The sequence below is a fragment of the Eupeodes corollae genome, chromosome 1 (genome assembly GCF_945859685.1).
Source record: "Eupeodes corollae chromosome 1, idEupCoro1.1, whole genome shotgun sequence".
NCBI lineage: Eukaryota > Metazoa > Arthropoda > Insecta > Diptera > Syrphidae > Eupeodes > Eupeodes corollae.
The window spans coordinates 43,137,277-43,209,365 of record NC_079147.1 but is presented as its reverse complement, the minus strand read 5'-3'; the positions used below and the strand labels follow the sequence as shown (position 1 = coordinate 43,209,365).

Sequence of the window (72,089 nt, the reverse complement as noted above, 5' to 3'; positions counted from 1 at the left end):
TGTTTTGATATCAAAGCCATTAGTAATTTAAATAAGGGCAAAGATAAAAATACATTTTTTTTAATCATGAGATTCAATTTTCTAGCTTAACTGCCACTTTAAGTTTATTTATTTATCGTACCTGATCATTCTCAACAGGAAAGTAACCGCCATCAGTTTGTGTTAAATTTGTTATTCGATAATAGGACTCAATGGATGCCATAAGCCGTGAAAATATTGAACTAAGAAAAATAATAAAATGAAGTTATATTAAGTTACACTCGAATAAATATGAATAAGGAGTTTCTTACTAGGAATCAGCTTCCAAGTGTTCCGGACTTAAAACATCTCTCAGCAGTTCACTAAAATTTCAAAAAGAAAGAAAAAAACAGTATATATTAATAAAATGTAATTCACGAATAAAAAATAGTAAAATGACATGGAAATTAATAAGATATTTTGCCGTAACTTTGTGACATACAAGATACAAAATACAACATCAATTTGCTGTAATTTACTGTGAATAGGTATGTTCTTAATATTTCCGGGCTAATAATGATAATACAATAATATTTAATTTAACATGTTTTGGCAAAGAAAATGGTTATCATCCCTAAAATTAATTTTCCATAGGATGTATATTGTTTTGGGGGCAGGGGAGACAGATAGGTTTGCAAATGAGTTTGCTGCAGAGATAATAGATGGATTGAAGTCTTTAATTAACTATTTTTTGTGCCAATTTTGAAATAGCCTTTCATGTTGCATTGCAAAACCTTAAAAAACGTTTAGTGAGAGGGAAGATGCTTTGTTCCAATATAAGCTTGGTTATATTGACGAAAACTTGAGGTGGGACTCCGCTGACCAGAAGATGTATCATCCGGGAAACTTCAATGTCCGGCATGATTCACCCCATGGGCGATGGAGTCGCTTGTGTTGGAGATCGTATTATTGTTAACCACTGTCATCATCTTGTTCCATAGAGTTGATGCAGTAGCTATTTTTTTTCGATTAGAGACTGGGTGTATTGTGATAAAGGTGAATTGAGATTAATTGCGTTTGAGACTATGTTAAGACGAGGAGTAATGATAGGTTTGATTTGAGATGATGTATTGTTTAAGTTTGTAAGTTTGATGTGTCTGTAGGACTAATTTGTTGGTTGGTTATTTCGAGAAATGAATTTAAAAGAAAATTGGTTGATTGGATTTTTGAGGAATCTATAATATTGTTTGATGATGGGAGTTGTTTTTCCGTATTGATTGGGTTTGGAATTTGAACTTGAACTGCGGGATTAATTGGAAGAGGATTGATTTCGTTTGAAACTCTATTATTGGTCGAAGAGGTGGGTATGGCTTGATGAGTAATATCAGCAAAAGTCTTCGTGAAGGGGAGTTCAGGATTTAGTTCGTTGAAGGCTTGTTTGGCTTTAAACACTATATATTTTCTATTTGTCTTAATTTTTAATATTTCTTTTGCTTTTATGAAACTTTTGTGTTTGAAGATGCTGGGTGTTCTTCAGAGCAGTTCGCACAATAGGTGCGTGTATATGAATGGGGTTATTGCATCTCTTGGCTGTTAGGCCCAAGAGTTGGCAATTTTGACACCGAATAGGGTTAGGAAAATATTTAGTTACGGTTCAATTATACCAGCTAAGCCATCAAACGTAAAAAGAATGATATTTGTAGGAGTTAATATGCCATCAACTTTTATAGTGAGTTTGTACACCTGTGAACTCATTTCTTTTATAATTTCTTCGTCAGGTAAGTTAAAGTGCGTAGACTATACCCTTAGAGGAATTTAAGTTTGGGTTATGGAGGGTAACCTTGAAAGGACAGAGGTTGGATAGAGATTTTTGTCATAAAAACATTTCAGCTATTTTAAGAGACTTCACCAGGATGAGCAGATTATCATCACGCAACTGAATATTATACTCATATCCAGTGCTAATTCCATCTATTTTTTTTAAAGTTAAAATACACTGAACTTTGAGAGAGGTTTATCACTATCTGTTGGGGCGATCACGATAAATTTAAGGTTAGGATTAAACGAGAAGGTTGGAATAGAGGGATTAGACGAGGAAGTCGGAATTCGATAATTTTAAAGGGTTTTTAGCAAAAAATGGCGTTATACGTTTTTTAAGTGGTGACAAGTAAACAGACAATCATTTATTTGGAAATACTTCGATCGTTAAATTTTGGATTTGGTTTATTTTGACAAACTTATACAGTTGAATTCTATTTAATTGGAGGCTTGTGACCTATGTCCTTATTTAAACCAGGTGGCGCGGGTGGTGCTTGAGCCACCACCATTGAATTCAGCATTTCCTTTTAGCATTCGATGCTATATTTTATGTGTATGGAGTGTTTAAATACTACTCTGATTCAATGAAGTTCACAGACTCAATTTTTGTTTAAAGAATAATTACAATGTTGAACCTTCGTCAGTCTACAAATTGAAATGAAGCCGTTTTTCACAATTTCACTGAAGATTTGTTTATAAGGCGTAACATCTTACTGAAAGATAAAATTTCCAAATGGAGCTTGTTATTTTCCTATTCAGGGTATTATCGGGTTTTCGAGAATGTGAAAGCATTGGGAATTTACAGATCCATCTAAAGTAAAGATATCGAACTCTTTGAATGGGAAAGCATCCTTGTGCCATTACTTCAGCTGAAAACTTAGCTGAACTAGTCGGTGGAGTGATAGACTCACATCACTTTATATAATGGAAGACCATTGGTAAAAAGTAGTTTGAATGGCTTTTAGCATAAACAAGTTTTTTTTAGATACGTTTAACCATTTTGTAATCAGAAGCTATTTTCCTAAGAAATTAAATTAAAAAAAAAACAGTACTCCAACTTAATTGATTCGTAGTGGTATATGAAAACTTAATAGTTCATTCTAAAGTTTGGAAAATCCCTTTGGAATTTGTGTGCAGAGCGACAGAATTGTTTATACCATGTTTTTACATAGGGTTTTAACACTAATAATTATTTAAGTAATTTCTCGTGTTGGCAATTTGGCATTGGCATCCATTCAAGATTTATTTTTTTAGGTGTACCTAAGGTGACGGGTACATGTATGTTAACAAGCTTTAGATAATAGCAACACCACCGAAAGTTTTGCAGAAAGTAGTGCACATTGTTCTTTTTTCAAATTAAGATTTGTAGTATTTGATTGGATTAAAATGGACTATTTGGCATTCAAATTTCTTTTAACGTAAAAAACGGTATGGTTCCTTAATAAACTGAAGAACTGAAGGAATATTTTCATTCATCAGGTGGCGCACACAAGTTGAAAGTAAGTTCATCCAACTTGCTATGCGCAACTATATACGAGTATATCTATCTAAGGACCTACAGTTGTGTTCATAAAAATACCAGTGCTCTCTAAATAAAACAAAAAGGCCTTCAATATCAACGTTATAAAATGTTTCACTAAACTTCTAATAACAAACTAAAATATTTTATTTATAATAACATAAAATAAGTATTATCGGTTTTTACCGTTAGTTTCGTCACAGTAAAAACGGTTTTTTAAATATATGGCTGTTCATAAAAATAGCAGTGCATGACAAAGCACTGGAATTATTACTTAAGAAGTAAGAAAAACTGTAATAATTTATATAAAAGTATACAAATAATGTTAGCTTACAATTAGTACTTTGTTGAATAACCATTGTTTTTTATGACTGCTTCGCATCTACGTGGCATCGAGTCCACTAAAACCTAACACATCTCGATTGGTATTGCGTTCCACGAATCAAGCACTGCTTCCTACAATTCTTTCGAATTCTTGGGTTTTAATTTATGAAATGCGTTCATAACATCCCTCCACAAATTTTCGAAGGGGTTAAGGTCGGGGGATTGAACGGGCTATAACAGATAACTTCTTGTGCGCAAACCATGATTTTTCATTTTTTGACGTATGCTTTGGGTCATAATCTTGTTGGTATACCCAAACCAACAGCATTTCCTCTTCAGCATAGGGTAACATAACCTCCTCAATAATTTTCACATACTCGGTTGCATCAATTATATCTCCGATGGGATAAATAAGCCCGACCCCGTAGTATGAGAAACAAACCCACTATCATAATTTTTCCTCCACCATGCTTCTCTGTTTTAATAGAGTACCGTGAATTGTTTGCTGCATTTTGGGGTCTTCTCACATATTCTCGACGACCCTTGGAACCAAAAAAGACGACTTTGCTTTCATCGCTCCACAGAACATTGCTCTATTTCTCTTTTGCCCATTCTCTATTCATTTTGGCAAACTCTATTCTCTTTGCCACATGCCTTTTCGTCAAGAATGGTACCTTGCTTGGACTTCGGGCTGGTAACTTCGCTTCAAAAGCCGTCTTCGTATTGTGACAGCGCTAACAGACAGTTGAAGTCCATTTCTTATTTTCCAAGAGCCTATGGTAGGGATCACTTCTCCAAATTATATAACGGCGATGACGAACCGAATTCCGCTGTAAGGGAGATAGAACCACTCAACCTCGGCGACGCAGATCAACAATTCCGCCTACCCGAATTTGACGAAGTTAAGATAGCTATATCTAAACTTAAGTCAAACAAAGCTGCTGGAGCTGACGGCATCGCTGAAGAACTATTTAAAGCAGCAGGCGATGACTAGGTAGGGAGCATGCACCAACTCATCTGCAAAATATAGTCGGAAGGAAACATGCCCGATAAGTGGAATCTCAGCATAGTTGGCCCGATACATAAAAAAGGAGACCCTCTAAATTGCGCTAACTACAGACGTGTCAGTCTCCTTAACATTTCATATAAGATCCTCTTTGCAGTATTATGTGAACGTCTGAAGCCGTTCGTCAACAGCCTGATAGTTGCTTATCAGTGTGGCTTTAGAACAGGAAAGTCCACTATCGACCATTAACACTACGGGAAATCTTGAAAAAAACCCAGGAGCTTCAAATCGATACCCTACATCTCTTTATCGATTTTAAATCCGCGTATGACAGCATCTACTGGGAAGAGCTCTACCGAGCAATGTCTAGTTTTGGCATCCCTGTCAAACTTATCCGTTCGTGCAGAATGACGATGGAGAATGCACGCTGCTCTATCAAGGTCGGAAAAGATCTTACCGATTCATTTGATGTCAAAAAAGGTTTTAGACAAGGCGATGCACTGTCATGCGACTTCTTCAACATCGTTCTGGAAAGAATTGTGCAAAACTCAACCGTCAACACTAGAGGCACAATCTTCCAAAGATGCATCCAATTACTCGGATACGCAGATGATATTGACTTAATTGGAAGTTCAAAGCATGATGTCAGTGGAGCGTTTTTGAGCATTGCGACGGAAGCGAAGAAGATGGGTTTAGTGGTCAATGAGGGCAAGACCAAGTATATGCTGTCATCAAAAAAGGACACTGAACGACGACGTCTTGGACAAAACGTCACCATGGACAGCTATAACTTTGAGGTAGTTAAGGACTTTGTCTACCTAGGCACCGCTATTAATGAAGACAACGACACCAGCGCTGAAATCAAACGAAGAATAACTCTTGCAAATCGCTGCTTCTTTGGACTTAGAAGGCAATTGGGAAGTCCTCTCTCGAGCATCAAAAATCACAATCTATAAGACACTCATCATCACGGTTCTCATTTATGGCGCTAAGGCCTGGACCCTTTCAAAGAAAGATGAGAGCAGTCTTAGGATGCTTCGAGAGAAAAATTCTTCGAGTGATTTCTGGTCCCGTACGCATAGATGGAGAATGGAGGAGAAGATATAACGACGAACTGTACGGGCTGTACAGCGACACTGACCTAGTTAGGAGAATTAAAGTCCAACAGCTTAGATGGCTAGGTCATGTAGAGCGGATGGACATCAACGCTCCAGCCCGGAAGGTCTTCGAATCCAATCCCTAGGGACGGCGCAGTAGAGGAAGACCGCGACTCAGGTGGCGCACGCAGGTGGGAGAGGACCTCAACCAACTTGGCGTGCGAAACTGGAGACAGCTATCTAGGGACCGAGCTGGCTAGAGACGCTTGTTGGTTGAGGCCCAGGTCCGCCCCGGACTGTAGCGCCACCTATGGTAGGGATCCGTTTTGCTAGCTGAACAATTTATGTGTCATTTCTGTCAGTAGTCATTCTTTTTGGGCATCGCGTATTCAGTTTATTTTGTCATTTTAAGGCGTTACTGACCATTCTTGCTGAGTAGCCTATGATATCTTGAATATTTTGGTAGGTTTTTCTCTCCAAACGCAGTTTTCGAATTTTTTTGGTGCAAAGTCTTGACCGTCCCATTGTTTATTTTTGAGCTAATATTTTATATGCTAGTTTGTTACAAATACTTAAAACTTTAAATAGTGAAATATTTACTTATCGAAAAATAAAAAAAAAAAATTTAATCAAGTTTTATGCCAGTTTTATGAACACTCTATATCCAGAGAGTTTGAAATAATGTGTGTTCAGTGTTCACCGGGAGAAGTAGAGTATAACTTCAAGCTAAAAGTCTCTAATAAGAAAACGAAAGAACGTTAGATGCAAGTAACGTGTTAATTTTTTTTTGTAACAATTTCCGTCATTTAAATAATTGACAATCTAATAAAATGTGACCAGCACTGCTATTTTTATGAACAGAACTGTAGGTAGTTGGAAACGTTTTTTGGTTAAGGCCTCAGTTCACACTGTAGCGCCACATTAAGAAGGTAAGTAGGAACACTTTTATAGTTAAGATGTTGTCTATATTTTTAAACGTTGCCTGGCTAAAAAGTTTTAAAATTTGTGGATGGAGATGGATAGCATTAATTTAATTCAAATAAAAAACAAATTTTCTTCAGCCACCTAAGCAGGGCATTAAATTAAATTCATGTGTACAAACATTCGGTTTAACCTGACATAACTAAGTCTTGACGCGCCCTTGTAATAGTATCTATAACTATTTATAAAAGAAATTAAACTTACTCTATGTCTTCACTCAATTCCATAAAGTGCAACAGAGCCTGATGATCACCATACATAACAAATAATATAGGGGCTAGGATCTCATGCATTCCTTGACGATAGCACATGTATGGATGTTCCCTCGCATAATAGAAAAGAATATTCGTCTAAAACAGAAACAGTTAATAATTTATAAACAAATGTACCCCAATTATATGATATTAGAATACCATTGCTGATTGAATTAAAGGTTTTCTAAAGAATTCAACACCAGGAAAAGTACGTATCACATCCTGTTTGATCACAGCAAAAAGTTCTTGGTCACTGAAGTATTGATTCCATATACTCTACAGAAAAATTGTTAAAAAAGCAGAGACACGATTTTGTTTATTTAACCTGTTTCGATTGCGACAACGGATCATCATTGTTGAACTTTGCAGTATGGGGATTCTTAACAAATTCTTGCTTCAATTTCTCATACCTAAAATGAAGAAGTTATCATCTTAGGTATACTTTTTTCACTTTTTTCACAACTATCATCACTATATCCTACCTATTCCTTTGTTGTACACGCTGCTCCTTCCACGTAGTATGATCAGCATTTAACACCCGCAACAACAGAGCCCAATAGATGCTACGGAATTTAGATACTTTAAGATCTCCATTAAATGCCAGATCACGAATTGCGTCAAAATTTTCAAGTGATGCTATTATCTGGGTCCATTCGTTTCTATGGAATGTAAAATTGTAATTAATGACTGATAAGAACAAAAAGACATTGTTTTTAATAAGTATCGGTACACAGTGACAACAAAAGAAAAACCGCCTTACCTATATCTATCCATAGAATTCATTATGGATTCCTGATTATTAAGCTGCTGCTGCTGCTGTTGCGGGAACACTTTGATGGCTTCAATACCCTGATCAGCCATTAGTTATGGAAATCAAGGTTTCGTTCTTGAACCTATTCTCAAGTTCTTAATTTCGAATACCTACCTAATATTTATAATATTGCTATTAAAATGTACACTGTCGTTTTGTTGACATTATTTTAAGGCTAAAACAATATAAAAATTGCAAGTTTAAGTGATAATAAAAGTATTAAGATGTTATGTTTACTGTTTGAGCGAGTGTTATTTGTTTTTGTTTAACAAAGGCCAGGGAGTTGATTAAAGATGATAAAAAAGATTATAGGTACCTACTACTGCTGGCTGATTGCCAAGTGCCAAGGAAAGTTAAGTAGTAGCGTAGTGGTCAAGTGAGTTTTGAGTTTGAGATTTTGATGACAAGTGAACAGCTGTGTTTTGTGATTACAAGTAAAAACAACAACAACAAAAATAAACAGAAGTTCACATTCGAGCTCTAGTGGGAAAATCATAAAGCTATGAGATATTTTTTAAATTAGCTAAGCTACTTTCCGGTAGATGGCACTTTGTGAAAACCGTTGAAAAAAGAAATAATTCAAATGCATTGGCCTTACTATGTAGCTTTACTTTTGATTCTGTTTGAAACTCATTTCCGATTCTACTTTCAAATCGTACTAGGTATAAAAGTAGAATCGGATGCCGGGACGTACCAACTTGTTTTCAAACAAATTTTTACTTTCGAACGAGTATCGAGTTGTTTGACAGTTATATAAATAATTATAAATAAATAAGAATATAAGGGAACGTTCAAATATTACGTAAGCAGATTTATTACAATTATTTACCCCCCCATCCCACTTGTCAGCAAAAGTAAGCAAAGCTCTTACCCCCTCCCCCATGCTTACGTAAACATTTTTCAATTAAAAATGTATTTTCTTTATATTATAATTATAATGTTATATTAATTATATTTTTAAAAATAAAAAAATAGATTTAATATATGTAGATATTAGATTTTTCTTATTTAACGTAGAGTAAGTGACAAAAATATTATAATCTTACGAACATAACAAACTTATTTTAAATTTTTGGTACACATATTAAATCCAAATAAACAGTCTTTAGTCCATGAAACCCGGATCCATGATTCTAAGTTTTCGATGACATTGGATTGCTTGGATTGCTGCTCAGTGTTGTGAGTCTGCTCACTTTCATCCGATTTTGGAATGTCTACGTCGTTCTCATCAAGCCATCATGGTGCTCTAAATTTTGAATATTGCACATCAGTTCATTAGTACGACGAGCAGCGACTCTTACAGGTTTAACTTTCCTATCAGTGTGCGTGTTTACTTTTTAATGGATCTTCTCGATGTGACGATTTAGTGACTTGATGGAAGCATGATAAAGACCACATGTTTTGCATGTATACTATGATAGCCTCAATTTTACCGTCAGACAAAAATAATCATAGGGCATTTGCAAGAAATCTTTGAGTGAAGTACTTAAGCGTAGAGCTAAATTGACTGAAAGATCAAGAAATTGCCCTCCTTCATCCAAAACCAAGTCATCAACAGTTTGTTTTACTTTTACAGTTGGTGGAAGAAACCTGTTGTCTAGTAATCTGAATAGGCCACTTCTTGGACGACAGCATTCTGTATTTTTACATTTTACAATTTGAAGCAAGTTTTGGCTTTCACGCCAATATGTTACCTCTATACTTTGAGATAGGCCATAATATTTTTTAATCATAAAATGTCTAAATTATTGTTACAAAATGTAAACTTTTTGACGATTTCTAATATTTCTAGTACTCATAGGTACCTAAAATGATTTCGACACTCACCTTAGAAAAAAAATGTAGTAGATTGGATTTATTTTAGTCGCCGCTTGCAATTCTTCTTCAATTCTCTAAGATACAATAATATCTATTTCGCCACACTTCATTAACTTACTTTTGTACTTTCGAACTTGTATGAGATTTTTTAAAACTTTCAAACAATTTTTGGTATAACTTTATTTAACTAACTATTCGACACGACATCTTATTTAAACGTTAAACTTTGGCTAATGAAATCAACGGTAACGCAAATGTTAACTTGCTTTGCTATGCTTACAATACATCTACTCGCTAAAGTATCCAAACGAAACAATACACTGACAGAGGAAATTTAAACAAGTGAACAGCGCGTGGTTATTCCTCTAATCGGTTCTAAAGAGTGTGCCTTAACTAATTGTAAATAAACACATGCAGTACTCTAAGGATAGAGTACCAAAACTTATTAAAGAAAGAGTCCTTTCTATGACTCAAGTGTCCGAAGTCATAAAACAGAGTTAGGACTAGCTTTTCCTGTTTACAACCAAGTGTTGAGTCTTGAGCATAAATATCATATTTTAAAACTATAAAATAAAATAAACTAAAATAAAACAGAAATATCAACTAACTAAGATTCATTTTTGTTCAGAGAATCCAACACTACCGATGACATAATCATCATCTAGACTCCCCTACCCCCATGTCATCCAAAATAAGCAAAACAAAGACCCGCCATCCCCTCATAGTGCTTACGTAATACTTGAACGGCCCCTAAAATAAAAAAGAGGCTGGGGCGCGACCCACACTGATAACTTCACATCCCGTCTGTCGATTTGTCTTGCTTAAAAGTTTGTCTATATGTAATGTACTCTTATAATTCTTTGCCAAATTTGCGTACTATTTTTTGTAGATTTTATTTTTTATGAACAAACGGACTGTTGGATTTTTATATAAAAATTACTTAATATCGAAAATAATATTTTCTGTGAAATAAAATAAGTTTGAAGTCAATATTTTTAATTTTTGAAAAGCTATCTGAGTCGAAAGTAAATTTTTACCAAGTTTTAGTATTGTTTTTTTTTTTTTGAGTTTTATTTTTTGTAAAAAAACTGTCACTTCGATTTTTTTCAAAATTTTATCGAATGTTAAAAACAATATTTCTGATAAGATAAAATTAGTTTGAAGCCGATATTTCAAATTTTTGAAAAGATATTAGAGTCGAAAATCAATTTTTATCAGTTGTTCTAAATTTATTTTAAGTTTTTAATTTTTTGTACAAAAACTGTCAATTCGATTTTTTTCAAAATTTTACTGAATGTTAACAACAATATTTTTTGAAAGATAAAAGTAGTTTAAAGCCAATATCAATAATTTTTGAAAAGATATTTGAGTCGATAATCAATTTTTACCAACTTTTATAAATTTTTTTTAGGTTTATATTTTTTGTAAGAAAAACTGTCAATTCGATTTTTCTCAACATTTTTCAGAATGTTATAATCAATATTTCTTGTAAGATAAAATAAGTTTGAAGCCTAAATTTCAAGTTTTTGAAAAGATATTTGAATCGATATTCAATTTTTACCAACTTTGAGTAATGCTTTTTTTAGATTTTTATTTTGTATAAAAAAACTGTCAATTCGATTTTTCTCAAAATTCTATCATATTCTTCGTTGCACAAAATTGTTTTAGAGATGAAATCATATTTGAGTCGTAAAATTTTGGAGGTGAAAATTTTTTTTTTCAGTTTTATTGATTTATAAAAAAACCGTTATATTGATTTTTTTCAAAAAAATATACCTGTTTGGTATCAAGTTACAATATATTATATAAAACTTAATTCAAGTCTCTAGCGTTTTTGGTCCGTAAGATATTTAGGGTTAACCAACATTTTCACCTTTTTTCAAACTGCTATATGGTAAAAAAACCACCCACGCAATTTTCTTGAGAGCCCTTTCTGCATCTTTCTGCCTCATTATCTGTAAAACAAAATTTATTTGAAATCTATACCTTTTCTGGTTCTTGAGCTATGGACGACGAAAAAAACGTCGCGAACGTACGGACGTACACACGCACGCACAGACATCTTTTTAAAAATCTTTTATTTCGACTCTAGGGATCTTGAAACATCGAGAAATGTCAAAATTATCAATTTGACAAATCGGACCCATTACAATAACTTCCTATGGGAAGTTAATAAACGGACGTCTCGATAGACGAAACTTACTCTTTATATATAACTTTTATTTTTAAAAATGAGAGCTCTCCAGTGCAATTTGTTTCGAGGTTTAGGAAAGTAGCTCTGAAATTTTGATTTCCTACAATTTGGTAGTAAAATAGTTCCGGGGATTGATCTGTTAGATAGTTCTTTTCCTTTTTGTATGAGTCAATTCAAAGACACAAAATTGAACTAATCATTCGGATACAATTTCACCAATGCCTCTGTTGCAGCGTGCAAATTTTCAGCATCTATTTCCTCGATGTGATTATGGAAGCCAAATCTCGAACGTACAGCTTCATCGCATGCAATTTTTTAGTAAGAGAAACGGGTAGCTGGTCAATCACTGGGATGAAGGCGGATACTTTGTATTTTTCCTTGGGTGACAGATTTGCGTCTTGTGCTTTCCCGAATTAGAGCAGATTCAACGTCACATTTCTCGTTCTGGTGCGGGTGCCTGATTGTACATATTCATCAGTATGGGATATTTTTTGGCTGCTTCCTTGTATCATTTCGTTTGGATTCCACGAATGATTTCAAAGATTCTAGTGCACGCATTGCCAATTCAAGAATCAAATGTTCCAAAATGTCGCAAACAAAGCGGTTTCAAGACCACTCATCTTCTGTAGAAGTTGCGTTGCTTCATTCCTCACGATGTCTCTTTGCTTTTTTATTGGAAGATATGCTGGTTAGATCTTCTTCGATTTCTGAGCTTTTCCAAAACTAAAAACAGAATTCAAAGCTGTTCTGTATTGGCTGTGAAAAACGTGTACAAATTCTGCACGAAATCAAAGAATTGAACAGCCGATGGACAAATTACCAATTAGTCATTAATAATTGATTATTCGAAGAATTGAAGAACGCCGATTCTTCGGATAAAGCAATTCATTTATAGGTATCGAGACACGGAATCGAATACCCAGCCTCTGAGGTTTCGTGCAAGTACCACCCCACTATTCCATTAAGCGATTGGGGCATTCCCTCAAGATGGGTAGTGAATTGGAAGTGATTCTTATCAGGGCCATTTGAGATTTTGATAATTCACTGATTGCCTGATTGGAGTAAACAAATATAGATCAATGATAGTCATATATGTACAAAAAACTTTAGGCTGTAGGTAAAGATAAGAGAGCAAAAAAAAAATACATATCAAAGGAAAAGATGATTACTAGTGTTTATTAGTTCGAATTTGAAACAAAAATTTTCCGAAGTCTCCAGGGCTTCCGCCCCGGTTTTTTTTTACTTATGCCAATGGAACAGAACAATCCAGAAACGAAAGGAAATTTTGTGTGTAAGGTCTTTTCGCCCAAGACCATATTGCCCAAATTAAAAATTTAATGTACGATCTGGGTAATATTTGCGAACCTTTGGGCATTAGAACATCATAAAAGACCAACTTGAAACCTTCCCAAAACTCTATAGTGAACCCAAGCATAGGGACAGCATGTCCCAAGATACATATCTACCCTATTGCTTATACGCTCCTCAAAGCCCATCCACCCAAAACTTTTGCTCCTAATATCTAAATTCAGGCGTTACGACATTGAAAGTTAATTTGGGTGATATGATTTTTTATTTGAACTTTATGACGTTTTCTTAGTGATATTCTTTACGAGCGACGGTTATGTTTTTGGGCTTTATGATTTAATAATATTCTAGGATTTGAGAATTTTGTTGGTATTTGCGTTCAGGTGTTTTATCGTTAAAAAAGTGTACTGTACTGTGGGGTATAGGAAATCGGACAAGTTTGTGACTGTTTAAAGGGGACACTTCTAGAATTTCCTTGACGAAACCGTAGACTTTGACTTTTAATGAAAATGTGGTTATTTAGTCGTTTACCTTCAGCTTCTGGATCAGTTGAATTTTGTACAGACACAAGTCACAATCTAAAATTTGTGAGGTTGTGGTCAGCTGAAAGACATATATTTTTTCCGATTGACGCAAAATGGACTGCTTATGATCATCAACAACAAGGATGCTTTTGGAAGGTGTTGCGTTTTGGTTATTTTTTTTTTCTGAGTTTTCACATTTGTCAAATTTATGGGCTCAAATTTATACACCATGTTTTACAAATAATCCTTCAGTAAGAAGATTATGGCGACTGTGTGGTGGACGAAGCACGTGAAACGTTTTCGAAACCCCCATGATGCCATTCAAGGCTCGTTTGTCTGTTCTTTTTATCTTATTTTTCAAATCACCATTAAATTGGATGCTACAGACGGGTATAGCATCCAACTAAATGGTGATTTGAAAAAAAGAACAGACAAAAGAGAAAATATGGCCCCTTTAAATTGTTAAATTGAGCAACTCTCCATTTTGGTATACCCTTTAGTCTTTACCCCAAATTATTCTTTATTCAACGATAAACTTCGCAGGTCGCGGGCCTATTTGACAATAGTAATTATAACTTAAAACTTTCAAGATTAATAAAGTTGACAATGACCATCCTGTGTGTTTAAAAGTAAAGTAAACAGGAAAGTTTATACTTATTTGCTGTTATTATGACGTAAGCCATAACGATTTTCTTGCACATATATTTTATTGAAATTTGAATCTTTATTAGCTTTAACACTTATATTCCACACATAATACCCGCAACAAATATAATGTCAGATCGGAATAATTAGCCACTTTAACCTTCACCTAGAATTTTCACAGAAATAAGTTTGTTTTTGAAAAACAAAGTTCTTTACAAATGCATTTTCACACTGCATGTCGTTTGGTGGGAAACTGTGCAATGATTATTAATTTTTATGATTCCCCCAAGCCCATCAAGCAATGATGCTGCGACTGCGCTGATATTTAGCCAAATTGTCAAGGTTTTAGGTCATATACGTTCATTGGCTTTATGTGAAACAAAGATGTTAACAAACAAAAATTTACTCAATATCAATTAACTTGGTGCAGTATATTATCGCTTTCGGTACTTCAAGACGCGACATCTTAAAATTTTAAGCAACCGCATCAAGGCAAATACACAAATATTCCTATGCGATGCGATACCTAAGCATTATGTATGCAAATTTACATTAGAAGACGCATTTTCATACATTTACAAATTGCATACCTACGATAGGTATAATTAAATTGTGATTTTCCGACTTTTAACATCAATAGTGTATATTTATCTTGCAAAATGTCCACAGATAAGTTTTATTTTTGTTGGAAAATATTATTTTATTTCAACCGTTAAACGTGTCACTCAAACCATTTCTTATATACATGAGAGTCTTTACATCATTTGACATTCAAAGGCAATTAGAATTCAAGCCGTTTGTAAAATTATATTGATGTTCGGACTTCAAACTGCAGTTCAATGGCATTGACTTTGAAAACTGAGAATATGAAGAAAGTTAATGCCTTTTTCCGAAAGCCGTTGAAGGCGGCATAGCTATATAGCACGTTGGTAAGGAATTTGAGTAAAAATTCTGAGGAACACGACCAAAATGATGAATCTTGTCAAATGGCTTGAAGTCGTCTTCAATTGTACATATGTTAAGAAGGTATATTGAATTCTTTTTTATTAGCTTAAGTGAACTTATTTATGCATTCAAGACAAGAAGTGAATTACCATTAGTATATCTAAAAATACATTTATTTGACGATGACGACGGTAACATGGACTGAACTGGACATCATCATCGTCATACTCTATCGTCTGGGTTGGAAATAGATATTTTAATTTAGAAAAACACGTGTTGCTATATAAAGTTTTTTTAACGACTGAAAAAAGTATTAAAATGATTTAGTACGTGATCAGTGGACATTATTAGCTTTTAATAGGTCACAAAATTCAAACAGAATTATGTCGCCAAAAATAGTTTTGTCTTCTAAATAAATGGCCAGGCTCTAAAGATTTTAGGAATTGTAACTTCTTGTATATATTTGCAACACAAATGAAAGTTGTAGAAAGTTAGTTTTCTCCATTTTCAAAGGATTATTCTGCTGACTAAATTCTTCTAGTTATAGTTTCTGAATTTAGAAGTGCTACAAGTGATAAATGACGCTCATCATGTTGCAATGTACAGCTTGAAGAAGATGTACAGGCAATAGGACTTATAACAGCACAACTTTAAGTGCGACATTAAGAAATAATATTAATTCTAGATTTTAAAAGAATAAAATGAAACTTGGCAAAATGGAAACAACTCATATCATGACCATTCAGCACAATAATCGGGGTCTGATCTTGGTAAAGTTCAAAAAGTCTCTCAAATATCCCATTCGCTAGCCGACGACGTCATAATTTTAATTAATAGTAAGGCGTCTTGGATTCGATCCCTGCCTCTGCCACCTTATGTTTTATACACGGGTACTGCCTCTTGCGAGGAATTGACAAAATACTCCAAGAGTAATTCTTGTTATGAAAAATTGCTTCCTCAAATTAGCCGTTCGGATTCGACATATGAACTGTAGGTCCCCTCCATCCCTGAAAAAAGTACTAGCAGCAGTAAAGGTTGAGAGTTTTAAGTCACTATGCCCTAGTTCTCTACGGACTGTTGCGCCACATAAATGATTAACTTCCCATAGGAAGTTATTGTAATGGGTCCGATTTGTCAAATTGAAAACTTTGACATTTCTCGACGTTTCAAGGTCGAAATAAAAGATTTTTAGAAAGATGTCTGTGCGTGCGTGTGTACGTACGTTCATACGTCCGTACGTCCGTACTTTCACGACGTTTTTTTCGTCATCCATAGCTCAAGAACAGGAAGAGATATCGATTTCAAATAAATTTTGTTATATAGATAATAAGGCAGAAAGATGCAGAAAGGGCTCTCAAGAAAATTGCGTGGGTGGTTTTTTTTACCATAGCAGTTTGAAAAAAAGGTGAAAATGTTGGTTAACCCCAAATATCTTACGAACCAAAAATGCTAGAGACTTGAATTAAATTGTATATAATAAACTGTAACGTGATACCAAACAAGTATATTTTTTGGAAAAATTCCATTTAACGGTTTTTTTTTTATAACAAAAAAACTGAAAAAAATGTGTCACCTCCAAAATTTTAAGACTTAAATATGATTTCATCTCCAAAATAATTTTGTGCAACGAGGAATAATGTTTTTGACATCTGATAAAATTTTGAGAAAAATCGAATTAACAGTTTTTTTTTTATAAAAATAAAAATCCAAAAAAAACATTACTCAAAATTGGTAAAAATTGAATATCGATTCAAATATCTTTTCAAAAACTTGAAATTTGGGCTTTAATCTTATTTATCTTATAAGAAATATTGTTTTCAAAATTCTGAAAAATATTGAGAAAAATAATAAATAATAAAAATACAAAAAATAAAAACCTAAAAAAAAATAATAAATGTTGGTAAACATTGATTTTCGACTCAAATACCTTTTCAAAACTTTAAAATATTGGCTTCTAACTAATTTTTACTTATAAGAAATATTGTTTTCAACATTAGGACAAATTTTGAGAAAAATCGGATTGACAGTTTTTTTACAAAAAATAAAAACCTAAAAAAATGTATAAAAGTTGGTAAAAATCGATTTTCGACTCAAATATCTTTTCAAAAATGAAAAATATTCGCTTCAAACTTATTTTATTTCATAGAAAATATTGTTTTCGATATTCAGTATTTTTTTATATAAAAATCAAACAGTCCGTTTTTTCATAAAAAATAAAATCTACACAAAATAGTACGCAAATTTGGTAAAAATTGATACAAGTACAGATAGACAAACTTTTAAGCAAGACAAATCGACAGACGGGATGGGAAGTTATCAGTGTGGGTCGCATCCCAGCCTCTTTTTTCCAATTCAATCGTCTAAATAAAAATTGAAGCAAACCGCGTCCTTAATGATGTGTATGCTCGTAAAGCTCGTTCTGAAGAAAATATTGCTGCTGTATATGATTACTGTATACGTCCACCTCAACTCGTCTGCGTGCTCACGCGCGTCGTTGATGAACATTAAGAATAAAAACTTGCATTTACACTCTTACAAGGTGCGATTAACTCATGAACTAAAGCCTTTTAACCATTTCAAGCATTTTCAATAGCCAGAATGGTGGCTATTGTCAGTTAATTCGTCAACAACCGGAATCGCCGCATTTTGGCGAATGACAATTCAAGAGTGATTGTCGAAAAATAAATGCACCCACCCAGAATGACTGTTTGGTGCATTTAATTGGTTGGCGGCATATAGGGCCAAAATGAGGATAATGATTACGACCTTTTAACGGTCCAAATTGGAACATATGGATGTGGACGACATGTGGTTTCAACAGGACGGGGCCTCTTAAACAACAAATTTATTGTTTGTTTCATCTTACGTGGTGACAATGCCAATTGCTCTCCAATATCATGTAATTTGATACTGTTTGAATTCTTTCTTAAGAGTTATTTGAAAGAGAAGGTATACATACGTAAGAGGTAATGGATGAGATAATTCGACCCATTAATAGCATAGACCATACCAATATTATCAAAATATAAATAATTTCTTAAATTTGTGTTTTCTTTAAAATCAACATCGGCCCTTAAAATGTAACAATCCTTTATAAAATAGAACTTGTCTTCTTTTTTTAAATATTTTAGTTTTTCCTTAAGCAATAAGGTCGATTTTTTGCATGAATATTGGGAAGGTACTTAAAAATGCATATTTGTCAAATCCAAAAGATAATCCGCAAGACATCAAAGAGAATTAAGTGACTCCCGAAAAAGTAGCTGCTGGTGGAGTTTTGTCTGACGCCAATATCGATTTTTACGAGAACTACTTACAAAATGTGTTGTTAGCCAGGTTATCACCAAGTGGGTTGTATCTTTTACACAAAATAATAAACAAAAAAATTATAAATTCTACATAAACAACACATCTAGATGTATACTACATCTATACATATGTAAATTGTATTTATTGCAAGCAAACTTCAAAACAAGACTAAATAATAATTAATTGATCAATCTTGATTTAAGTTTTGTCGTATACTCTTTTCGAATAAAGAACAGTTTCTTTATTCGAATTTATTTATCTGTTTTGCAACAAAAACTTTTAATTATTCTACCGTATTGTAAATTACGCAGATGTCACAATTTTATTTCACTTCAAAAGCACTGCTCAGGCAATGTCAAAGATGTCAAATAGCTTGCGTTTTGTTTTTTACTTTAAATGTAATCATCATCGGTTAAAGATCGAAATAAAAAGACTTATGGTACATAGAATTAAATTTCTTAAGATATACTCATCACGTCATAGTGTCGCATGCATGACCAAAATAAAAATTCCCAAAAATAACAAAAACACAATGTATGTAATTATTTGTTTGTTTAATAAGTGTTATGAAAAGTCGACTATAGCTAAGCTACTTAATTAGCCATACTGCTTTTGGTACTTACAAATTTTGTATATACTTAATGCCAAAATAAAACAAAAGTTCATCATAATTGAACTCTAGACGTCATGTTGCATGGTTTGTCGTTTTGTTTTAATAATAATAATTTTAATTATGAACACAAAATTTAATAAGTTTGTCCCTCAAAACAAAGTTTTGTATTTTCCCGCAAAAATGCGCTAATGTCTATATTTCTATACTAGAAGTAGTCTTTGTGCGTCGTCGCGCCGTCACGTCGTAGTGTCGTTGAGCTAGCTCATCTGATGAAATTCAAACTTAACTGAAGAAACAATTTTTGATAGCTCGTTTAGGTCAATGGCAACATCATCTAGTTCTTGTATGACTGGTTACTGCTGCGGTAAAGCCTTTGGTTTAAGTTAGGAGCAGCACAATAATTATATAATGTTAGTCAAGTTGTTTTTATTCTCGCATCGATCGGAAATTTTTTGATACTAAATTAAATCACATTTCAATATATTGATGGTTAAAGAAAGAATCTTGGCACACATTTTTGCTATGATCTTATAAATTTGAAAGTAAAATAAATTTGTATTTCTGGGATGAGTTCAAGAATTTTTCAATTTGTTTATTCAAGACATCTTTTTGCTACCATTATACGTGAAGATTTAAGATTCAATCTAATGAAATCATCCTCAACGTTCAAAACAGATAACAATGATTCCATATCCATATATCATTAACAAGAGTCAACAATAATGGTAGTTGACAGTTACAATGCCATTTAAAAAAATTGAAAAATATCAATTATTATTGATTGAAAGTTGACCTTTGCAATAAGATTAAATGTCATAGAAATATCCGCTTCGAAAGGATTCACAAATGCGATTCCTTTGAAGTAATTTTCAACCACTTTTTTTGTATATTTCGGGCTATATCCGGGCCAAAAACTTGAGTATTATTGGTTTTTAATACGTGGAGGATTAATCACGTAAACACTGTCTTTCACAAAGCCTCACAGAAGAAATATAGGGTTTTCAATTCACATAGTTCTTGGTGGCAGTATGATCTTGCCAAAATTTGAAACTATGCGGAGAGGAAGCTTTACACCCAGTATCTATCCGGAGCAACTTCTTCATCGTCCAGGAGTACATAAAGGAACCTTAATCACCAGTTGTATTCAGGAACCTATTTCAGCAACGAATACTCTGTCGCAACTATTACCTTAATTTTTAGAGTACATGTTGAAGTTTTTAACTTGTAATATGTAATCTTTGCATAATATGTAATCTTTGTAATGTATGAAGATGGAGAATGAAGATGCATTTTATTGACAATAGTTCTATAGTACAGGAAACCCGCCGGTAGTATTTTGATGAATGCTATACTTTCTTCAAGTCGACTTTCTAAAATATTCAACGGAGCACTAGGAAGGTCTGCCTTATACAGGGTTTTTAAATAAGAACACTAGAAAAGTAAAGCGATAGGAACCGCAAACGACGCCATATTTCTCGTTGCTCTTTTGACATTTCTTTTCAGTAAGATTTGCCATTCCATGATAGAAATATATATGAGCCAACAACAAGTCGAAATTATTAAAATTTACTGCCGATATTCGGGGCAGTGGCCTCAACGTTAAGAGCCCTACGTCCTAGCAGATCTACAATTGAGCGTCTAATGAAAAAATTTGAATCCACAGATTTTTTTTTTTTTTTTTTTTTTATCCGATGGAAATCTTCAAAAGACACTCGGTAAGAATCGGTACAGAGTAGTGTGGGACTCTTACCGCACTAAGACCACCGGTGAATCAGGACCAATCTATGAAAGATCGACAAATGATTTTTATTTCTTAATTTTTAAAATCGCATTGGGGGAAGTTTAAGGTTATAACACTTTCCCGTAGCTTTTAGCCCATCAGCTCATGAGGCTTGGTTCCACAGATAAAGCACAAAATGTTCCCGTGCCAGTGAGACAAAGAAATGCCCATAGTGTCGAGAATATTACTGAGGCTTCAGTTTTAGAGAGTCCAAATGTGTCTCTTACAAGTCGTTCTTAGGCGTTGGGCATCTCTGTGACGTCGTTGTGACGAATTTTGCAAAAAGATCTTCACATACATCCTAAAAAGATTAAATTGACCATACGAAGCGTCGTATGTTCGTGAATTGGGTTGAGCAACAACTTGAAAATGATTCGGATTTTCATCGAAAAATCACCTTCAGCGATGAGGCTCATTTTCGACTGAATGGCTTCGTCAACAAACAAAATATGCTGTATTGGTCAGGCTGCAATCCGCAAGTACTCCATGGATCATCATTGCATCCCGAAAAAATTACGGTTTGGTGTGGTTTATGGGCCGGCGGCGTCATTGAGCCGAATTCTTCCATGATGATCAAGACCGGCAAGTTACTGTGAATACGGATTGCTACCATTCAATGATAACCGAATAGGTTTGGCCTTAATTAGATGATATGGACTTGGAGGACATGTGGCTCCAACAGGACGAGCTACAAGCCACACAGCGAATAGCACAACCAATTTATTGGAGACCAAGTTTCAAGAACGATGTTATCTCACCAAACACCATTCAATGATAACCGAATAGGTTTGGCTTTAATTGGATGATATGGACTTGGAGGACATATGGTTCTAACAGGACGGGCCACAAGCCACAAAGCGAATATCACAACCTTTATTGGAAACCAAGTTTGGAGAACGATGTTATCTCAATGGTCCAGTCGCTTGGCCGTTTAGGTCGTGCGATTTGACGCCATTAGACTATTTCCTGTGGGGCTACGTTAAGTCTATGGTATATGCCAACAAGCAGTCAGCGACGATTGATAAACTTCGTACGAATATCGTGAAATTGCATCAGTATCCGTGGATTTATGCTTGAAAATATTCAAAGCCCGTTTTGTTTTATTTTAAAAAAAATTTGGAAGCGCTCGTATTGAAAAACCCGATATAAGGATTGCAAACACGCCTTTACTTTTCGCAAGGATTAATACATTTAGTTCATCCAGTTACTATAGTTCATACCACCCTATTTTGTGTTCCAAATCAATTTAAAATTGAAGCAATATTAAAATTTTGGTTTAAATACGTCAGAACTAATAAAGCATTTAATGTATCAAATCATCCTTAATTTGGTATCTTTTTGTGTTTGAAATCAGAAAAATCAAAAAATCATTAAAAATGTGGTAACGCTATTAATTATTTGGAAGAAACTATTAAACCCATTGATTATTATTATTAAACATCTAATACATATGTATGTACATATACATATGTATACAAGGTTGTAAAATACTTCAAAGATGCTTTTGTACATTATAATACTATTAGTTTTCCTAACACATCTAGCACTGTTATACATTTCCCCAATTGAATTCTATCAATTTCGTTATAAGTGAAGATACTGTCCTTAATAGAATCCTACAACTTGACAAATGTTTTAGTCCTGGTCGCGACGGTGTACCATCATCCATTTCAAAGAAATGTACTGCATATTCAACACCCGTTATGTGTTCTTTTCAACACGTCTTTAAGTAACACACTGTTTCCTTTTATCCGTAAGAGCTCCTCATAATACCAGTACACAAGAAAAGTCCTAAAAACGAAATAATTAACTACCGACCTATTGGTAGCGTCCTTTTTCTTCACTGTAGCTCAATTATCTGTGATAACCAGCATGGTTTTGTTAAAAAGCGATCAACTATTACTAATCTGCTTAACTTTACGTCCTTTTGTTTAGATGTTTTTAAAAAAAACGTGAACAAGTAGATTGCATCTTTATTAATTTCAGCAAGGCCTTTGATAATTGTGTCATAAAACATTACTTTTAAAACTATCACCAGCCAGGTTCTCCTCAATTTGCAAGATAGTCGTTGTAGTGTTAAATTTAGTAATGAGTGTTCAAGTTCATTTGTTGTGAATTCTGGCGTCTCCTAGGGTAGTCACCTTGGTCCTATTCTATTTGTTTTATTTATAAATGATTTAGTTTCCATCATACAAATGTTTCTATCTTAATATATGCTGATGACATGAAAACAAAATTAACTCTACATCTGACTGTCATCTCCTGCAAGAAGACTTAATATATTATATTCAGGGAATGGTGCAATAATAATCGTTTTGTTTTAAATGTTGACAAATGTAAAACCATGAGTTTTACACGCAAAAAAGTTCCAATCGTTTTTACTCACATGTTTGATTCTTGTCCTTTAAGTAGAGTATATGTATTTTCTGACTTGGGTGTTGTCTTAGATCCTAAACTTACATTCAATGAACATATTAACTTCATAGTTAAAAAAGCAAATATAGTTCTGGGTTTTATCTTACCGTACACGTCACAAGACTCGAAGCCATTCAGAAAAGATTTTTGCGTTTTTGTCTACGCTCCCTCCGGTGGTTTCATGACATTCAAACATTACCGCCTTATTCACAAAGGCTTTCTCTAATAAATCTTCCTTCTTTGACAAATCATAAGATGTATTTAAAGTTTTGTTTTATTGCTGGAATAAAAAACGGACAATTTTCATCACCATTACTTCTTGTAACTTCAAATTTTAGTCGTTCAATTATAAGGCTCGAGAAACCATTGAATACTAATTTTAGCAGATGAAACTATGGTGTACATAGCCCCTTAAATCATTTAATTGAAATCTATAATAAATTTTACTCTTGTATTAATTCACCAAATGATAATATAAAAAGTATAAATTGCAAATTAAAATTTTTCAACCGTCTAGTTTAAGTTTTTAGATTTTAAGTATATATTATGAATTGTTAACGTTAGTATTTATTTTGTTTATTCAAAACTATTATGAAATGTCATATCAAGCAAATAGCAGAAAAGCTATGCTTTTATTTTTAGGAATTATTGTTATTGTTAAAAAATGATTTTAAAACAAGGAATCTATCATATATTTATCTAATCGTGTTGTGTCGCCTTTTTTCATGTCTTCTTGGAAGTCCAAGTCAGGGTCTTTAGTCAGCATCGTTCGATTGTTAAGCGGTCAACAGTCGTAAATGACATACGTTCTAATAATTCTAACTAATATTATGTCACTTTAAAAGATAGTTTGACAGGTGTCAAATGCCAATGACACCAATTTGAAATCACAAAATTAATAGAATCCGTACATCATATTCAACTTTTTAAACATCATTTTAATGTTTTTATGTTCCAACAAAAAGCGATTCACGTCGAATTAAATAACAAAAATCATTTTTCAATCATTTCAAAAAATGTATACATATAAACGTACAACGTACAAGTTTTCAAAGTCATAGACCTTATATAAAATATAAACAGACAAATCAATTAAAATTATTATTCATAATTAGTCTACTTCCGATTCAGCATAAATTATTACATTTTTGGTTACACCCCTGCAATACATTGTAGAATTCAAATTAGTGCCCCTTTTTATTTATAAACACTCCTATTGTTTTCTAGATCAAAACATACAACTGTATGTTTATTATAATGAAAACAAAATAATTGTAATGCTCTTGATGAGAGAAAATCAATCTTTGTCAAAAAATATGTCCGTCTAATTTATTTGGTGATATTGGAATACCTAATTGGTCTCTTGATTATGAACACCAGAAAGTGGTTAGTTAAAAATTAGAGACTATAATATTGTCATATTTTTATAAAAATTCTATAAATAGTCTAAAAGCTTAGGGCTAGTTTTTAGCGTGATAAGAAACCAATTTGTATTAAAGTTGTAGGTAGTCTTAGTAGAGGGAATAGAAACGCTTGTCTGCCAGTAGTGCCCGATGCGTTTTCGAGAAAAATGCCATAAAAAGTACAATTCTTCCGAAAGTTAACACAGTCAGAGAAACCAGTTTATCTTTTCAACTTTACTCCTACGACTCGCTGATATGGTTTCGACAGACGTGCAGGTGACCACGTTTTTTGTTGGTTTATTTTGGCATTTGGAAAACCACTAAAGATTGGTTACATTCGAAGATCCTTGACTTACTTCCTGAGTTTAAATATTAATACAACGTATGACGGATTAAATTAATTAAAATAGAAAACATAGATTCAATCTATTTAATAATTTGTTTTACAAGAATTTGGTGTAAAGACTTTTTTAACGATTGTTTTTTTGAAAAACGTAAATTTATTTTAAATATGTACCATTTTTAGATGAGCGAAATTTAAATAAGATTTCAAATTCTGCAGGATCTTTTATAAAGCGTTAATTTTCTTTGAAGTTAAAGAAAACTTAATGTATTTAAGATACCATCAACATTTTTAATTATTCTAAGAGGGTTTTTTGATGCCATTTTTTAACGTCGTTAACATTATTTGAGCAATTCAATTTTACATAACTCTCAGATATTAATGGATATGCAATATCGAAAAGTGCACATCTCTGAAAATTTAAAATGTTTCGAAAGTGAAAATAAAACTTGTTACTGTTCAAACTAGAGCATACATTTTGTTTTTGTTTAATGTGCAGGCGATGACGTTTATAGTAGAATTACAATTAATACCAGAACTGTTTTCGATCTTAATGGGTGTAGACAAGCATTTAAGTCACATTGGTATAAAAAAACGTATTTGATAAAATATCCGACATGTACCCTTTTCGAAATTGCATATTAAAATAAGACTGAATTAAACCGTATTTTTTACTTGCGACATATAGGAACTATATGGCAAGTTTTGCATTCGTGCAAAATTTCGAACTCGAGATTTTAATCAAACATGATATTACGATGGTAGAGAAGTCGAAAAAAGTGGGTCCCGCGATTCCGTCCGGTCGGTTTTGTCTGTCTGTCCACGCTCCTACAGCCTAAACCATTGGGTCGATTGAGTTCAAACTTGGAAGTTAAGGTTTTGAGCAGATTCGCGTTAGGCGTTTTTTTCATTTTTTTTTTAAGATCAAAACTAACAGTGGCCCCCATACAATTTTTTTGGTCAAAAACCTAAAATTCGAATTTTCTCAAAAACAAACCGATAGATTTTTTTTAAATTTTCTCTAAAATTTTATTTTTAACTTGGCTTCTTTTTATAAGAAAACCATATTTTTGTATTGCTCAGGAAAGGTACCGCTCATAGAACCGTTATTTTGTTTTTTAATTTTCTCAGCAACTTATGAACTGATTTTAATAATTTTTTTTCTGAATAAGCTCCTATATTTCCTTAACAATATTTGATTAACAGAAATTCAATTTTTAATTGTTTGGATTTTTTAAAAAATATTGAATTTTTATTTTTCAAAACGCTATATTTCAAAAACGGGTCAACAGTTTTTTACGAAATTCAAACGTAAGACGTATATTTACAATCACTAAATAACTGCATTCCAAAAATATTTTTAGATCAAAATTGGAAAATTTTATATATAAAAAATTAATTAAAAAAAAAACCGCTCTAACGATTTTCAAAATAAAAATTTAAAAAATCAACGGTTTTTTTATTTATAAAATGGCATTTAAATTTTTGAAGACAAACTTATTTTTCAAGTAAAATTTTGAATCTTTTAGTGTGCATGAGCCCGAAAGACCGCATTATTTTGACAAAATTGTAATTACATTCCTAGGTTTTAAATTAGTGCATTTGGTACACATTTATATGATATATTTAATCAACAATCTATTTTAAAGAGTCTATCAAGAAGTATTATCTTGGTAACTTTGTATATAATGATTTTAAAATATTATTCTTTACGAATAAGGTTGTTTCACACATGATTTACTGGCCTTCGCCTATATAAAAAAATAAATACTTAGTACCTACAAGTTAAGAAAACTGGCCAGAGAGAGTATCTATATGTATTTTCTATTAGAATCACTTTTTCAATGCATACACATTGTACCTATTTACAAAGGTATTACGTACAACTTCTACAACTACTGTTAACGTGTCACTTCTTAACTAAAATCCAAAACGCACAAGAGCCTGACTGTAAACAACACATGAACAGCAATTTCTTGTACTTGTTCGTATGCTTGTTTTTTAAAACTTTAGTGAAAAAAATAGACTGAACGTAGTAAAGAAGGAATGTAGTATGTACCTTCTAGCCACCAATAACATTCCTTCATTATCATCATAAACATGTCCTTATCTATCTATCTGCATAAAGCTAAGCACGCCAAGTGAACTATTCTATGGTCGTTTTAGACATCTACCTGCTACCTAACTACAGTACTACACAACCAATAGGCGATCGCCTTACAATTTAAACATTCATGGTCTGCCTCTTTCTTATCTTATTTATTTTCCATCCTGGTTCTTCTAATATGAAATTACAATAAACCTATCTAAAGGAAAAATCTTTTAAGGAACAAGTTGAATCTATATGAATCGCATTGTAGCTTAAAGGTAATAGAAACCATTTTTCATATACAAAGATCGTACACAAGTAAAACAAGACTTATGAATGTAAATAAAAACAAATATCGGTAAAAGATCCTAAACAGCTGACTTCTGCATACAAAAGTTTGTTTCATCCCCTTATTAGATACAATATTAAGCCATTTTGTTTGTTATATAAAGTGCATTGATATAAATAAAACAAAAACAAATTCATCAACCTACATATGGAAGCTCTTTTTGTGAAAACATATACGAGGATAGACTCAAATAAAATGAAGGAAATTGTGTTGACTTTTTGGGTCGAAAATTAATTATCTCCCTTATTCTGCTGGCTGCTTATGGGAATGGGAATAATATTTTTCTCTCGCTCCCGCTGAATTTCTCCACTTTCGATACTAACGCCACGCCAACGACTCGGCATCTCGTCGCCCAAAAAGTTTCTGCTCATGAGAGTACTATGGTTTTCATATACATACAAAGATCGTGCGGTTTTTTGACAATTCAAATGGCATTTATATCTTTTTAAATCTCATATAAGTACTTTTTTAAACAGACTCTTTGCATACAGGAGCAGGTTCGTGCGACCCAGTCGTGCATTTTATTATTATTAACATTATGATTTTTTTTTTTAATTTAAAAATCTTAGACCAAAATCAAAATCATAGAATGGCTTTCAGCAATTTGCTAAATCCATGTCACATCTGTACAATTATTCTTATAAGAACAGTGGGTGGAATGGTCCAGTCAACAGTTGGGAATTCCAATTAATAGGTCCGTTTAAGTGAGTTTGCTTTCACAAGCTGTCACTTTTTAGATATGTTGGGATTCACGTTTTTAAATAAAAGGCAATTAGCAATTTAATTAATTAAAATCTTGGACTACCTTCGTGAATTGTTTAATATTAAGCAATTTGCTAACTAGTAAATTTATTAAACCCTTACAATTAGTTGTTAAAAATTGTGCATCCAGCGTAATTGTTTAATTTTTTAATTCCTGTAATTTGACATCCTATTTGATCTGAAGAACAATATCTTAAAAAATTCATACCTTGTTATTTGCTTAATTGCTTTTTTTGTTTTAAAATAAGCATATTACTAGCCATTTTATGCAAAAATACAGTGTGAGCACTATAAACGGGAAAGAAGGGTTTAAAGGAGATGTCGATGCACATTGGTTTTGAATGAAAAGGCATTCCACATTCGCTTAGTACGGCTAAAGAACGAATCTCTATACTTGACAGTACAACCGAAGTTGGGTTCGAGGGTAATGCGGTGAGTATTCCTAGAAGCAAGAGTATTACGGTTGAATTATTTAAGGGGAGGAATGCAGCTGGCTATTTCTCTAAAGCATAAACCGTTAAAATAACGGTGAAAGGGTGAGACAAGAAACTTTACCAAGATGTTCAAGCGACGTAAATAATATTATGATGGTATTATCACCAGTGAAACTAAATGCTCTACGGTTAATGCTGTCCAAGAGGCTTTATTAAGTTGCAGAAGAACCACCCCAGAGATTAGAATTATACTCAAGCTTAGGACGTATATAGGTTTTGTAGATTGTAGCCAGATCAGAGGGGGAGAAAAACTTCTTGCATCACCTTAAAAAACCGAAATATCATGCGGCATTTTTGGGACATCGCGTATGTGATCGTTTCACTAGAGGTGGTTGGTGATACATCGAGATGTTCAGTCTCCTCGATGCAAATGCTTTATGGATAAAGGCATAATAATAAAAATGAGAAAGAGTGTTGGAGATAGAACAGAGCCCTGGGGCACACCAGCATTTATTTAGTGGTTTTCAGACTTGAATCCATACAGTACTACTTGAATTAAAGTTTAAACAATTCGAAAGGTAATAACTAATCCAATGGAGGAGGGATTCATAAACACCGAAAGCATGCATTTTCGATAAGAGAGCTTCATGCCAAACACTATCAAATGCCTTTGAAATATCAAGTGCAAGATCGGTGAGATGAACCATGAAATCACCTGTGGACCTATTGCTACGAAATCCGTATTAACGGTCATTAAGAAGCTTCCGTTCCTCAAGATATTTCTTAAGATGATAATTAATCAGCGTTTCCATGACCTTAGAAAGAAGGGACGTTAGTGCTATTGTTCGATAAATTTGTGAGAGAAAAAGATTCGCTTTTTTTGGGATTGGCTGATTGGCAGTTCTCCAACTACTTGGAACGAGCCCAGAAGAATAGGATAGATGGAAAAGCTTACGCATTGGTCTTGCTAGTGAGGAAGAACACCTCTTCAGAATAATAGCGGGGATACCATCTGGGCCAGCGAATTTATGAATGTTGAGATCTTTAAGGACTGTCGCCACAGATCGAGTACGAAAAAAGACTGGACTCCTAGAATTATTTACACGTTCAAAAATTGTGGGAGCCATGACATTATCTTGTAAGGTAGAAATTTCGGCGAACTGCCTTGCAAATAAATTGGCTTTATCAACAGAGCTTACAAGAGGAGTGCCATTGACAACAAGCGTAGGAACCGAGGAAGAGAAAGAATTCTTTATGTTTTTAACGAATGACCAAAAATTATTAATTTTTGTTAAAATTTAGTCCTTCCAATATAGGCGTTGCAGGCCTTCCTACCTCGGTTATATCTTTTTCGGTTTTCCTCAGTTGGGTTGGCTTTAAATCACCACTTTCTCCTTGATAACCTCTGTGCAAAACAATTCGAACCATAATTTAACCTTGGGTTTAATACTTTTAATCCTATTCGGGATAAAAGTTTCCATTCCTAGATGAATCATACTAGAAATCATATTTGCACTGGAGTCTACCTCGCTACCGAGGAAACATAGCGACCAGTTAAAGATCCTGAAGAAATTATTAAGACTGTCTCAGGTATTTGTTCCATGTTGTAGTTACGTCCCATAATATCAAAATATTTCATTTTTATTTTTCCAAAGCATCCAAGACAATTCAACATAAAACCCAATTCGACAACTATCACCATAAGAACGCCATTTACTATCAAAGTTTCGAAAGTCCTTTTGAACTTTCTATGGCTAAGTATCTTAAAAATTGCTTAATTTAAAACGAAGCATACTTTTATGTATCAAAATCGACTGGATTGTTAAAACCATTTTTAGGTGTGTTTTTGTTATTGAAAATATTTCAAAAATTATGAAAATGTCTCCACCACTGTCCAGAAGCAATGTTTTGACTTTTACAAAGTTTTTCAAACAGCGCGCTATATAGTTACACTTAAACTTATAACACTATTTTTCAACAACCATTATTGCGTATTTAGTATTTTCTTGATAGATTCAAGACTTCCTGTATAGTTGGAGTATTCTTTACACAATTAACGCACATTACATTAATATTCCGATCCGACCATAATTTGGGTTTTTAAAACTGTGGCCACCAATATCAACCTTTTTTCAATAACTTTAGATGATCCAGTTTGCATCTTTTTGCTGCGTATAATACGTTAACACGTTGGACATGTCTAAAAGAAAGATTTATAATAACCTTTGTCTATTTGAAGGCAAAATTTAAACAAATATAAAAACCACCTAAATTAGGTTCCTCTTCAAAAATTGCCTTACTTTTTGACATCTTTTTCTCACGGAAGAATGTAAACCTTAACTGACAAAATAATTAAAATAAAAGAAACACTCCCTCGAAAAAAAGGGTCCCGCGAGACTTAAATTTCAATTAAAGTTCCGAAATCAATATATGTATTATGTACACAACATTTTTAAGAATGAAACAAAAATTAATGAAATCAATTCACGTTCTTATAGACTTCCAACACTCTCATAAAAAAACTCATGAAATAATCTCATCATAACCGATAAAAAAGCAAACAAAAATAAGGCGTTTAAAGAATTTTTCAAATTTGATCTGAATATAAAGTGGCGTGTGTCACATTGAATATAATTTATGCCACAAAACTGAATGAAACATTCAAAGATGTTCTCTAATATTTATTATTATTCTTACAAATAATACTTTAAAATATAAATCAATGCGTTACATTCTTAAATCTTACAAGTATTTTGTATTTCAGTTCGAAAATTCTTTTAGTTTTGTGGTATTCAAACTTAAAGTATAATAAACAAAAATTAAATACCTGATTTGAATGTTTTTGGAAGTTCTCCAATGTTTCTTCTTTTTTTTTGCAAAATGAATTGGTTTGGGACGTGAACAAAACCCCGAATATTTTGTATACGTGTTGACATGCATCTATATTTTTAAAATAATATTTTGAAGTGTTTCAAAGTGAATCATTCCAAAACTTGAATCTTCAACATAAAACCTACTTTTCAATGTCTAAAAGTTTTAACTACCGATCAAATTCAAAATGATTGTAAAAATTATTTACTTCCGATTTTCTACGCTCAAATAAACAAACGTATGTATCGGCACGTTTAGCGACCAAAACACCCCCACCCTTCGAATTATCATTATAACTTTATCGCAAATAGGTATTGAATAAATTATTAATTGGCAATCTACTGTCAATCCATAGAACCCAGTGCGAATCAGCAAAACCATACCCAAACCTACTTTATAATTGTAGGGTATGCTAACTGGCTTGTGCATTATACCCTTACGGCTTAAAGCCTTACCTTACCTTACCATACCAACCGAACCATCATCATCACGTTGTCGTTCATCTTTAGCGTTTGTGCGAACTGCGAAGCGACAACTACATCAGCAACCTGAGTTTTGCTTATTTAAGTTTTATGCTGGTGATTTATAAAGTTATAAATTTCGGTGAAACCACTTTTGGTAGAACTGTTTGCTAACCGACTTCGACCTGTTAGCAGCAAATTAATCTATCGCATTCGTTTTAAGTTTTAATTTTGACTTTAAGAAACTTTAAGGTTTTATTGCATATAACGCCATTAACGAGGACGGTAGCACTGCTACACGGTGGAGAATTGAACAAAAATAAAAAAAAGTATAAAGTGCTGTGAGCTTGCAAGGAATATAGAAGAAGCTATAGAAACACTTCAGGACATTTGAGAGCATTTGAAATAAAAGTGCAAGTGATTAACATCTACTGAATGTTTAAATATTGTGAAGTGAAAAATAAATAGAAAATTAAAATTTTATTTAATGTTTATTTGACATTGATGTCTCTGGAAGGACTTTTTTCAAAGTTAAATTAATATTTAGAATATAAAAAAAAGTAATAATCAAAGGTGAGTTTTTGATATTTTTAAAGTTATTATAATATTTTGAAAACAAATTATAATTGAAAAAGATACCCATCATAAAAAATTTACCTTCACAAAAGTTTATTTTTTTAACAGCAATATTAAAGAAACTTCTAGAAATATTCCTAATTTTTTTTTTTAATGAAGAGAATTAGTTGAAATACTGGATTTATAGTTCTGCTTTTTTTTTAAATCTAAGAATGGAATGGTAACTTCTGTTAACACATGTTTTGTATGTTCATACAACCAAAAATTTAAGTTATTTATCTAAGGTTGTTTAAAAGATCTTCATAATAACCAGTAAATATATTCGAAAGTTTCAATGATTTAAAAAATATTAAGTTGCTAAATTCAGAAACAAAAGGTTCAATAATGTTAAAATATCCTTGTTTTTATATATTTTTTGGAACTTTTTTGTCATTATTTTCGAAAATAGATAAAATAATTTTGACATAGTCAAAATTTGGACCCAAAAGAAGAATAGTGTATAATTTTTGAATAGTCTTTTTTGGTTTTAAAATTGCTCACATTTTGGGGATTAATTTAATGTTATCATTTTCAAATTGCCAAAGCAGGTTTAGACTATTTTAGAATGCTATTCCCTGGACAGAAAATATTCTAGTATTTATTCTAGAACTGCGGAGGTCTCCAAAATAAATGTTAATGTTATTTTCGCAACCTAATTGCACACAAATATTTTTCATATTTTTTTAAAAACAATTTGTAGTCTGTCGAATAAATAAAACCGAGCACTTGAAAAAATTGTGTTTTCGGGCAGATTTTCTAAAATTTGTTTAGCTGAGAATCTTCTCAGAGGAATAGCTCCTAATTTTTTCGTAAAACCTTTCACAATTACGGTTACGGTTTTTCTTTAAAACCGTGTGTTTTGGTCACTATTTATAACTTTTTTTTCTAAATTTTAAAAAACTATAGTACTAAAGTATTTCTTACGTAGACACTTTTTCAAAGCTAGTTTTCGGATAAATACAACCCTTTTTGAACTTTAATAATGATTTATATTTTTTTGTAGTACCCGTGGCGTGATGGTTACTGCGTAGGGCTGTTATGTCGGAGGTCTTGGTATCGAACCCTGCCTGTGCCATCTAAGTTTTTTTTCATAGATACTGCCTCTTGCAAGAAACTGAAAAATCTTCCAAGAGTAATTCTTGTCATGAAAAGTGCTTTCTCCAATTAGCTGTTAGGACTCGGCAGACTGTAGGTCCCCTCCATCCCTGACAACAGTATTCTTGCCCATTAATAGTTGAGAGTTGTTAATCACTACATACTAGTTCTTTACGAACTGTTGCGCCAACTAATTTATTTATATTTACTTTTAAAGATTTATATACTTTCTAACATGATTAGGAAAATGTATGAACATCTGATACGAGTTAAATTTGTCCAACTATCAATAATATTTAAATTTAATCAAACTTTTCTTCGCCTAGAGTGTTCTAAAAACAAAACTTGGGAATAAGATTTGTCTTAAAAAGATTAATTCAAATAAAAGTGAAAACTATTACTTTATATAACAAATGGATATACATAACCAAAAAAATCTCTAAAAATTAAAATCGGTATTTCAAAAACTGACTGACGATTGAAAACCTTTCCTTTATTTTGATATATTTTGAATTCATGGTTTGGGGTCTTGAAGGAAAAATCTAATATACAAATTTTAAAGCAACTTAATTATATTAAGTTGATATGGGAAATTAAAAAAAAATACGATAGAAAAAGAGTAGTTATTTCAAAAATGACTCTGAAAATGTGTATTCAAAATTATGTACTAATTTTTGTGGTGCAAAAGAAATTTTTTTTAAATTACAAACGTTATAATAATTAGAGCAACAAGGCAAATAATTGCAACAAAAGTCTTTTAAAAAAGAAATGGAATCGAAAATAACTTAAATACCAAGTTTTTGCGACGTGATCAAACATATTCAAGGTTTTTTTGGAATTGCACCACCCGCTATTAGTCGTTAATGACATTTCTCACTTGTTCATGTTTAAAATTTAGAATTTAAAAAACAAATTATTATGTTTAAAAACAATGCATTTCGAAGTGAAACAAACTAAATCCGCTCAATTTTAAAGGCCCTTTTTGTTCATATTGTCTTCAAAAACAAAAATGCTCAAAGTATTTATCATCTCAATTTCTCCTCTAAAAAAATTAGAACAGACCATTTGTTGAATGTGACCAAGACTTATAAAAATATGAGTTCAACAAAACTCATCCAAAAAAACCTAAAAAAAATCTAAGAAACGATGAAACTCTCTAGTTTTTAAGCAAACTTTGCTAAAGCATCATTAAAATGTATTAAACATTTTGAAAAGTTTTATTTAAGATACAAAATTAACTAAGGCCAAATTTATTCATCAAATCTTCTTATCGCCTTCACCAAAGAATAAAAACATAATAAAACCTCTAGAAGTTGCCTTCGAAGAAACAGAAACAAAATAATTTATAGGTATTTAGGTAAAATTAAATAACATTTGATAAATCTTTATCAATAGGTTCTCTCATAAAGGCCAGGGTCATCATTAAAAAAGAAAACTTTAAATGATCAAAATGAAAACGAAACAAAAATCTATACATGCATACATTTCGTGATTAGTTTAAAATCCAAGAAGCTTCCGCATACATTTTATCTTAAAACTTCAATAAGTAACCTTCTCAATATTAATTTTCTATATGTCCCAGAGGTAGTATCAAAAAAAAAAAACAAATTTAAAATTCATTCCTCATTATCATTATTATATTATCTCATAATAAGAAACACAGCAACGATGATGACGATGGAGAAGAAGAACTTGATGTATGTATATTAATGTTTGCCAAAGAAAATAAAAATAAAAGTTGAAATTGAATTCTTTTTTTTTTTTCAAAATAATTGTCATCGGCGACTGAAAAAATATTAAATTATTTCTAAAGATTTTGCTAAATAATTGATATTCAAAAATGTTTCATATTCATTCAAATTTATGTATGAAATTATATACAATATAAAATGAAGTTTTTACTTCAACTCTTTTGTATTCGCATCGCAAGTTTGTATTTTGTTGGCTTGAATTATTATTATGTTTTTTTTTTGTGTTTGCCGATAATTTATTGGTCTAAGAGCTCACTTAATTAGGCAGGTTTATTGTATGTGTCTATGCTCTTTGATGATTAGATATTGATATATGCAACATGTATTAATTTTAAATATGTTATTTTGTTTTTATGCTAATAAATGAGCATAAACTCCTGGTTGCATTCGATATGACAATTTAAAGTTTTTGAATATTATAATACACAAAGAATATTGTTAAAATACATAGACAAGTTAGATTTAAATGGAGATTTCTAATCCTTAGAAACAGATCCATTTTTTTAAAATATACCTGTTTTACGAGATATTTAAGTGCTGAATTAAGTCAAAAACTTGTTGAGCTTATTTGTTCATAAATATTGTATTATGATTTTATATTCTCAGTTAATGAAAAAAAAATATCTAAATATTTATTAATTCGCAGTCGCAAAAATTCAAAAACACTAAGAACTTGAATTTTAGTTTTAGTTTTAATTTTTGTATTAATTTGTATTGAAAACTTGTGCAAAAATCACGTTCACATAAAATGTCACTTGCCTTACTCAATGTGGTCTCCTAAAAAAGAATTCAATTATTATATTGTATTCTTTATGAATTTTTATGATTTCCTACCGGCAACAAATGAGTGTGTTTGTTTTCTTTTATGAGTAAAATATGGAATGCGAAGATTTTTATAAAGAATATTAATTTTCGAATGGTTCGCATCAAGTTTGAACTTGATAATATTTTTTGATTTAGAAGTTGTGACCACGTGTAGGGAAACTAAAGTGAAATGAAATAAGGTCTTGAAAATTGTCTTTATTTTTTGAGCACAATGGCTTATTTTATATTTTATTTGTTAAATACCACTTTTAAAATTTAATTCTGATAGTTTAAAGAAAAGTATAAAAAAAATAAAACTATGTTCTAGTTTTTAAGATATAGGGTCCGCAAAATAACTTTTTTTGAAAATGCTATAAAAACATCGGATGTAACTTCGGCTCTTCAAATTTTGTCAACAAAAATTAGTTTTTTTTTCCTCTAAGGGTTGCTCAAAGCGTTCTTCAAGCGTATAGTTTAGTTTAATTTAGTTTGGTTTATTTTATCAAACAGAGTACAGCAGACTATTTTAACAAGTTAATATAATATTTAATTTAAATATAAGTATATGTACAAAATAACCAACCATATTCGTTTAGCGGAAGGATACAACTAATTATCTGTCAAATCATACATAAGCCAAGCGATATAGTTCTAATCCTTCCTTCATTCGATAAGCTATTACCTTTCAGATCTTTTAATACAGGTAGCATTGGATGGGTTCAATTCTAAAAACTACAAAATAAATGCTGGTGAACCCCAGGGATCTGTTTTTTCTCCAACACTCTTTCTCATTTTGATTATTGACTTCTTATCTGGAACTTCTAATCCAATATATTGTTTGGCTGGTGATAGTACTCTAAGCTTTTCGTATTCGTTTTGGGATTCATATCCCTTTTCTCGGAATAGTATAGAACAAAATATGATAAGCTCAATAAATTCCGACCTAAAAAGCTTTGTCCAATGGAGTATATAAAACGACGTGGAATTTAATGGTTTCAAAATCCCATCCTTTTTTGAACCGTTGAAGGTATGAGAAGCCCTTGCCATTATCTATGGATGGACTCGCATCAATGAGACCAAACATCTCAATATTCTTGGTATGTGTAGATATCACTTTCAATCAATTTTTGTGGAACGATCACTTTGGTCAAAAATGCCTCAAGATATTGGGCTTAAGTTTGTCTCCGTTTTGGTCAGATTGTTATCTACAAGACTTATATACTTGTAGGCCCAAAACTTAAGCATTACGTATCTCTGGGCTGATAAGCCTCTTGGACAGCATTTAAATTTAATTGGCCATTGTTTTAAAGTTTTTTGTCTCATCCTTTTTTGGAGTTATTTTAACTATTTATACTCGAGAGAAAAAGTCAGCTGCATTCCTCTCCTTAAATAGTTTAACCGAGATATATGCGCTCATCCTCGAGCCCAATTGTCATAATGTTAAGTACAGAGATTCGTTCTTTAACCGTACTACGTGAATGTGAAATGCCTTACCACACTTTGTCTTAAGCGGTCTTTGCAATATTTAGGAATGCAAACTAATGTACAGTTATAAGTCTAGGCATTTGAAAGAGTTTGGCATCAAGCTCTCTTATCGAAAATGCGTGCTTTTGGTATTGATGAATCTCTCCTTTACTGGGTTAAAAATAACCTTTTGAACCGTTCAATTCAAGTATTATTGGACAGGTTCAAATCTGATATCCACAAAATAAACGTTAGTGTGTGCCAGGACTACGTTTTATCTCCGACGTTCTTCCTTATTTTTATAAATTATTTTTTTTCTGTAACTTCTAACCCACTAAATTGTTTCGCTGATGACAGTACCCTCAGCTTTTGATATTCGTTTTTAGATTCCCATCCTTGCTGGGATAAGCTCATTGAATTCTGATCTTGACAGCATTGTCCAATGGGGAATCGAAAGCCGTGTAGAATTGAATGCTTCGAACTCTTAATGCTGTCTACTTTCACAAAAGCTTAACCCTAACCCAATGCCACTTTCCAATCAGTGGTACTTGCATTTAACAAAAATGCTGATAAGTGTTTAGGTTTTTTTCCGACGATGCAAGAATTACCCTTTCTGATCTGGCTATAATTTACAAAGCTTTTATTCGTTTAAAATTCGAGTATAATTCTAACATTTGAGCTGGTGTTCCAATAACGTACATGAGTATTCGGGATAGAATTAAAAAAGACAGCTCTAAAAATGATAGGAGATAGTTCTCTTGCCGAGACATTTGCTTCTCTTGAAAACCGCACAAAGTTTCATGCCTATCATTGTTTTATCGATATTTTCCCCAGTAATGTTCTTGTGAAATAGCCAATTGTATTAACCGCCTTAAACAATTCAGCAGCAATACCCGCACTTCTTAGAATGCTCAGCAGTTTACACTCATTACAATGTGCAGATATGCAAAACCAATGTGCATCGGTTTCTCCTTTCCTAATTTCTCGCACTGTGTTTAATCCCTATAAAGATATTCATAACCTCTTTAGTGCACGCATAATATACAAACAAAAAATATCCTTTTAGTGCACCTTAAAACTAATGAGCCAATTTCCAGAGTCGTAAACATTAAAATTTGGAGTTTTATTAACAAAATAATCTTAAAAATTGTGTTGCGCTCAAACGACTTAAAAAATGTTTTGATTACATCTAAAATTATTAATACAGTTTTCGATACATCTTAAATATTCTACGTGTCATTATATTTAATGAAAATCAAATTAAAAACTTATACAAAAATCAACACAAATTTTGATGGCAATGTACACATAAAAACATTTTTGATATACTTAACTTATTTGAAAAATGATTTATACAACTTAATGAGTTTTTCGCTTTTTCCAAACGCTTCATTTACAAACCCTTATCTTGGTTAATAATAATATACCTAACTTTTTAAATTGAATTGAAGTGATAATTATTAAAAAAAATGTACAAGTACCATCATTGCCAACAAATTAATTTATAAACTATCTTTCGTCTAAGTATTGATTTATTCAAGTCAATATTTGTTGCTTGAACCTTCTACCTTGCTATCGTTTAGTCTGAATAAGCTTCAAGTTCTTGTATGGTTTGCATTTTAAAAATAATCGACACTTAGATCTCAAAAAATGAGCGTCAAGAAGTTTGATTGCATTTCGAGATTGTGTTCACTCTTAATTTCACCTTTCTATATTTTTCCGATGACTTAAGTTGACTTTTAGATCTTCGTAGTTTTTGAATTTGACATTTTTGATTTTGAATTTTTAAAGACCATGACATTTTTTTAATTAAATTATGTTTTTTAAGTTGAATAGAAGTAGAGAAATTTTATCAACTAAAGTCGATTTTGGTATTTGAATTTTTAAAACTTTATTGGTTTCATTAAACTAGTTCAGAATTCAGAAAGTTCACATAGAATTTACAGGAACCTTCTGTCTAAAGTTTCATGTGGATAAAAATGTATTCATCATTTATTAGAAGGATTATTCTCTAGTTCCACACCAAACATGGTAATCGAAAATATTCACTTTTTATTCAAAACAAAAACTCCTTACACTTTTTGACATAGTGAACTCATAGAATATTAAAATGGTTATATTTAACTTGTAATCTAAAATATTTTATTCAAAAGGGATTTATGTATGTTAACAGATTTAATTATTTATAAATATTAACTTCAGTACCTATATATTCCTTTTTTTATTATGAAAATTCATGAATATTCACTTTATGGTTAATTCAACGTTAGTACAAAGATAATTATAGTCTAACGCATTTCTGATGCACCTTCTGAATGTAAACTAACAGAAGAAGATTTAAACATCAAATTCAAACGTCAGGTACATTTTAATTACATCAAAGTCTGATTGTTCTTATGACGAAATTGTTATCACAAATCACGATCTCAAAAGTAACAAAACAAAATTGTTTAAACAGCCAAGTTGTAAATGAATAAAATTAATGAACATTTCTTAAAAAAATAATTAATTTTTCCCAAAAGAATGTTACTACTCATTTTTCAAATGAAAAATTATGAAATAAACATCAAATGGGCGGCGGCGGGTGATTAAATTTAATCACGATAACAATAATTCTATCTTTCATCTCACGCCCTGCATCTTGGTGTGAATATAGTATTAAGTCTATCCAACTGGTAGCAACTATTATAATACCGACTCTTAACAACTGCAACAATAATTTTATCCAAGAATTGGGACATGGCCTTTAACTAAACGATGACAGTGGCTGACTGTGGCTATATTGCGATTGCCATTGCTGCGATCTCTTGAAACCTGTTGGCCTCAAATTTAAGGAGGTACAACTATACAACGACTGCGACGACGACGACGCAACATCAAGTCAAGACACTATATGTAGCTGTAGCTTTTATTAGCTTAGAGCTTGGGTCTTGATTTATCAGATGTTACGATGTTTACATAGTTTAAGTTAACCTAGAATAAGTTTTAGAACGCGCTTCTTATAGTCAACCCAAATGGTGGACTGATGGAACAGGTTTAAGTTGAGCTCGCATATAAAGAGAGAGGGAGGTGTTTCTAATTCTTGAGTGTCAGTGTACTGCTGATGCATATGCACTTGATCTCACAGAAGAATTAATTTGATAGCTTAATCTTTATTAGTAAGTGCAACTTTTGGAGTGTAAGCTCTGATGGTAGAGCTAGTTTTTGTTTGCATGTGTTAACAAATGTTATTTGACAACTTGAAGGCCAAAATAGTTAAAGTTTTGCATGAGCATATGAGTTTAATGAATGTAATTTGAATGCTTTGAAATTTGAATATATTTGAGAGGTTTTTCGACATCTGTTTCTGAAGAAATATTTGCTTTCGACAAAAGACTTGAAGAAGACTTAAGTAAAATCAACTCCATTCAAGATTGTTACATCTCAAAAGTCTTACATTTGTTTTAAGTAAAATCAAAATATTTAAACATGATTTATGATCCTCTTTTACATGTCCACAACAAGTAGATTTTTGAAACACATTAATTTTGACTTAAATTGTCGAAGAACAAACATTACCAGCTAAAACAAGCCTCTTTTTCACCCGCTTCTATGTGACAGGTGTTGGCCATCCAGATATTATTAATTTCATGTTAATGAACAAGATTAATAAGATTAGTACAAAGAGTCCATGAATATTATCAAAACAAAAGTATTTTAGTTGCCATAGAAAAAGTAGGAGTCTTCAAACTCTTATTTCTATAAATCAAAATTAACTTTGGAATGCCATAACCTTAAGACATCGATGTTAAGGATTATTGTATTTTTTCGATAATTAATAAACTTTTTCGGGAGTTATTATTCAAAAGGGTCTTTTTGGTTTTAAATAGAAAATATTTTTCAAACATAACCTAAAAAGATAATCTTCCTCTTTCAAAAACAAGATTTTATTAAAATCTTTTGACCATATGTGGCATACCAAATGTTTTTGACGGTTTTTCTCCAAATCTGTAAATTCTGCCAAAAAATATGTAATAATATTTTGTGTAACATTTCCGAGTAATATCTAAAATAAACCTCAACTTTAGACCCTTTAAGCACTTGTTGCTCCATTCTAAATGTAAAGCACTTTTAAGGAAGTGATCAGAACGTATAAATGTAGCTCTCCCCAAAAGTTCAACATATGTCGCTTTGTCAAAAAATTCTTCTTCACTCATCAACTCGGAATCTTTGAAACCAATTTTTAATTATTTTTAAACATTTCTAAATTTTCAACTGCTCCATGACCAACAAAAGTTCATTTAAATTTGCTTGAAATTCATTCTATGGTCAAACAATCTATTTAAAGGTGAACATTGTTCATAATAAGTCCGACAGTTTACAATACGTATACAATCGGCTAAGTTCCTAAATTCATTGAATATTTTTAAAGTTGATACGAGTCCTTAAGTGCAATGAAATAATATTTCCATTTATTAGTTTAACAATAAACACAAAACATAAATGAAAATATTAACATTTAACCCTACAGCGCACATATGGCACATACCAATACAATGCCCCAATATAGAATATGAGTACACACAGCGCCATCTACTATCTAGTAGCGGGACAAGAACCTATTGAAGTGCTTATAATAGTACAGTTATTTACAAAATGATGGTTCTGATGAAAAAAATGTTTTTTATTTCAAGTAAGTTTCCGGTTTGTTAAAAGTGAACGACGGTCAGATAACTTATTTCAGAAAAGTGGTAAAATTTCAAATTTTAGCTTCAAAACGATTAGAGAAGGTAAGTTTATGTTTCTATTTGTTGTAAAAAATGTTTTCTCCTAGAAAAATTCATATAGTACATGAATTCACCATATTTTTGTATGTGCCAGATATGGCACACTGTGCAATAAGTGTATCAAATTATACGGTTTATTTGCAGATGAAGCCTAACAAACGTCTTGATTCTACAGTTATTGAACACAATCTTGAGGTGCCGTCTGGTAGCGAAGATGAATTGGAACTGTCCAATGGGGATAGCGATGACGACATGAACAAAATTCAGGATCTGGTGGTGGGAGAATTTGAAGTGCCTTCTGGAATACTGCAAAATGATCCAAACAGCATACCCAGTCGTCAGCCTAGTAATACCAGCTATTCGTCACAGCCGAGTACTTCTGGTGGCGTAAACTCTCGATCCAGGCGGACATCATCACGAGCTCACCCACTACCCAATCCATCTTCAGTTCCACCAGCTCAACCGACCGTGAATGTGAGACGAATGAAACGGAGGTATATATGGAAAAAGACGGAGTTTCAACCACCCGTTACTACATTTACAGGCGACGACATACTGGAGGAACCGTACATGGGTTTTGAGACACCATTACAATATTTTTTGTATTTTTTCGATGATGATTTGTTGGAACACATTGCTGAGGAATCTACCAAATATAGCATTCAGAAGGATCCCTCAAAACCTCTTTTGGTCTCGAAGACTGATACCAAAAAGTTTTTAGGTATCTGTCTCCTGTTAGGACTGGTCCCACAACCAAATATTCGTATGTTTTGGGATTCAGACTTAGGTTTACCCATTATCACTGAGACCATGACCTTGACTGATTTCGAGAAAATACGGAGTGTCATTCACTTCAATGACAACCAAAATTTTATACCGAGGGATCAACTTGGACATGACAGACTTTTCCGAATTCGACCCATATTGGAGGCACTAAAAAAGAAATGCCAAGCTGTTCCAAAGAGAGAAACCCTTTCGGTCGATGAGCAAATGTGCGCCACAAAAGCTTGCAACTTTCTTCGCCAATACCTTCCCAACAAACCTCATAAATAGGGTTACAAGTTGTTGGTACTATGCGATGATAAAGGTTTTGCATATAACTTTGAAGTTTATTCCGGCACTGAAAACGCCGATCAATTTAGGCTTCCTGATGAACCTGATTTAGGTGCTAGTAGCAATATTGTTGTACGTTTGTGTCGTTGTGTTCCCAGGAATAAGAATTACAAAGTCTTCTTTGACAATTATTATACTTCACCTGAATTGATATCCTACTTGGCTAAGATTGGAATTCATTCCTTAGGCACCGTCAACAAAGGCCGTTTAGGAAGTAATTTGCAACTGCCATCTCAAAAACAGTTATCGGATGCCAATAAGACCCGTGGATACTCAGAAGAATGGGTCACTACTGTAGACGGGGTACCAGTGACAACAGTTATGTGGCTAGATAGCAAACCTGTGGTTTTATTATCTTCTTTCGTCGGTGAGCAGCCTAAAGACAAAGTAAGACGTTTTGATAAAAAACTTAAACAGTACATAGATGTCGATGCCCCAAACGTAATTCCACATTACAACCGACATATGGGTGGAGTGGATTTATTGGACTCCTTTATCGGAAAACATAAAATAAAAATGCGTACAAGAAAGTGGTATATGCGAATCTTCTACCACTTAATTGATGTGATGCTAATAAACAGCTGGCTTTTGTATAAAAGAGTAGAGTCGCTGAGACAAAACACTAAACTGATGAAGCTTCGGGAATTTCGACTGGAGGTAGCTAAATCACTGTGCTTATCTGGAGCATCTATGACAAGAAAGAGAGGACGACCATCATCATACATATCAGATATGCTTGACGAAAGAAAGAAAAAGAAGCCAAAAGCCAACATACCAATTAAAGATGTTAGGATCGACGGAATTGACCATTTTCCTTGCTGGTCAAATGATAGACAGCGGTGTAAGTTACCAGCTTGTAAAGGTAAATCCTTTGTTTCCTGTCAAAAATGCAAGGTTGCACTTTGTCTGAATAAGGACAAGAACTGTTTTTTAGCATTCCACAAATAAAGTTCTTTTTTTCTAATATAAAAACTGGTTGATTATATTTTTCTTATAAACAGACTCAGTATAGACTTTGAAACATTCATTTTCCTTAATAAATTATCCGCAATTACTACATTGTTTTATTACTAAATATATATCCTACTAAGTAAATATCGGTAAGGTAATGCATGGTGTGACATATGTGGGACATACTTTAAAAAAAAAATTTCTAAGTTTATGTTGAGTTGTGATTTTTTAAATTATTTTTCCTAAAAATAAAAACACATTTACTACCACATATATTTTTTTGGAAGGAAAATAAAAAATCATGCACTGTAGGGTTAAAACTCGGCATATTAATAAGTTTTAGTAATTGGTGATAAGGTGAAAGATCGAAGCAATGAGCCATCCGGGCCCTCTCAGCGCAAGTCTCGGGAACTTTTTTGGACCACTTTTAGTCTGAATTTATGACAGGTATAATTTGGTGAGAATTCACAAGCTTAGTTAAGATTGGCCGACAAATTGTTATAAAATAATGCTTTATTACTTAAAGATCAGAAAATTTATTTCTCTCTTGATCAGACAGAAATTTCATTCACACGAGATAATGTTTCTCCTTCAAAAATATAATTAAAAGAAATAATAGAAAGCTTTATCGTAAAGCTCATAGTTTTAAATTTATTAACGTTTAGAACAAACGCATTAAAAAAACCATTTCAGATCACATTACAATTCTTCACAATCACGAGCACTTGAGACAGTTTTGAAAATTGTAACACCTTCGGCATAAATGATGCCGAAGACATATTATTCAAGACATATTATTAAATAAAATAAAGGAAAACGGTCCTAAATGACTACCCTATGGTATTTTAGAGTTAACTTTGAAATTGTTTGATTCGCAAGTATTTAAAAATAAACATCATGATTATGAGAGTTTGTCAATCACCTTACTGAAGTAATTAAAAATACCATCCAGTTGTTTTTTGTTTTCAAATAACTCAAACGATTTCATCAAGTTCTATTTAAAAGGTGACTACAGAACGCCACTGAGAAAAATCGTGTTGATTTGGAACGATCAAAGATTTAACATAAAAACATAGTGATTCACAAATAAAATTCCAATAGTTTTGTCAACTGATGCTTCTAATTCAGCGGTAGCAGGGGTTTTGTCACATATTTTTGCAAATGGTGTTCGAAAACCAATTGCGTTTATTTCTCGTGCACTTTCACAAACAGAAAAAGGCTACAGTACTATTCAAAAGGAAGCATTGGCTATAGTTTACAGCGTCTCAAAATTAAAACAATATTTATTAGGCGTTCATTTTACATTAGAGTCTGATCACAAACCACTTTTGGCTATTTTTGGTGAGAATAAAGGTTTACCAGTTATGGCGGCAGCAAGGATGCAAAGATGGGCTTTTATTTTGTCTGGTTTCGATTACTCTATCAAATATATTAAAGGTGAACTTAATCAAGCCGATCACTTATCGCGGATTCCGCAAGAAGAAGTAGGCAAAATAAGTAACGATTTTTCATATATAAATTTAGTTGAAACAGATAACCAGTTGAAACTAGATTTCAAAAATATTGCAAAAGAAACTAGACGCGACCCGATTCTTTCAAAATTGGTAGATGCGATAAATAGTGGTACAATTGATGCGTTAATGGGCGAAGAATTTGGCCCTTTTCGTAATAAGAAAAATGAATTGTCGGTTGAATACAATTGTAATCTATGGGGCTATCGAACGATTGTTCCATTTAAATTACGTGAAGAGGTATTGAAAGAATTACATCTGTCACACTTAGGCATAGTAAAAACCAAAGCATTGGCACGTTCGTATGTTTGGCGGCCTAAAATAGACCATAATATTGAGAAAATGATTTCGAGTTGTGTTTCTTGCAAGCTTACTCAGTCGAGTCCAGAAAAATGTCCTTTAATCCCATGGACACCCACTGAATCAGCTTGGTCTCGAATCCATGTAGATTTTGCTGGGCCTATAAATGGATTTTATTTTCTAATCATCATAGATTCGTATTCTAAATGGGTTGAAGTTTTTAAAACTCATGAAATGACATCGATATTTACAATCAATAAACTGCGAGACGTTTTTTGCCGTTTTGGTTTAGTTGACACATTAGTAAGTGATAACGGGAGACAATTTATTTCGTTGGACTTCCAACAGTTTTTGGCAAACAATGGCATTAAGCATATTTTGACCGCTCCAGGTCATCCGGCAACCAATGGCCAAGCAGAAAACTTTGTAAAAACACTTAAAAAGTCGTTGCAGGCCATTTTAAACGACACTGGTGGTGGCAGCAAAAATATGGACTTAGTATTAAATCGGTTTTTGTTCGATTATAGATGTGCAAAACACTGCACCACTGGTGAATCACCAGCAAAGTTATTGCTTGGTAAAGAGTTAAAAAACCGATTTAGTTTAATGAAACCACCGTTGGTGCGAGAAAAGATCTGTGATAAGCAATTATCAAACATTAAAAATTTTAAAGGCTCAAGAAATGTTAAATTTGAAGAAGGTGAAAATGTTTACGTGCGCGATTATTCAAATCCGAATAAGGACGGTTGGCAACCAGCTACCGTAAAGAAACGTATTGGCTCACGATCGTATAGTTGTGTTCTTACTCATAATAAAAGACGAATTAAAAGACATTCGAATCAAATGATATCGGGCACATCAAATGCGTCACCAAAATCGATCGATGGTAGGGCAGATAACTCTCCTAAAGAAACAGCCAGGGTGACGGCAGAGCCGATAGTCAATGCAGATTCAGAAGCTGTTATCGCAACTAATGGTGCTGAGCCATCGATTCTCGAATCACGTTCTAGTAGAGGTTTAAGACCTATTGAGAGAACGAATTATAAAGTTTTTTTTTGATTAAAATAAAAGTACTCACTATGGTAATTAATTTGTATTTGTTTAGAAAAAAAAAATAGATTCCATGAATTGAAATATTGAATATAAATAATGGTTAAAATAAAAGTAAAATACATATATGTGTAATTGAATTTTTGTTTATAAAATAACTTACATATGTACATATATTTAACTACATTTCTTTTGATTCATGTGTATATAATATTCAAACTTAAGATGGGAGGTGTCGAGTACCAAGTGTAAATGCTACCTTATGCAATGAATTATAATTATAATAGTTTATAAGACGAATTGTTATACTTAGTATTAAGAATGAGAAAATAAAGTTCAGTTCACTTCTAACTACAACTCCGAGTACATCACAAAGACTTAAAGAGTTTAAGTATAACAATTAATCTAGCAATAGGTCTATAATTTGTAAAGTCGTCTTTTTTGATGAAAGGGTATTACATTGGAACTTTTCCAAATAGACGCAGACACACAAGAATATGTTAGGGATTTAAAAAAATTAGAAAAGTGAAAAGACAGATGACGTAAACAGTTTTTAAAAATAGTAGGACTGGTTTACAACTATCGTCAAGATTAGATACAAACTTTTCAACTTTGTCAGCATTAATATTAAAGTATACACATCAATCCAGAAAGTGAAAGATTTCAATAAATCAAGGTCTTGATCTATTTCGCTAGATTTATCATAGGCTTAAGTATCACAGTCTATAGTATCACAGCTTAAAGTTTCACAGTTGAAAATATGGCTATTGAATCTACTTTTAAAGAAGTCCTTTAGTACGAGACCTGAAACGTCATTGAGCTTAACATTAGATGGGTAAGGACTTTCTTTTATAAAAATTTCCAAAAATACGTTGGATTCATTTTTCTACCTCATTGAATCCACTAAATGTAATTAAGATACCTTAAACTTAAAATTCTGTTGAAAATATCTTTTGAATCCCAAAAAAAAAAACTTTAAAATTATTTTCACTTAGAGACTTGTGCACTAACCACTACTTGTTTCTTTTACCAACAAGGAACAAAAGATTTCTATTTTACAATTTCAAGGGAAACAGATTCAAGAAAATAATCAAACATAATATAATTAAATTTAAATACTTTAAAGTTAACATTTAAACAATTATTCAAACGAAACCAATCTACTTGTAATGGAAGTTAAGTCTTTTTTAAAATTAAGTGAATACAAATTGTCTAAAATTTTCTTATTAAAATTATTGATTGTTAAAAAATTGATATTAATTTGCCACTATGAAATTGTTTGCAACAGGGTGACTTCGAAACGATCACATTGTCAGAATATTGATTTAACCCCTTTATTATTCAAAAGAACATCTCTTGTTAAAGTTAACGACAACTGCATTAAAGGAAGAAATTAAATGGTAGCTATCAAATACGCCTACAGAAATTATTAGAAAACTGTGAGTGAGAGGTTTTTGAAACCAAAACAAAGTTTAAAGCTTGTAAATTGATGAAAACATACATTCAAGTCATTTAAAATGGTCAAATAAAATGGAAGTCCAAAACGAAATGGATTTATCGCCATTAGGTAGCTGGGCAAAATGGTCTTTCAAATTTTTAAGCATCAGCTGCGTCTTCACTATAGTATTTCCCTCCTTATCTTTGCAGGCTTTAGGGTACCTAGTGAATACCGTTGTTTGCCTCTTGACTGGTCTATAAAAACTCTGCACCTGTTTCCTACTTAAACATCTTTGGAATTCCTCGACTTCACGCTTGTCATTGGCCTTTTTTTTTCTTCTGAGCAAGAGTTTCTCATCCCCTCTTTTATCGACATATAACTGACGGGAGATCTGTGTCCTCCTTTGCTGCCACAATCTGTATGCCTACTTTTTGGCCTTGTTTTCCTCAGCACATTCGGAGTCAAATCAGTGGTTAATTGATGGCGGCTGTGAGAACCCTAACACTCTTTCCACAGTATTCCTGATTGCTTGTTGGCAAAGCTGCCATTGTCAGAGTTTCTTTGCATTGGCGGTGTCTTCCTGCGCAATCTTCCAAAGTTGAATCTTCCCCTCGAGGTTGATGTTCGCCTTATAGCTTCCATGCATATTCGCATGCGCTGTTTTGCACAAAGTAGATAGTGAATCTATGTTGGCTGATCTGTGCGTGTGAACAACCATTTATGCTAGAGGAGTGTCCTCCGTCGATAGCAACATGATCGATTTGGTTGCCGATTTGATAATCGGGGGACCGCCAAGTGCCTTTGTGGATATCCGGACGGAGGAAACTAGTTTTACTCAGCTCCATGTTCATTTCGTCTAGAACTTCGAAAAGTCTGAATCCGTTTTGAGACCTAATGTCGTGCAGGCTACCTTTTCCGATCGAAATACTAAACATAACTTCTTTACCAATTATTGCATTATAGTCTCCCAAGAAAATTTGTAGGTCATTAATGGGACATTGCTTATAGGTTTTGGCGTGAAGTTTCCAAAAATCTTCTTTGGTAGTGGCATTCTGCTCTTACGTAGGGGCATGCGGTTTGATAAAGCTCAGGTGGTGTAATTTGACTTAAACGCGGATTCTTGTCACTCTTCCGCTAACATCCCGTAAGCTTCAAACTCTATGCCTAAGTTTTCCTCTCACAGCAAACCTGCATCTTAATAAATGCTTCCTCCTATCTAGTAAGCATTTTAAATATAAGAAATCGCAGACTACTATATCTTCTCACTGCCTGGTCCATTCCACCACATTTATGTACATAGTAATGTCACATCATCTTTGATTTCTGCTAGGGCATCGACGACGTGCTGCTCTGCTTTGCGCGGCCGAATGAACGCACGGACATTCCATGTAAAAACACGTAAATCGTTGTTTGTATTTCGTTTGGACAGGGGTTGGTAAGGGGAGCTCGTCAACATTATCAGTCCAGTCATCCGAGATTTTTCATCACAATCGGGTTTTCCTTCATGGCTTTCGCATGACTTATAGATCGTTGGTGCTGGTTCTTCAGAGCTACCTTTGGTCTTTCGCTCCTTATTCCTGAAAAGGTTACTCATGTGTCATAGCTCTGCATCCGATAGATACACCGTTCATCAATATCTCACTTTTCGGTTATCCAGCGGGACCACAATACGATTTTGCACCAAAACAAAAATTACATTTTTCCAAATTTTGAAACCCTTTTTAAGCACAATCTAACGCTGTCAATTCGTCTTAAAATAACGCGTATATGTATTTGCAAGGGGACGGAGGGAAAGGAATACATAAAATCTATACGTTGTTAATTTATGTTTATCAATAGAAAACATATACAGTCATTCTATAAAAATCCCGTTTATGTTTAAATTGATTTATTTTGCAATAAAATTATATATCTTCCGATGAGACTATCTGAATTTGTGTATTGTATATATGTACTTTAGTCAAACCCTTAACAAAATTTCCAATATTATGAAATAAATATTAATATTTGAAATAGATTATAAACCGGTTAAAAAATTATGTTGTTATGGTTTCGATATGAAAGCATTTACTAACTTTGCCTATAATTTAAAGTTAAACATTTTAAAATTCAAAATTCTAAAGTCAAGTAATAACAACAATTTTGAACGCCTATTTTAAAGGATTAAAAATTATTGAATTTTATTTTCTGTTTCTATTTTTTGATAATCAAAAATTTTCAACTTAAGCCCTTCACAAAACTCGTAACTATAAGATTCAATTGAAATTCAAATTCTGACATCCTAAGATACATTTAGGAAATACAAATAATGCTCAAATATCAAAACTGGGAACAATACTGTAATGATTGAGAATCACGAAGAACAAATTCAAAGGATTGACAATTCAATGGGAATTTATTTTTGGTTCGACAACTTTCGTGAGCAATGCATTATTTCTCCTCCATCTTTGATCTTCTTTATTTAGAAACAAAATAAATTAATAGTTCTTTGTTTGATTTCATCTGAACCTATGTATTTTGTGTTGTTGTTGATCTTTATAGCATCAACTTAAAATTCTAGCAAACAAGTTCATTCATCTCATTAGGCAAATTTATTCTGTTTTTATTGATTTAATTTCTGTTTTTTTTTTTACAATTCAAACATAAGAAAAAACCGGAGGATCTTCTTTGCAGTCCATTTATTTTGCGGCTTCAATAGAACGGACCTTGAAACTCTTAGTTTTATTTTGTTTCTTATTTTTGTGAATAAAATTGAAAAAATATAAATATGTATGCACACAAAGTTAGAAAGTATTTCATAACAAAACAAGTTTAATTTGTATAGAGTTTTGAACAAAAATTAGACAAATTATGCAGAAATATATAAATTCTAATTTACTTTAAGAAAACAATAAAAATTGTATTCAAATCGAAGTGCAAAAAATATTCATAGATGTTATCCTCACAATAGTGATGAAATGATAAAGCTTTCAGAGCCTTGACTAAAAGATTAGCATATGAAAACATCCTCTAGCCTCTACGCATATCTTATCCCAAGTATAGCACCAATATATCTATGCATAAAAATCACACTTTAAAGTTTGTAATTGACGTTGCCCAGCCGTCAATTAGTCACTTAAAACATTAGTTTCACCTAGAAAAACTATTTATCATTTTGAAAAAAGTGTGAACAATGCTGGTACTCTGTCATCTTAATCTGTCAACTACTTTATTCTGGGCACGTTTCACACGAGCCCCGATAAGATATCGCGGTTTGCTTTTTTAAAACCTTTTAGTAAAAACCAGCATGTTATGCGAGTTGCGAGAATGCATTGCTAATTTTAGTATTGGAATATTTGAAAAGCCCCTTATATTTACATGACAAAAAGATATTCCCCCGCGTCATCAACAGATGGATTTTCTAAAAAAAAATACGATACAATCGATAGTATTCATTATGTATATTTATTTTTCTTTTTTCTTTTAGATGGCTCCAAACATAATAGGGAACTCATTCATCTTAGCAGAAGCCTCTTTGAATTCTGATGATGCAAATAACAACAACAATAGCATTGCAAATAAGAATAATAACAACAACAGCAGCAGAAAACGCAACTCTTTAATATGCAATGGAAGTAGTACGATTCCCAATACAAATGATCGCGTTCCCGGTCTGGGCGATCCGATTGTTGGTAAAGATTACGGAAATGCCGCCATTGCCACTACCGCTGTCTCAAACAAAGCAGCAGCAGAAAAACCAAAGAAAGAATATCGCTTGGAAATCGTCTGGCGTAATGTTGTTATTTTTGCCATTCTTCATATGTTCGGATTGTACGGATTGTATTTGATATTCGCTGAGAACGCCTATTTGGCATATATGTTTGGTAAGTTTTTGATGCAAAACTTAAGATAAGATATTTTGTTTAAATTTACTCTGCTTGTTTGTACACATTTTTTCTTCAGGGTATAGTTTTTGTTTAAATTTGTGTATTAGTATTTTACGTATCCTTATTTTATTCTAAATATTAGTCAACTCGAACAAAAATGATATTGGCGTCAGAATAGTTTTGTACAACGAAGAATATTTTTAGAGAATACATTTAGAAACCAAATACTACTAAAAATGTGTATAAAAGCTTCCGAACTAATGTCTTGAGATGAGTGAAGTAATTTGCTTCAAATTTGGTTTATCTTATAGAAAATATTTCTGTAAAAACAATATTCAATTCCATTTAAAAAAGGTATTAAAATACAAAAATTACTACTAAAATTGGTAAGAATTGTTTTTAAACAAAACTAACTTGAGAACGTATTGACATAAAACTTATTTCATCTTATACAATATATTGGTGTAGACATTCGGCCAAGGGCGGATTCAGATTATTAATAATGGAGGGGTCACACACTTAACAAAAAGATGAGTTTTTGTGCACCGCTTAAAAATGTTCTTTAATGTTCTGCAAAGAAGGCTGACAAAATTAAAGAGACATGATGTTTATATATCTTGTCCTTATTTTTAATATTTCAAGAGCTTAAGTCAAAATTTTAGTTACTTCAGTTATTGAGAACACTATAGTACATCGAGACATGATACTAACTAATTTGGACGACTCTCTACATTTGAAGGAATTCCAAGATTTCAACAGTTGTCTAAATATGTCCTACAATAGCCCTATACAATAGTCTTGCGACGTTTTGGATGGATTTCATCCTGAAATATTAAAAATTAAGTTGAAAACTAGGTTTTTCCAAAAAAAACCATATATTCTGTTCTTGTTGGATGATTTATATAGATGCGAAGAACGCTAGAAAAATATAGATGCAAAAAACCCAGAATATGAATGCATAAAATAAGCGTTTGAACGTTGAATGTTTAGTCGTTAGTTTAACGAAACCGTCACTTTTTTCGTTTTTGGGAAATTTATATTTCTACAATTCGTGTTTTAATCTTAGTTCTAGAGCATCTAAAGCAATTTGAATTCAAAAAGTTTTTGTTTTTATTAGAAAATTAATTTTTCACAATTTCTGTGCGTCAGAAAAAAAATTCACGAACTGGCTCATTGATCTAAAGAGTCTGTTTTAAAATGTTGTCTGTACTTTAAGATTTAAAAATTTATCTTAAAAAGAATTTGTTTTCAAAAATTTAAACGCCATTTGTTTTCTCAATATTTGTATTCAAAAATCATAAACCGTAAGCAGTTTTTAAAGGCTTTTTAATATACGTTTTACATTTAAATTTCGTAAAAAAAGGATGGCCCATTTTTAAGATATCGAATTTCGAAAAAAATGTAGTTAGGTTTATCTAAATGACATTTTATATCATGAAATAGTATTCAGATCCTAAAAGAGCTTGTGCAGGAAAAAATCAGTTCATTAGTTCTTGATAAAACTTAAAAATAATATAACCGTTTTAGGAGAAGGGTACATATCTGGAGGAAAATGGAAAACATCCTCTCGTGATCCAAGGTTACATAAAGTGCAAAATAAAGGAAGATCATCCCTGATTGGATTCATTTAAGTCGTAATTAAGTGTGCAGTAGTATTGTCTATTAAGAGATGACTGCGCTTGCTCTTTAAACTCCTCTCTCATTTTCTAATCCAGTCTCCTTATGAAATCATACAAATTCTCTCTCAAAGCATCCATATTGTATCTTCTTGCCAAAAGTTCCCACGTTTTGTAAAACAAAGATTTGGAAGAGACGGTTAGATGGCTGCGACATTGCTTTCATTATATAATCAAAGTAAAGCTTCAAGGTTGCAGTAAATAATGGCGACAATCCCGTTTCTAATAAAAGCATATAGTTTGGATAGTTCGAAGGGAGTTTGAAAAATCTCTTGAAACAAAAATCTAAGTTATTTTTCAATGTATTCACTTTGTTCTTAACCCCAAACCTGAGCAGCGTGTAAAACATGACTAATTTAGAAGTCGCATCATAAAGTTTACACTTTGCACTTAAACTGAGTGTACTCGAATTAATGCAGGATTTCCATCTAAAGTTCAGTGCTGTTTTAGCTAGCTGAAGCTTGTTGGAAAGATGACTTTTCAGGATAAATTTGATGATATTTTTAAGCCAATATCAATATCTTCACCAGCAAATTTCCACTTTTCATTTTGGGACTTAAATTCACAGTGAGATTCCATTTTGGGCATTATTCTTCAAGGTCCAAAATCATGCGACTTAGTCCTTGAGTCGTGTCTGATAAGATAACAACAATAAAAATATCATCAGCACTTTAATTCTCCTTCCAGCCCACAAAATTCCACCGTAAAGCACATCATTCAGGTCGTCATGAAATAGAATGAACAAAAGAGTCCATGGAACACACCCCTGTTTTACTCCCATGTTTGTTGGAAACAATTCCGAAAAAATCTCTCCATTCCAAACTGCTGATTGTGTATCCGCGTAAAAGAGTTTTAGAATATTTAGCATCTTTAAGGACATTCCCATCAATAACAATTTGTAAAATAGTGACCTTCTATCGACTAAATAAAAAGCTGCTTTAAAATCAACGTAAAAAGCATACAGTTTCTTATGTTGGCCTTTTATTTATTTTGTTGATATCATTTGATTTAATTTGATTTTATTATATTCTATCGAACTTTGATTTATTTTATTACTTATTTATTTTTGTTATTTAAGTTAATAGTATTTTATTATATTTTAATTTTATACTTTATTAAGCTTTCTTTGTTTTATTTTTGACTTTTCTTAATTCATTTTTATTTATTTTTTTTACTTTATGTTTCTTTTAATTAAAATTACTCAAATTAGTTTAATAATTAACTTTATTATTTTATCAAATGTGAAGAGTTCAAAAGTGTTCATCAGAAGCATCTCTTCCATTTTTAAAATTTAAAAAGCAAAATCCAATAATTAGACATTATAAATTGATTAAATTAGATCAGATATACTAACAATAATTTGAACTACTACATTAATTTATTTATGCATGAACATTTACTTTAATTGTATTTTAGTTTGTTTCATTTCATTTCATTTTATTTTATTTTACTGTAGTAAATGTATTTAATTTTTTTATATTATATTCTTATATCTTATATAATTTTGTACTATTTTGTTTATTTTTTAATTTATTTTATGTTGAATAAAAATGTTGTTCAATAACAATTTATTTTAGTTATATTTTACAAAACTTCGGATCAGAAGTTATTGTAATGGGTCCGATTTGTCGAATTAAAAATGTTGGCATTTCTCGACGTTTCAAGGTCTCTAGAATCTTAATCAAAAGCTTTAAGTTAAGATGTCTGGAAGTGCAAGAACCAGTGCAGATATCGGTTTTCTATAGTTTTGTGTTACAGATAATAACATCAAAAGATGCATACAGAACTTTCGAAATTGTCAAAATTGTGTATGGGTTGGTTTTCTTTTAACTATAGAAATTTACAAAAAAGTTAAAAATTTAGTCGGACCCAAAAATCTCTCAAACCAATAATGAAAGTGACTTCAATTAAATTTTATATAATACCTTGTGACGTGGTTCTTAATTTGTATGAATTGGAAGAAAATTCAATAAACGGTTTTTAAAAAGTAAACAAATTGAAAAATATATTTGTACTATCGAATATTTCGCGGAAAATATGCTTCAAGAAATAGTGTTTTTAAAATGTTAAAGCGTTAAAAATATGGGCGTAAAATTTTAAAGAACGTATTGTTAAGGGATTAACAATAGGCTTAGTAGATTACTTAAAATGGCTTCAACATTTTACTGAATCGTTTAAAATGTTGCACTATTAGTTTTTTAATTTTTTTTTAAATAGTACGCAAATTTAGTAAAAATTTATGTTCGGTTCTTGATTCTCTCAAATTAATTTCATTCATCCAATTTATAAAAATTTAAGAAATTCTACTAAAATTGGTAAAAATTTGTTTTCGACTAAAAATCTATTTAACAAAACTTGATTTTCAAACTTAACAATTTCTTTATATGAAAAATGTTGTTGGTAGTTTTGAATTTCTTAAGAATAATTCAACTGACAACTTTATTAACCCAACACGAAAACATACAAACTTTTAAACAAGACAAATCGATAGACGGGATGGGAATTTATAAGTGTGGGTCGCATCCCAGGCTTTTTTTTCATTTTATTTTTTGCGAAATCATTTTTATTCTATGCATTTAGTTTCTCTTAATTTTTTTTGAATTTTATTTTGTTTAATTTTTGAATTTATTTTGTGTGATTTCATATTTTTATTTATTTTAATTCATAATATTTTATTTTATTTTCAAAGGATACAATATAAATAAATTTACATTGTCCGGGTTATAACGACGGGGTATACTATGCCCATATGGTGGTTGATAATATTTTATTTTGTATTTATTATACTTTAATTTAATTTATCTAAATCTTATTTTTTACTTAAAATATTTTCTGCTGAAAAACAATCGAAAAATCGTAGCTTTTTTTTCAAAATACCATATCCCATCAGATTTTATGCAAAAATGTAGTCCCATTTATTTGCAAGTCTAAGAAATGTGAGACCGAATAACGTACAAATTGAAATTTGGTAAATTTTGTGCATTTAAATGATTTTATTAAAATTGAAGAACGTTTGCTTTTCTTTTGCCGTTAAATAAGCCCCAACAAATGTCAATCTTCTAAACTCAGTACGTATTCGAATCACATAACAATTTATAAGCAGAAGAAAAAAGAAGACAATCAGATGTGTGGTTTTGTACTTTTGATTATTCATCATTTGAATTTGCTGAATGAATAATAAAATTTTATAAAAATATAATGTATAAAGTTTGACGTATGTTGGTTAGTTTAAATTGCACGCTATAATGTGCCATATACTATTTAGATGTAGAATGTGGTATTGAATTTATAACAAGTCAATGAACGTTCGACTTTCTAAACGCACGTTGCGTTGTCGTTGTCGTCGTCGTTGTTGTCGTTATTAATTTCGTTAGTACTCCATACGTACGAACCTAAATTAAGATTTATTTTTATTATGACTGATTAATTGATTATTTAAGGTATCGTCTTTTTTATTATTATTATTTTTTAGAGGAACCTTTTAGAGTAGCGGAACTCGGTTTAGATTTCCAAAAATGTCTATGTGACTTTGAACGTTGAAGATAACCTATTTGTACGCATTTTGCATACGTAAATATTAGAAAATTGTTTTAGAATTAATTCTTATTTGTGTGCAAAATATAGATAGACTTTATGAAAGGTGCAATAATAGTTACAAGTGTAGAACTGACCTATTAAACTTATGCAAAAACGTATTAGAAGTTGAATAAGTGTTTAATTTGTTTAGCACTTGACATTGATTTTTTTGTTTATTTATCGCATATAGTTGAAGTAACTAGGCACATATTGTCCTAATGATCTCATAAATTATCTTAAGTAAATTGCGAAATCTTTTATGAACAAAAGAACACAATTGTTGGAAAAATAAAATTAAAAAAGTGAGTATACGCCCAAGTGTTCTCTTTTGATTGACTTGTTGAAAGTTCATATGCATCTCAATTTCCTCGGAATGCATGATATTGTCTAATAAAAACCGCAGTGAGTAGTACCCGTGGTCGTGGGTAAAATCCCTGCCTGTGCCACTTAAAGGTTTTCTCATAGGCACTTCTTCTTGCGACGAATTGACAAACCCTCCAAAAGTAATTCTTGTCATGACCCCGTCAAATAAGCCGTTTGGATTCGGCTTAAGAAAATTGTAGTTTCCTTCCATCCCTGACAACATTATTCGTACAGGAAGGGTTAAGAGTTGAAAGTCACTAGTGGTAGGCTAGTGATCTAAGGTAAAAACATTTATGGAGTTATGACAGACAAGTAACTGACCAATAAAGGAAATTAATAAGAATATGACAACCAATTTCTTATAATTAGAACATTTTCTGTTTCCTTCGATCACCTAAATCAAGCATCAGTGAGCGTGGTTAGTAGACAGATGGAGGGCCGTCTCGAAACCTACCGCGTGCTGTTTCTGTGTTCTTTCTGTCTGTTGTTCTTTCTCCTCTGTCTTGTTTTTTTTTTTTTTTAATTAATTTTTATAAGTTCAATCTTAAACCTATCTTAATGCTAGACAAAAATTCATAAAACAAGGGTAATTATCTATAAGTGACAACTAACTTAATGGTCCCATACGGACACTCGAAGTTAAACTATAACACTTAAAATTAATGCCTTTCGGCCCTAAGATCTATTTTATTTCATTTAAATTTTATTTATTTTTGTATTTATTAGAAAATTTGAAAAAAAATTAATATCAATATTTTTTTTTATTTTTACTTACAAACTGCTTAAAATAAGGTCCTTAAATAAAACTTAAAACTAACTTAAACTACCTATTCTACCTATATACTACTTAAAGCTAGAACAACCACAGCAGCAAATCTAACTATCTAACATTTTTGTTTTTCATATTTTATTGTCTTTTTTTAATGTTTTTTTTTAATTTTTTTTTTTTATTATTTTGTTTTTTTTTTTTAATTTTTTTTTCGTGCCACCATGCCTATTCTACTTAAAACTAAATCCTTATACTATCAAACAAGTATGAAAGCCGGCCAAGGCTTAAAACCCCATCCCGACTACCCACTATCAAGTGCCGATTGAAGCCACCAAAACTGTTTCTTCTGCTTCACCCTATCAGTCCGGTCCCGTTCGGACACAGCCATACTGAACCGAAGGAGCTCTGCTCCGCCTTGTGCCATAACGTCCCAATTGTACAGGAGTCGCCTATCCACGGTTCGTCGTCTGAAGTGGTAGATTAACGGAACAGCCAATCTATCCTGTATCAGACCGCATCTATCTAAAAAGAGGAATGCTTCTGGGGGAATGAAGCCGCTCAAGCGTGCACTCTCAAAATACTCGTCGTTCGGATAGAATGCCCCGAAAATTAAATTGTTGGTCGAAGACATAGCTCTTGCAATGTGACCTCGAACGAGTTTTATCACGAAATTGTCAATTCTGTTGATTCGAGCCCCGTTGTATAGGACCTCGTTAGAATAGTAATGCACATAAGAAGATTCGGCTGTTCGATATAAGCCGGTACAGCGTCTTAAACACTGCCGCTCGAACACCCGAAACTTCTCCATCTGGGAAGGGGCAACGTTGAACCACACAGAACAACCATAAACGATCATCGGCCGTATGAGGCCCATGTAGCAAATTACCTTTCCTCTGGGGTCAAGCCGACTGCTAAATAACAGCCGTTTCGTCAGAGCGAAGGCTCCTCTGGACCTGGTCAGAGCAGCATTTATATGTCTGTCGAAATATAAATACTGATCTAACCAGATACCGAGGTACTTCACTACACTTTTGCTCGCTAATGGCTGCCCGTGAAGATCAACGATGACCATCTTGCGCCAATTCTAACACGTATCCCTCGTGGCCGTAGCCAACGGAGTCCGGAACAGAATTGTCTCTGACTTCTGGACATTTATTTTCAGTTTCCAGTCGTCGCAATATCGCTGAATCTTGTCGAAATCACGCTGCAAGAGAATTCTAATAACCTCAACCTTTCGGGCCGTTCTGTACGCAATAAGATCGTCGGTGTACGCAATTGCCTTTGTAAGACTACCTATCAGATCGCTGGTGTAAATGCTGAAGAGAATCGGCGAATTCACCGCTCCCTGTTGAAGACCATTTTTAATTGTGAATGTTGTGGTAGAAGTTACATTGCCACTTTTGACAACAAACTTTCTACCGTTAAGCATATCATAAAGTATATAGAACAATGGCTTGCTAATGCCAAGCTCAATTTTAGGTAAAGACCCTCTAACCATACGGTGTCAAAGGCCTATTCCAAATCAACCAGAACAGCACCTGTGCATTGTTGTTTTGATTTATTCCATTGGATATCAGAAACAAGTTTAGACGGAGCATGAATTGTGTCATAACCCGCCTTGAACCCGAACTGTTTATCCGGAATTAATTTGTCTTCCCATTAATGATTTTTTCAAAAACTTTGCTGATACTCGGAAGAAGACTTATCGACCGAAGATTTGACGGGTTGGAGTTCTACTTTCCCTTTTTCGGGAGAGGATGAACCACAGCGGTCTTCCAATGCACTGGATAATATGCATTATTCAGTGCATTATTGAAGAGCGTGGTGTATATGTCAATTGCTTCCATCGGTAAATGTCTTAGTACAACGTTGGATATATCATCGACACCTGCTGACTTTTTGTTTTTTATTGAATTGAAGATGAGCTGAAGCTCAACCTTCGTCACTAACAAGGGACTTGGTCCCGTTTGCTCGGCGATTATGGCATTTGCCAAGGAATCGTCATTGAACAGCATAAAACCGCAGTTCTCAGATCGCCATTGTGTCATATCATTTGGAAGGTAAAAGTGATTAAGTAGGGCTCTGTTTTCCAGGTCGTGGTTGGGGCGAATGCTAACATTCACTTGCTGGAAAGCAGCTCCCACCGCCTCCACCTTTTCCTTCGGATCTTCAACTATGTAAAAGTCATCGTCAAAGATGGCTTCCTCTGGATCTATTTGCGCTGTCATTAGTACGTCTCTGTTCTCTTCAGTTCTTTGGAATTTAAGACACGAAAGGTCATTATCGTTTTTTTCCTGAATATCTTGTTGATTTTGGGGAACATACTAGGGTTACTCGAATTAACTGACCAGATCTTGCGGTCCCAGTACTTGTTAATTGATAGCCTTTAGTTCTCCTTAATCAACAGATTGACATTTTTTATTGACGACTTCAGTGTCCTAACCTCCAAGTCGTGTGGGTCTGTAAGTCGTCTGTACAAGTTTTTGAGTCTTGTCAGTAAGCCACTCTTATGCCTACGTAGTGCGTCAATTGTCGCGTTTCTGTAAGCGTCCATTTGGTCCCGTTCCTTGTACTTTGGAATTGTCCGTTCCATCGTTCGTTTTATTGTTCGTTCTGTCTTGTACTAATGTCTTGTGTTGTTATCACCTTATATGTATAGTCTTAGTTGCTCAAGGTGCTGGGTCTCTACTCTGTACATTTATGTGCTGAGTAGTATGTAATGGCAAAGTTTTAGGAAAATGAGTTTTATTTTTAAGGTCTTAATTTTATTTCTTAAAAGCACTTTTAGCTAATTTTTTTTATTATTTCTATGAAAATGAGATAAAATAAATTTGAAGTCAATATTACAGTCGAAAATAAATGTTAGCTAATTCTTTGAAGTACTTTTTGTAGGTTCTTAGTTAAAAAAATGTTTTCAATTCATCCTGTTTAAATTTGCGTACCTATTTAAAAAACATATTTTTTGCTTATAATGATAAATATAATTGTCTGTAAAGTCAATATCTCTGCAGATTCTTGAAGGACGTAGGTAGCTTCTATTGGTTTTGAAGTGCCGAGAAATGTCAACATTTTAAATTTGACATCACAGGATTTATGAAATTTTAAGCTTACTTTTTCGCGGGCTTTATTCATTTTTCTATTGGTTTTGAAGTGCCTTTATTCATTTTTAATAAAAAAAAGTTTTTTAGAAGTAACCTAAAATTTCTTTCTTTTATGTTTCAAGCAAGTTTCGTTGTTTGTTAAGGTTAAGCCTTATTAACTACCCATAGGAAGTTATTGTAATGGGACCAATTTGTCAAATTAAACATTTTGACATTACTTGCCGTTTTAAGGTCCCTAGAGTCGAAATTAAAGATTTTTAGAGAGGTACGTTCGTACGTCTGAACGTCCGTACGTTCGTGACGTTTTTTTCAACATCCATAGCTCAAGAACCAGAAGAGATTTCGACTTCAGATAAATTTTGTTATTCAGATAATAATGCAGACAGATGCAGAAAGGGCTCTTAAGAACATTGTGGTGGTTTTTCTACCATACCAGTTTAAAAAAAAGTGAACATTTTATTTAACCCTAAATATCTCACGAACTAATAACGTTTGATACTTGAATGAAATTATATATAATCGTAACGTGATACCAAATATATTTTTGGAAAACATCCAATTCACGTTTTTTTTAAATCAAAAAAACTGAAAAAAATGTTGTCACCTCGAAAATTTTACGAATAAGAAATGAATTTAATATCCAAAACAATTTCGTGCAACGAAAAATAACGTTTTAAATATTTGGGAAAGTTATGAGAAAAATTGAATTGACAGCTTTTTTATTAAAAATAAAAACCTAAAAAAACATTACTTAAAGTTGGTAAAAATTGAATTTCGACTCAAATATCTTTTCAAAAATTTGAGATTATATCTTCAAAGTTATTTATCTTATAAACAATATTGTTTTCAACATTCGATAAAATTTTGAAAAAAATCGAATTGACAGTTTTTTGAAAAACAATAAAAAAAACTGTTTAAAAAAAAACCTAACAAAAAACATTACTAAAACTTGGTACAAATTTCCTTTCGACTTAAATAGCTCTTTAAAAATTCAAAGCATTGTTTAGAAACTTTTTTATTTCAAAGAAAATATTGTTTTCAAAAGTTGGTTTGTATGTAGTCAAAAGATAAGTCTTATTATTAAAATGCAGTAATGTTAAAAATTTAAATTTAACCTTAAAAAATATTACAAAAATTCAATTCATATAAAATAAACAAATATTTAAATGTTACATAATACATGTTCCAAATTTCAGGACAATTGATTCTTACATCTAGGATCTAGCCTTAAAAGAATTGCAATTTATTTTAAACATTATAATTTGAATCAAAAATTCCTTCAGATAAAGTTAAGAATTGTATTTGAAAAGCAGAGTTGAAGTTTTTTAGACAGCTACAAGTACCTTACAAACTGTTCAGTCTAATCTGACAAGGTTTCGGTGCTTTTAATCTTAAAGGAGGTTGTATATAAGCTCATTTATTAGGGTCTTAACTGGACACTGTTTAACTTGAAACCAGCTAAAAAACGCAGGATTTCCTATAGGGAAATTATGTAATAGTGATCCGAATTATATCAAATATACAAACTCCTATAGTCTTTCAAGCTTCAAAATAAGTTTAACTAAGCTTAAAGTAAAAAAATGTTATTATTTTATTTCTAAAATTTACTTCAACCTAACCTAACCTATATCACAAAACTTGTTTACTTAATTTATACAAGCCTTAACCTCAAAACTAGACCTAAAATCACAAACTAAAATAAAAATAGCTAAAAAGTTCTAAAATTACCAAAAAATGATTCCCTGCCTCACTGGGAAATCAAAGCAACTTACTAAAGAAACTTACTATAATTTCTAAAAGTTGTTCCTCTAGACTTACATTATGATTTAAAATATATTAATTTTTGAACACCTTCGAAGTGCGAAAACTTTAAAGTAAAATAATGAGTACCCATAAAACCTGTGATGCGATATCTTTAGAGGACTTTAAACCAATAATATGTAAATACCTATACAATTTAAAAAATATAACGTCCCAATTAAATATGACATATAATATTTATCCCCTGTTATAAAACTTGAAGGTTTTTGTGACACACTTGCCAAAAGTAATATTAAATCAGGTTTTTTAAAAGTTAAAGAAGATCTCCAGCCCTGAAGTATAGAAAACAATAGGGAACCAGTCTTATTTTATTTTTAGTACAACTTTTATATTTCTACTAACTGTTTATTTAATTACGATTTAAAATGTTATTATTAAAGAATTACTTAAGAGAAATTTCAGTTTAAAATGTCAATTTTCACATAATTCTTACATATGTTAATTAGGAAAGTACAGAAGTTTTTGTTTAAGGGAATTATTTACAAATTATGAACTTAATAATGAAATTACTCAAAGTTTGTATGTAAAAACATAGTCTTGTTACATGCTTCATATATTTTCATATTTTTTATTTTTTCTACCAAAACTATACCTTTAAATTCCGGAAGCTTAACTTTCTTCTTCTGCGACGAGTCAATATTGATAACCTGTAAAGATAAAAATAATTATTTAAAAATAAAAAAAGACTTCCAGATAAAATCATTCAAATTAAAAATAAGAGTAATTTTAGTCTCATAAAAATAATTGACTTTCAGTTAAATGTAAATAAAAATGAAACCGAAAGTTATTTATCTTGACTTTTATCATTTTACGAGACTTTCGATTTCAACAATAATCGCATCACAATAATTGCCCTCCTCATCATTAACTTCACTAACGAATATATTTATAGTAAATCTAAGTTAAATGAAATGATTTGGTTAATGAATGTTACGTTACCTTTAAATTTGAATTTAAATGATTTTGTTAATGTAGCTGAATTAATATAAAGTTAAATAATAAATTTGAACTTGAACTTCATCTTAGTTCAATGATGCACATATGATTAACAAAAGTTATTTATTTATTATAATTTTATATCCGCTAAGATACATTAACGTATATTCAAAGCCGGAAGCGGTGTAAGCTGGTTTTTGTAATTCATTCACAAATTTTGTTGTGGTAGGTATATAGGTACAAAATTAATTCAATTTTAAATATTGTAATATTGGTTGGAATTCAAATAGGTTACTGACCCTCTGAGTTAAAATAAAATAAGCTATCTTATGGAGTATATAAATAAACATAGGTTTATTCTGTTACTAGATAATAAATGTTGATGGAATTATTACCTCCTATCGCTTGGAAAAAATAAATTATTGGTTAAGTATTACATAAAAATACACAAAACAGTGACTAAGAGTCCCAAAAATATAATTTATTTGTCATAATATCTGCAAGTATACTTTAACTTAGGTTTGATTTTAAAAGTCTTAAGAAAATTCTAAAATATCCATCATGGTATGTTTAATTTTTTAGACAAGAAATTAGAACTGGTTATTGATAATTACCAGAAAACGTTCATAGTACCCGAAATCGTTAAAAAAATCCACAACATTCGGTCAATTATTTCGATGTTTTAAGTTGGTATTTGACACTAGTTAAAGTAAGCTATCATAATGTTGGTGGAAAAAAGTGGTGCTACCAAAGTAGCCATTTTTACAGCATTATACTTGATGCTTCTAATCACCGTAATCCACCGACTATGCATGAAATCGGTAAAATTGTGAAGAAATTTAAGGACTGTCCAACAATTGCGAAAGCATTGTTCATAATCGTAATCCACTTTAAGCCGAAAATGTGCTGCTTCTAGTTTTTTGGAATGTTGACCCCTACATTGTTGCTGTTCATTCACAAGAACCAAAAAAGATATCGACTCCAAATACATTTTGGTTTACTTATATATATTAAAATAGAGAGATGTTAAAAGGACTTTTATTAATATTGATTGGTTGGATTTTTTACTTTAGCAATTCAAAAAAATAAATTTTCGTTGAAGACAAACTAAAAACGCCAGCGACTTTAATTAAATTTGATATTGTATAGAACTGAAAAAAATTAAAAAGAGGCTGTGATGCGACCCACGCTTTAGAGTTTGTATCATTTTTTTCTAAATTTGCGTACTATTTTTTGTAGATTTTATTTGTTATGAAAAAAGGACTGTTCGATTTTTATATTTAGAGTTTTATGTTTTGTAAAAAAAAACAGTCGATTCGATTTTTTTCAAAATGTTATCGAATGTTGAAAACAATATTTTTTATATGTAAAAATTAGTAAAATTTATCATCCCAAATTTTTGAAAAGATATTTGAGTCGAATATAATGTTTTACCAACTTGTGTTAATTTTTTTTGCGGTTTTTAATTTTTTGTACAAAAACTGTCAATTCAATTGTTTTCAAAATTTTACTGAATGTTTACAACAACATTTTTTGGAAGATAAAAGCGAATGAAATCCAATATCTATAAGTTTTGAAAAAATATTTGAGTCGAAAATCAATTTTTACCAACTTTTCTTCATTTTTTTTTAGGTTTTTATTTTTTGTATTGTTATAAACAATATTTTTTATAAGATAAAATAAGTTTGAAGCCTAAATTTCAAGTTTTTGAAAAGACATTTGAATCGATATTAAATTTTTACCAACTTTGAGTAATTTTTTTTTAGATTTTTTATTTTTTATAAAAAAAACCTGTCAGTTCGATTTTTCTCAAAATTTTATCGATTGTCAAAAACATTATTCTTCGTTGTATTTTGGTCGTGAAATGTTGCAGGTGACAAATGTATTTTTCAGTTTTTTTGATTTTTTTAAAAAAAACCGTTAGTTGGATTTTTTTCAAAAAAAAAACTTCTTTGATATCACGTAACAATGTATTATATAAAATATAATTCATGTCTCTAGAGTTTTTGGTTCGTAAGATATTTACGGTTTACCAAAATTTTCACCTTTTCTTCAAACAGCTATGGTAAAACAACCACCCATGCAATTTTCTTGAGAGCCCTTTCTGCATCTTTCTGCCTTATTATTATTCTGGTTCTTGAGCTATGGACGACGAAAAAAACGTCGTGAATGTACGTACACACGCACGCACAGACATCTTTCTAAGAATCTTTTATTTCGACTCTAAGGACCTTGAAACGTCGAGAAATGTCAAAATTTTCAATTTGACAAGTCGGACCCATTACAATAACTTCCTATGGGAAGTTAAAAATATTGTTTTCAACAAACAAAAGAATGCAATCTTATGAATGCAATCTCTTATGAATGCAATCTTTAGCAACCTTAATTGATTTGGCTGAGAGTTTAAATTTTTGCAATAAAAACTATTTTGACATTCACAAATCCGCTGGCCTGGATTTTATCCCCGCTATTGTTCTAAAGAGGTGTTCTCCAACGCTGGCAAAACCACTTAGTTAGCTTTTTTTCTGTCCTATTTCACAGAAATTTTTCCGAGTTTAAGTTTAAATCTGATACCAACAAAATAAACGCTGGTGTGCCCCAGGGCTCCGTTTTGTCTCCAACACTTTTCCTTTTTTAAATGATATTTTGTATGAAACTTCTAAACCACTGAATTGTTTAGCTGATGACATACAATACCCTTAGTTCTTCGGACTAGGACTACCAATGGCAGCGTATGATATGCTCATTCAATTCTGATCTTGAGGAATCAAAAATCGTTTAAAAAATAATGGTATGAATACTCAATGCTGTCTACTGTCGCAAAAGCATAACCCTCCCCCAATGACACTATGCATGGGTGGTTGTGCATTGATGAGACTGAACGGCTTTCAGTTCCAGGTATGTGCATCACAAACCACTTGTTGTGGAGTGATCATATAGAAGAAGTTTTTAACACCTTCTAATAAGGCTATAATTTACAAAGCATTTATTTGTCGAAAACTTGAGTGTAATTCTCATATTTGGCCTTGTGCCCCAATAACAATCTTGAGTTTTTTTTGATATAATGGAAAAAAGAGCTCTAAAAATGATTGGAGATCGTTCTCTTACCGAGACATTTGCTTCTCTTAAGAACCATCTTGAAAGTTTTATGTCTATGATTATATTATCGATATTTTCACCAACAATGTTCTTGTGAAATAGCCAGTTGTATTAACCATCTCAAACAATTCAATCGTAATGCCCATACTTCTTGGAATGCTCATCAGTTTACCCTTGAGCCCAACTTCGAACGTTCTATTTATAATAGGCGCACTTCACGAATGTGGAACGCTTTACCAGGCTCAATATTTTACAATTATTACAATGTACAGACTTTCAAAACTAGTGTGCATCGGCATTTCTTTTCTAATCCTGTCCTTAGTTCCTATTTGCTCGCACAGTGTTTAATCATTATGAGGGTATTAATAATCCCTTTATATACAAACAAAATTGGCACAAAACTACTTTTTTGTTTCGCTTACTTTTCGACTTTTATGACATTCCGCAGCCTCGCAACTTTACAGTTTTAATTCCGTCAGCAATAATAATTTATCAATGATTTTTTATTGTTTTCAGGTTATGTTTTTGGAACCTTTGGTGGTTTCGGTATCACAGCTGGAGCTCACAGACTCTGGTCACACAGAGCCTACAAAGCCAAATGGCCCATGAGGGTATTCCTGATGATCTGCCAATCGATTGCATTCCAAAACAGTATCTACGAATGGGTTCGTGATCACCGAGTTCATCACAAATTCACTGACACCCATGCCGATCCACATAATTCGCGACGAGGATTCTTCTTCTCGCACATGGGTTGGTTGATGTGCAAGAAGCATCCCGATGTCAAGGAGAAGGGCAAACAAATTGACATGAGCGATTTGGAGGCTGATCCAATAGTCATGTTCCAGAAGAAGTGAGTTTTCAATCATAATCAAAATCACACTTTTGACATTTTCTTAATTATACAATTTTGTTTGAAGGTATTATTTCTACATTATGCCACTGTGTTGCTTCATCATGCCCTCGTTGATTCCGTACTTCTATTTCGGATTCTCAATTAAGGTGTGCTTCTTCACCTGCTCCATGCTTCGTTACGTTCTCTCACTCCACTACACTTGGCTGGTGAATAGTGCTGCTCACTTTTATGGCATGAAGCCGTACGATAATTTCATCTCATCGACCAACAACAAGATTGTCTCAATATTGGCTTACGGTGAGGGATGGCACAACTATCACCATGTCTTCCCCTGGGATTACAAAGCAGCTGAATTGGGAACGTACACTTACAATTGGTCAACAGCTTTAATTAACTTCTTTGCTAAGTTTGGTAAGTATTTCAATAAAAAACCATGAGACTCACATGACACTGATTCTCTAATTAAAAACATTTTTGTATTTTCAGGTCTTGCCTATGACCTCAAGACCGTCTCAGAAGACATGATCCGCAAGAGGGTTCTACGAACTGGTGACGGAAGTCATGTCTACTCAAGGAATGACTTAAATAACAATTCGATGACGGAAGATATGATTCTTCAGCTTAACCACGACAACGAGGATAACCTTGTTTGGGGTTGGGATGACACGGATATGCGTAAAGATGACCGTGAAGGAGCCAATATAATTAAGAAAGAAATATGATTAACCGGGCTATAAATTGCGGCTAAGAGTTCTTTTTTTGTATTTTGTTAACGTTCTCTTGTAAATAGTATAGGTTTAGTTTGAGTTTTTAGACGGAGTTCAATATGGGTTCAAGTTTATTACTTGGGTTTGTAATGTGGGAAGTTATATGTAATAATTTAAGCTATTATGGTGATTTGTGATAAAATCACTGAATTAATAATAATTTAAGGCTGTAGTCCTTAAACGAACATTATTTCATATTATAATGGAAATACGTACGATGTAAGAGTATAAGAAATATTAAAGATGTTTTTTTTTACTATTAATGTCGTTGTTTTAATTTATATTGAATTGATTCGAAGCCATGATGAATGTTTTTATAAAGCCAGTCAAAAAACAAGGATTATGTTTTTGTGAAAAATTGTTAGTAGACAAAGCTCATCGAATAGTTTTTTCACAAACAACACTACAACTAAATCCGCAGAAGACTGAAGAAGGCCTAGTGACCTTAAACTCTCAACTATTTCTGTTTGCGAGTTATCTTGTCAGAAGGGAACTAAGTTTTATGCCGAATCCGAAAGGCACTTTTCACGAACATTGGAGGATTTGTCAATTCCTCGCAAGAGGCAGTACCTGCGAAAGGAACTTCAGATGACACAGGCATTGTTGAATTCAAGACCTAGGGCATGACAGTTCTATGTTGCAATAATAACCAACATGCCACGGGTATTATTAGATCTTAATTATTTGAAAATAATGTAGTTGCAACTTTTATGGTGAATGGTCAATGAAGGTTTTGAAATATCAACAGCATTTCTAAAATATCAAGCTAGTTCCGCAGATTTAAAATATTACGGGATGTCTTAAAAATCAAGACAATTCTTAAAGTATAGAGGAAGGTCAGGAGATATCCATAAAGGTAATTAGATTTCAAGAAATGCCACAATAGGTTTCGGAATTTCAGGGGAGCTCTTGAAATATTAAACGATGACAGAAATTTTGTCTATTATCTATCTATCTTTTCGAGTGAGGTTTTAAAATATTAAAGGATGTCGTGAAATTGCGAGGAAGGTAAAACGAGGTCTTAAAATATTAAAAGCGAGGTGTTAAAAATATGGTTTGACATATCAGTGGAGGTCTGAAGACTTGATCAGATACCTTGAAATGTGAAACAAGACCTTGCATTATCAAATAAATTTCAAATTAATACTTAAGATATCTTGGAAGGAAATTTTGATAAAATTCTTAAAATATCAAAAGACTTAAATATTAAAATAGTTTTAAAAATATCAAGGAAGGTCTAGGGATTTTAAGTTAGGTACGGAGGTTTAAGGGGAGGCCTTAAAATATGAATGGAAGGCTGGATATTTGAGATTGGTTCTTGAAACATGAAGGTCTTGAAATTTTAAGGCAAGTACTAAGGGAAGTTGAAGCGTGAAGTGATGATGCAGATTTTAAAGGCAGTTTTTATGTATTAAATAAGGAGGTCTTCAAATTTTTAGGGAGGTCTGAATTATAAAGAGTGTTTTGGAAATTTCTATGGACGTTTAGAAATATAAACAGAAGTTTTTAAAATATCAAGAGTGCTCTGGAAATTTAAAGGGAGGTCTGGAGATTTTAAGGAAGGTTTTGATATTTTCGGGAATTACAAGGAAGGTCTCGAAATTTTTTCTGAGGTATTGAAATTTCTAAAGGGACTCGAAATGCGTAAGGAGGAAGAGATACCTAAATATTTCAGGGAAGGTTCTGATTTCAGAAGTGAGGTATTAATATTTCAAGGGAGCAACAAAATAATGGAGGTCTTGAAATTTTGAGGCAGGTTTTTATTGACTATTATAAAATATACAAATCTGGGTACTGAAAAACGAAGTTCTAAATAGACACTATTAAAATATTTACATTATTTTACGTTTGGTATTTGAAGTCTTCGTTTATAATTTGTTGCGTGTACTTGCGTGCACTTTTAATATAATGGTAGAGAAGCTTCAAGATTTTTTTGTTGAGTATTTGGATAAGTTCGTCCCTTTAAAGCATATGGTTTAACCAGGCTTGTGTTAACATCGTCTTTAACACTGCGCAAACTGCGATGAAATGCTGCGTGTCTTCTATCTGCCTTAGATTGCATAGAGTTCATTTGATTTTGTCAATTCGAGATGTTTAAACGTCAATCTCTTTCGGCTATCTTGGATTTGGTTGTTGAAGCTGGCAAAACAGACAGACTCAACTTTTTCAAGGAGTTCAAGGAACAATTTTTTTTTTAAATATCATTGGAGTGCTTCCATTTCTTCGAATTTCCAGATTGCCTATTCGTGTGCGGCATATCACATAATTGCACAAACCATTTCTAGCAGTGTTAGCAGAAAGCCCAAATACATTTATTGTTTAACCTTTTCTAATTCTTCGTTTATTCAGTACAATTTCTAATTTCTTGAAAAA

The 72,089-nt window shown here is 32.2% G+C and overlaps 2 protein-coding genes across 6 annotated transcripts in view; one reads left to right on the top strand and one right to left on the bottom strand.

The window, feature by feature from the left end:
- The window catches only part of LOC129940272 (TBC1 domain family member 5 homolog A), a 19,381-nt gene extending 11,208 nt beyond the window's left edge, over positions 1-8,173 (bottom strand). For 3 of the 5 annotated variants that reach the window (XM_056048557.1, XM_056048560.1, XM_056048561.1), the window contains exons 1-8: positions 8,006-8,162; positions 7,718-7,943; positions 7,440-7,616; positions 7,283-7,367; positions 7,117-7,233; positions 6,908-7,053; positions 291-341; positions 122-221 (exon numbers count right to left, since the gene is read on the bottom strand). In XM_056048557.1, coding sequence (XP_055904532.1) covers positions 122-221; positions 291-341; positions 6,908-7,053; positions 7,117-7,233; positions 7,283-7,367; positions 7,440-7,616; positions 7,718-7,818 — 777 coding nt within the window. In that variant the 5' untranslated portion in view covers positions 7,819-7,943; positions 8,006-8,162. Of the gene's footprint in view, positions 1-121; positions 222-290; positions 342-6,907; positions 7,054-7,116; positions 7,234-7,282; positions 7,368-7,439; positions 7,617-7,717; positions 7,944-8,005 lie in introns of all 5 variants that reach the window. The other 2 variants (XM_056048558.1, XM_056048559.1) reach the window with 2 other exon arrangements.
- A 23,928-nt stretch (positions 8,174-32,101) lies between these two features.
- On the top strand, positions 32,102-69,979 carry LOC129939791 (acyl-CoA Delta-9 desaturase). The gene is made up of 5 exons (XM_056047933.1): positions 32,102-32,601; positions 52,353-52,749; positions 68,610-68,946; positions 69,014-69,360; positions 69,436-69,979. Exons 2-5 carry the CDS (start codon positions 52,353-52,355, stop codon positions 69,669-69,671), a joined length of 1,317 nt encoding a protein of 438 aa, XP_055903908.1. The 5' UTR covers positions 32,102-32,601; the 3' UTR covers positions 69,672-69,979.
- The last annotated feature ends 2,110 nt before the right edge of the window (positions 69,980-72,089 follow it).

Bases quoted from the DNA above. Each gene is read 5' to 3' on its own strand.
- LOC129939791 (XM_056047933.1), top strand. From the start codon at position 52,353: ATGGCTCCAAACATAATAGGGAACTCATTCATCTTAGCAGAAGCCTCT. The intron at 68,947-69,013 runs GTGAGTTTTCAA...TTTTGTTTGAAG, and splicing joins ATAGTCATGTTCCAGAAGAA to GTATTATTTCTACATTATGC. The intron at 69,361-69,435 runs GTAAGTATTTCA...TTGTATTTTCAG, and splicing joins TAACTTCTTTGCTAAGTTTG to GTCTTGCCTATGACCTCAAG.